The following is a 72,089-nucleotide window of genomic DNA, read 5'->3' as shown; positions in this document are numbered from 1 at the left end:
GTCGAAGCCCTCAGCATTCCCCTCTGAGACTGCGTCTCCCTCCATTATTCCTGGCGCAACAACCATAACCACGATCCTAGATTTTATGTTCATCGTGTCCATTATTTTGTTATTCCTATCTTTAGCGGCTAGCCTTTTTTGCAGACCCTTGAACACTTTGTGCCTTCCCAGCACCACCACCAGGGACTTCGAACATGCTGTTTCCTTTAGTACAAATTATCTTCTCTGCTTAGTTGTCCCCTACCATTACCTCCTCTATTCCTTTCAGGTCTCAACTACGTTGTCACTTCTCTGGGAATCATCCTTTGGCGCCTATCACTAGGTCAGGTCCTGTACTGCAAGTTTTCAGGGACCCTCTCACCTCTCCTTTGCCCTGGATATCTCAGGTGTGACTTTACTTTCATCTGTGTGATGCCTCTATTAACAGGTATCTCCACTCCCGATGGCAGGAACCATGTCTGTTTTCGCTCAGCACCGCGCTCAGTGCCTAGCATATAGAAGACACTCAATCCTGGCTGAATGAAACTGGACAAGACTTTCCTTAAAGTTAGACACTTTAGAAATCTCTTAAAAGTATTTTAAAGATCAAAGCCTCTGGGCACAAATTGCAGAACTCCCCCCCCCAAAAAAAAAAAAAAATCTCTGTAAAACCAAATACCAGCGATGACCAGCGAAAAACATGCACAGAGATTTGCAGAAGTGATGGAATTTGTCCCACAGCGCTTAAGAAAATGGGGCAATAGAAGCAGCTTCTAAAGCTAACTTTTTTTCTTCAGAGCCCTAATTTATAGATTGGGAAGTTTGTTTCTATACAAAATGGCAGAGGCACCCCGCATGACCCAGGGGTGATGGTGATATCAGTAGAACTTAAAAGAAATGGAAGAGGCACTTGGTAGAGAAAAGGAAAGTGACGGACTAGACTCATCAGAGGCCCAGTGAATTAGGAAGTCTTTTCAGAGGGAGCAAAAAATGAGGCCGTGTAAGGGTTTCTTGCTCAACAGTATGCATTTTTAATGAGATTACTTTGTACTTTCTAGCCCTTCTCATTCAATGACCTCAGCTCCTGACCCCTCCAAACTTTTTCTCCCTGCCTTTTCCTGCTCCTGTCACCTCTATGGACATTTGCTCGTTAATCAGCACTAACCCTTCTGGTAGAAGCAGCTCCAAAATATTGTCACTCCGGTTCATGTTCATTATCTGGATAGTTCCACAGAATCCTGAGGGAAATCAGACGCCTCTGTGCACGGCAGTGTCTCTGCAGAGTCTAATATTAGGAATTTTAAAAACCTTTTTTTGCAATGCGACATGCTTGGTCTGAATAAATCTTGTAAAGAATGTTTCCATGTACAGGGCAACTGCCCTTCCTATACACAGTTCTCCTGGGTTCCATCGGCTTAGATTTGGGACCTTTCAGACATAGAGAAAAGAGTTTCTGTAGAGTCCCTTTAAAGTAGGTGTCCTTAATTAAGGGTTCATAAATGAACTGGGATGGGGAGAAGGGGGAAACCATGACCCCCATGAAATTGTAAGCATACTTTTAAGTACTTGTGCATTTTTCAGTAGCAAGAATGATAGCATTTATTAGCTCCTTAAAGCAGTTCATGCTCCCTAGAGAATCTTACTGTTGGGCTGATGACTTAACCATTAAGCTCATCTCTGAACTCGATTGGCCAAATTGCTTTAGCTGTCGCCACATGCTGACAGTGAAACAACTTTCTTAAGGCAGAGGAGCGAGATTAGAGTTTTGAGGAGAACAGCATCCTCAAAGGAGGACACTCCGACAGTTATAGTCCTCATTGTCACTGTAATTATTTTGTTGTAATGGCCATAGATGTTTTATACTAGGAAGCAGAACATATTATTTATAGGAGTTCCAGAGAAACCTGGGCTTTAGGAAAAACACAGGCAGTGGCTTAATTTGACAAGAACCCTCTGAGGTAAACTTTTTAAAAGTGGTCCTCTACCCAAGATGTCATTCGAAGGAGAATAGGGGACATTAGAAGCAGGGGGTGCTGGACCCTGCTCCCACTCGCTCATGGGAGCAAATCACATGCATCTCTTCTCAATATGATTAGTGACATTACATTGGCAACTTGGAACCTCCCATGGTGGGAGTATGTACACTAAGGAAAAGACCAAATACTGCAAACCAGGGCCCCTTTTCAATCATTCAGCATTTACCAATGCACCACTGATTGGTACCCTTTTGTGAGCGTGTGTTGGGACTGGTTGGTCAGGGGCCATATGTGTGGACTAGAGGGAGACCTTTAGAGACCTGCATATGGAAAACATTATAAGGTGCTTTCCATAAATAATTACAAAATAGAAAGCATGCTAAATTATAAATAAAAAATACGTGTGCACCAATTTAAAGATTTCTTAAAAATCATTTTGTTTTATTATTTTTTGTCAGTCTTTTTTTTAATTAATTTTATTGGAGTGACAATGGTTAGTAAAATTACATAGGCTTTCAGCGTACAATTCTGTAATACATCATCTATATATCACATTGTGTGCTCACCACCCAGAGTCAGTTCTCCTTCCATCACCATATATTTGATCCCCTTTACTCTCTACTACCATTCCCCCCCCATCCTCTGGCAACCACTAAACTGTTGTCTGTGTCTATGAATTTTTGTTTCTTTATTTGTTTGTCTTGTTCCTTTGTTGCTTTCAGTTTTATATCCCACATATGAGTGAAGTTATATGGTTCTCAGCGTTTTCTGTCTGACTTATTTTGCTTAGCATGATAATCTCAAGATCCATCCATGTTGTCACGAATGTCATTATTTCATCTTTTCTTATGGCAGAGTAATATTCCATTTTGTGTGTGTGTATTGAATTTCCCAGAAAATAAGACTGGGTCATATATTAAGTTTTGCTCCAAAAGACACATTAGGGCTTATTTTCAGGGGATGTTTCATTTCTTCATGTACAGCAATCTACATTTATTCAAATACAGTCATGTCATCTTCTTCTGGAACATCATCATAACTCTCTAAACCCTGAATTCTGGCTTGAATTTCTTGCGACTCCATTTCCTGTAGAACCATTGGCCCCAATCTCTCATGTCCAGCAATAGAGCTCTCCTTAAATTAGCACTTCTTGTCCATGTAGCCCACTCATAGTGCATTGGCAACACAGCTGTCAGTGATTTTATCCCATGAATTCCTCACCCAAGTCACAAACTCTTGCAGGGCAGGCTTCACAAAGTTTCCACACTGATTTCTGTCCATTCTATTTTCATTGTAGTCATTGATTTCCATGCACAAATGGTCTTTGAATGGCTTGTTTATTGCAATATCAAGAGCCTGGAGATAAGCAGTCATTTCTGAAGGAATCATTATTTGATCTACTCTTCTCTCTGCAAGGAAGTTCTTCATGTCTTTAGTGCAGTGAGTGCTCGCTGAATCCCAGACTAGCAGACCTCTTTGGCCACCTCGCAAAACAAGTGGCAGCATTAAATTGACCAACTTTCTTATAACTGCTTGTGTGCACCAGGTTTTTTCGGTTTCAAGAACATAAATGCCTGAAACACGTTCAACCTTATCTTTCTTGCCCTTAGTGGTGATTAGAGGTGGGGATTTCTTTCCATCCAGATGAATTGCCAAAATACAAGTAACACATGCACATTCGTAACCAGTGGAGGGAATGTGGATTGACGAGGCACCCTTCTGACCAATTGTCGTTTGAGATCCTTGGCCCATAAACACTGCAGTTTCATCCATAGCAATCATGTTGGAGAGCTGGTATTTAGAAAAGTCGATGCCATCAACAAAGGACTTGAATGCAAGTGCACGTTTAATAACCTCAGTATCTTCCAGCTTGAACAATGTTGTTGATCTTAGAGACAGTTCATATCGCTGAAGGAAGCCGTCCAGCCAGTGTTGTGATGATTTGAATTCTTCTGGGGATATTTCTAACTGTGGTGCCATTGCAATGGCAAATGCTTGAATATCAGCCCTGTGTACAAAGCCTGTGCTCTCCTGTCAGCAATCCACAGATGATGTCTTCCAGCTCAGGAAATAATGGTTACCCACTTAATCCACACTTGCGCTTCTTAGCATTTCCCTCATCCACCTGTTAACTGAGGTTATCGTACTCTGCTCGCCATTTTCAGACCATTCGGAGATCCAACTTGTCTTTACAGAGAGCCAGAATTTTCTTGCCCCGGGAGTCCTCCACGATTCCTTTCTTGTACTCGACAGAATAGCTCTTTCTTTTTGCACTCATCTTGTCTGGGGGTCGAAATATTATTCCCTTTAAATCTACCATTAAATCAAGTGTTAATTGAAGATTTATGAGACAGGAGTGGCAATAAAAATGATGACTGTTAAGAATGATGGTCCACACAAAAGCGACGAAAAATTGCAGGCACCAAAATTCAGAAAACGTTTCTTTATTTCAATGAGTGCATTAAGTACGTCTGCTACAACACACAATGTATTGCATTATGAAGATTCATATTAGACACAACCAAGTCCATTCGTTATCAAGTGCACACGTTATTCGTGCGTTGTGTCTGTACTCTGATTGGTCCTTCGGCAATAAGTCTCCAGTTTATCTGTTTACATAGGCATTTACCTTTCTTCCAAAGGCACCCACTTGGGTATTTACAAATACTTAATTTATATTTTAAGTATTAATGTCAATAATATTATTTATTTATATTTAATTATATATTAATATTATTATTTTATAATTCAATACATCCGTCGTGTGTTGCAATGGATGTACTAAATGTGTTTGCCTGGCTGACGATCTTAACTGGGGCTTATTTTTGGGGGTAGGACTTATATTACGAGCATCCTGAAAAATCATGCTAGGGCTTATTTTCTGGTTAGGTCTTATTTTTGGGGAAATATGGTAGTATATATACATGCTACTTTCTTTATCCAACATTTTTATGCAATCATCTATCGAAGGACACTTTGGTTGTTTTCATGTCTTGCCACTGTACATAAATGGTGCTGGGAGAATTGGATAGCCACGTGCAAAAGAATGAACTGGACTGCTATCTGTCACCATGTACCAAAATTAACTCAAAATGGATCAGAGACCTAAACATAAGACCTGAAACAATAAACTGAATAGAAGAAAGTGCCGGTACTAAACTTATGGACCTTGGGTTCAAAGAGGATTTTATAAATTTGACCTCAAAAGCAAGGGGTGTCAAAGCTAAAATAAATGAATTTATTTTATAAATTATATATCAAACTAAAAAGCTTCTGCACAGCAAAAGAAACCACCAACAAAACAGAGGCAATCAACCGAATAGGAGAAGATATTTGCAAACAACACCTCCGATTGGGGCTAATATCAAAAATATATAAGGAACTCATACAACTCAACAACAAAAAGACAAACAATCCAATTAAAAAGTGGGCATGAACAGAAACTTCTCCCAAGAAGTCATACAAATGGTCAACAGATGTGTGAAAAGATGCTCAACTTCACTAGCTATTAGGGAAATGCAAATCAAAACCACAGTGAGATATCACCTCACACCTGTCAGAATGGCTATTATCAACAAGACAAATAATATACATAACAAGTGTTGGAGAGATCTTGGAGAAAAAGGAAACCTCATACACTGCTCGTGGGAATGCAGACTGGTGCGGCAGCTATGGAAAACAGTATGGAGGTTCCTCAAAAAATTAAGAATAGAATTACTATACGACCCAGCAACCCCTCTCCTGGTTATCTACCCACACCCCCCCAAAAAAAATCTAAAATCATTTTAAGTGCAAAATTCTGAATAGGTTTATGGAAATGGAACCCTTCATAATTAACTGATGCCTCTGCATTGATAGTTCTCTGAGCTCATGTTTTGTCTGTGTATTGAGTATCCAGCACAGCTGTGGACACAGATGGGCTTTTATTTTGCTTTTCAAACAAACAGCATATTTTTTTACTGGGCCAATGACCACAGTCCTACATTTTTTAAGGTTTCCCAAACAATGTGGTCTGTTTTGTTTTGTTTTGCTTTGTTTTTGCTGCTATCAGAAGCTCCTGACCACTTACATTGCTGAACAGTAACCCAACAGCTTGGCTAATATAACCTGGCCAGACCTAGGTGAGGTGCATTGGCTGAATTCCTGGAGTTATGCTCCCAGTCTGGAAGCAGCTGTATGCTAATGTCCCCTCCTGTGATTATAGCTGCCTTAGAAAATAGAAGGAAAAACCCCAGTGAGAAAAGACCAGATTTCACTCTGCTCTGACTTTACCAGCTAACCCATTTAACTGAAGTACCATGGCAGCCAGAGGTTAGCAGGTGCCTAGATGACTTAAACACATGGACCTCCAAATTCACACAGGTGACACTAGTATACATGTGTCAAATTCGTAACCAAACATCTCCTTGGTTACTGATTATATTAGTTTGTGTCTGCTGAGATTGGGACTAGATTTCCCAGAAATTTATAGGGAGAGACATCCAGAGAAGTTAGGCAGGAGCTTCAGACCACACGACAAGTCTGGCAAATTTGGGAGGAGAGAAGGAAGGAAGGAGAATTGGGCAAGAGGAGTTTTGAACTGCAACAAAATTCCAGGTCAGTTTCAGCCTCTAGTCCAATGACCCATGGAAGTCCAGTATCTCACCAGAATGGGCCTGACTTCAGGCCATTGCCATGCTCAGTCTGGCTGAGACTGGCTCACAAGGGAGCTGGGCCTCAAGTGAGCATGACAGTGGATCCAGGGGGCAGTGGCTGGGCTGTTGGTCACGTATGTTCCTGCAGCAGATCTGAGTGGTACATTCTTATGGCCACCACACTGGTCCTTGTCATCCCATGGATGGGTTGACGTTAAATTAGCTTATTATTTTATTTTTTTTTGTAATTTATTGGGGTGGCCAAGACATAGAAACAACCAAAATGTCCTTTGATAGATGAATGGATAAAGAAGTTGTGGTATATATACACAATGGAATACTATTCGGTGGTAAGAAAAGATGATATAGGAACATTTGTGACAACATGGATGGATCTTGAGAGTATAATGCTAAGCGAAATAAGTCAGACAGAAAAAGCAGAGAACCATATGATTTCACTGACATGTGGTATATAAACCCAAAACAACAAAAGAACAAGACAAACAAATGAGAAACAAAAACTCGTAGACACAGACAATAGTTTAGTGGTTACCAGAGGGTAAGGGAGGTGGCGGGTGGGAGATGAGGGTAAAGGGGATCAAATATGTGGTGATGGAAGGAGAACTGACTCTGGGCAGTGAACACACAATGGGATTTATAGATGATATAATACAGAATTGTACACGTGAAAGCTTATTCTTTTTAATACAAGGGGCTGTGATGGAGATAAGGCTGCTGTGTGTAGAAGTACAAGAAGCGTGAGGTCACTCATTCATCATAAATATCATCAGACACCTTCCAATCCCCTGGGAAGAGGTCTGTACCTCAGACCAGAAACAAGGACTAGGTAGAGAGTCTTCTAAAGCTACCTCTTTATTAACTTTGGCTTGGGCTCCAACTGTACAATCCCTGTACAATGATCTACAGGGACAGGGTATGTGAGGAGTTAGGAAGCCATGAGCTCAAGCAAAGTGTTGCTCCATCCTCGGGACTAAGACTATATACCTCTCTGCTCACATCAAAAGAGGATGAGTGGGAATTGACGAGGCTTTGTCCATCAGAAACCTGTGCTCTATATTTACATTTGCCTTGTCTACTCCCTGTTTATTCTCTGTGGCATTAAGTAAAATCTTTTAGAAAATTCTAGTCCTCAAAATTTGAGAACTCAGAAAAGTGATATTCATTTATTCCCAGGACATAGTTTTTAGAAAGGAAGCCAACTCAATAGTGACCACAGTAATTAAAGAGAACAAACCCACGGGATAGATAAACTTTAAAAAGAATAGAGGTAGATGTCTTACCTAGGCAGGCTGCTATGAGGACTAACACTTTGAAGAGTCTGCATTTTGTCTTAATGAGGAGTTCAATTCCGTTAGATAGATTATAAAAACACATGCATATCAGTGAACCAAAGGCTCGTTACACAACACTTTCTACACAGTGTTCCATAGCCACTATCATTGATTCTGGGACTCAAGAAACCATGAACTCTTCCAAGCAGCGTTGCAGAGGGGAGGTTTTCTGTGACATCGTCAGCAGCCCAGTGCCACAGTTCCGCGAATGTAGCAGCTGTAGTCTGAGATCACGGGGCTGGCTCACTTCAGGAGCTCACTGCGACCCAGTCACCTCTTAGGCAGATGCATCACCTCACCTTGCTCAGCAAGAGGAATTGAAGAGAAGACTCTTCTCTTGGTTTAACCCTCAGAAGTGTCAAAAGGTCAGGAAAATAGTCTCTCTCTCTCTCTCTCTCTCTCTCTCTCTCTCTCTCTCTCTCTCTCTCTCTCTCCCCTCCCCTCTCTCTCTGTCTTTCTCTCTCACCACCAAGAAATAAAGATTGAATGAATAAACAAATGGATGATACAATCAGGAGGTGAGACTTTAGACCAATTTCAGCCTTACGTTCTAACATCCTATGTATCCAATCAAACAAAGAACTGGACTTATGTCTCTGGCAGAAGACCCGTCTTCCCAAGCCTGTTCCACATAGTAGGAGACATAAGAGCACTTGTTTCCTTCACTCATTTGGGACTGAGCTCTCATCCCTCTAACAGATGAATGATAATTCTTTGTGTTTCATAGTTTTCAAAGCAATTTTGCATATGTTATCTAAGACTTGCAAAGTTGTAAAGTAAGAACTACACATTATCTCCATTTTCCCAAAGAGGAAACTGAGGCGCAGAGAAGTTAATTAACTTGTTCAAAGTCAAGCAAACAGAAAGCATTAGAGCTGGAATAATGATAAAGCAACAATAGCAACTACCTATGGAGGGCTCATTTTGTACTAAATATTAAGCACTTTGCAAAGATTACATCTAATTATTAAAAGAATCCTGTAAGGAAGGTATTCATGTATCCATTTTGTATCCTCCAGAGGAAGCAGCAAAATGCTTTTCATATATAGGCTCTCAAGGAACATTAGCAGATTGACTTATTGGGAAGAGATAGTAGATAACCTGTTGGCTGAGTTTAAATCCATTAAACTTTTAGGAAGTGATTACAAATTTTAAAGAATTATAGTTGAGCAGCAAATAGGAAAGGGTGGGAATATTAATCTAATTCTGCAACATCAGTTTCCTGGCTTCATGAGTTATTGTAGTTATGATGAAAATTTAAATTTTCATCTTTATTTTCACTTTTGGTTAAATTCCTCTCTGTCAAAGTTGGCTTCATCTTTAGGTGGAGTCAGATATGCCACAGTTTGTGTTCTGCAGGATCCCAAAGGCTTAACAATCCCTCCAAGCCAATCATCTTATAATTGATATTCCACAATTTAGCCACCATGTTTATAGTTTGAGTGTAATCTAATTAAAATAGAAAATAATTTACAAACGGTCCTCCTTTGATCTGCCATCTGTCATTTACACCCTAGTGTGAATAAATGTTATGAGCACAGACTTTGATTGGAGAGGCAGTCAGGAAAATAAAGTAATCTGAGGCGGGATGGGAGTAAGAGGGGAAATATGCATAGATGCAAAAAGGGCTCATAGAAAATTTAATACATACCTTTGACAGAGCCTACGAGTATCTTATTTACTAGGAGCAAATTAGTGCATAGTCACACTTCTAGTAATTTCACTCATTAGTCCCCAAACTGCTTTACCAATATCTCAGTTCTGCCATCAACATCCCCTCACCCTGCACACTCAAACCCACATAGATAAAAGAATAGACATTCTCCCAACTTATTACCATGATGTGATTCGAACACTAGGGAAAATCTGTCTCTAGCTTGGTTTCTTCTACAATTTAATAAAAGAAAAACTGCAGGTATGATAGTAGCAATGAAGCAAAAACTGCTAAGAATGCAGGAAAAATAAGAGAAAAAAATATACTTAACTGGAAGGACATTTTATGGATAAAATTGCTTACTGAAGTCCATTTTGTTGTTCCTTTTCTTGGAAGGTTTAATAGTACAGTCAACTAAATATTTGGGTGGTTTAGGGGCAGATATAATTGTTGGGGGAAGGATTGGGGTCAAAGGTCACTTGAGGTTTTCTCCTGTCTCCAAAACCAGAAAGGTTGTAAATAGGAGAGAAAGTAAGCCAAGTGTGTGAGTACATTTGTCTCACGGACTCATGGTGTGGCTCTGTGCTTTAGAACATGACCCCAGGAGTCCTTTTCCAGTCTTCAAATTTCATTCCTCAAAACACAGCTCAGCCTTTTGCTGTCCAGAAGCCTTCCTGGGTCTCTCAAACCTAGATCCCTCTCTTCTCAGAAATTCTAATGTTCATCGGACTCAGAGACTTTAATAGAGCAGTGGCAGCAAGCATGGCTACTGTTCAATGAACAGTTGATGATGTGGTCTTGTTTCCCAGAGCCCAGTAAACAAGACTGCAGGCTTAGCTACGTTTTGGGAACCTCTTGGCCCAATCACTGGGGGAGCTGATACAGGTGTTGTGAACATGTTTTTCTGAGGCCTTACATCTAGCAGAGCTGAGAGCAGCCCATTGGTTCAGCATATGAAGAAACATTAGGGACATGCAATCTTATTGATAAAGGGGCTCAGGGACCTGTGAATATTATCAGGGCCCCAGTTAATTGTCGACCTCTTCCCACAACCAAAAGAGATTCAGCCATAAAACAAAACAGGTGTTTTGGCAACTCCTGAATGCTGGGGAACATAGCTGATCAGAGTCTCGGCAATCTCATTTAGAAAGTGATCTAGCTATACAGGCTGGGCTGCAGCTTCATGCCCTTCACCTGAGTGCAGGTCAGTGAGCCATAGATACAGTCTTGGTTTCCCTGGGTCTGAAGGGGCTCCCAGGATGCAGAATTTTCAGTTTTGAAACTGGGACAGTCTTGGTAGAACCAGGTAGGTCAGTCATCTTGGCCACAGAAGCCCAGGGCAGAGTAAGGCCCATTAAGAATGAGGACTGATTTCTGGTGTTGAACAGAAAGCACACAAGAAGCATGCATGATCAATAAAACATAGCGCTAGGGTTGAGATGAGAGGGAGGAGAGACACTTGAATTGTACAGGTGTCCTTCCAAAAGAATGAAGTCCATGGACTAGACACTTCCTCCAGCTGGTTCAGAAGGATTCTGTAGCACCAGTTCATGACCATGGAAGACTTTTGGCACATAATTCCAAATCAGGAAATGAATGAGAATCTAACAGAAAGAGGTGCTAAGTCTCTGGATCAGAGGTACCTAAACACCAGCACGGGCACTCAGCAGAGAAATATGCTACCCCCATCCCCGGGCTGCCAGCCAGTTGGTAGGGCCACCAGTCAGCAGGGAAAGGCCTCCAGCTCAGGGATGAGGAGTGCACGCACTGTCCCTGCTTCAGACTGAAAGTTTGTGTGTCCCCCAAATTCATATGTTGAAATCCTAATTTCCAATGTCATGGTATATAGAGGTGGGGTCTTTGGGGGTGATTAGGTCATGAGGGTAGAGCCCCCATGAATGAGACTGTAGAGACCTCCCGAGCTCCTCCCACCATGTGACGACACAGAGGAAGATGGCTGGATGTGAACCAGGAGTGGGTTCTCACCAGAACATGACCATGCTGGCACCTTGACCTTGGACTTCCCAGCCTTCAGAACTGATAATTAAATTTATGTTGTTTATAAGCCACCCAGTCTAAGGCATTTTTGTTATAGTCGCCAGAGATAACTAAGAGTCCCTAATGAACATCCACCCTGGGACATAGGGACATCAATGAACACACACTGGGGGCTCTGCTGATCACATGCTGTGGCTGCATTTTCTTCTTAATAAGACTCCATTTTAGGGCATAGGATCCTCATTTCAGCCAGTGCAGAGAGCGGGGGACACTCGGGAAAGATGTCCTGGGACTTTATCCCCTTCGAGGTAAGACAGCTCCATGAGCCAACAAAACGCACTTGCAGCTATGGGCAGCTACAATGCAACATTCTGATTCCCAAGTTAGAGTCCCAAAAGCCCAGGGACTATGTAATGAGCTCACAAAGCTTCCCAGGCCTAATATTTACCAATTTGTCACCTTGCTCTTCTTGAAAAGGAAAAACACCTGGTCACAGGATAATCGGAGTTGCAGATTTCCGTCATTTAGGAGCCTTTCAGGAGGTGAGAGGGACAATGCCAGCTGACTCGCAGCGACCACTCAGCTGTAGCTCTTGGGAATACCCAAGCCGAATGTGAGTCGCTGGGCCTAAAAGTTCTCTTCCAATTTGCTCTAAATCTCCTACCTGCTGGGAAACTTGACCACTTGCCAGAGGCAGAGCCCAGCTGCCTCTAGCTCCAGTAGCCAACAAGACAAGACTAATTACCAGAAGCTCTGCATCCTGGTATCCAGCTGATGGTATCCTGCAAGCAACACGCTTTTTAAAAATTCTGGAGTTTCACACAAAAAAGAACCTTTTTGGATTTTTGCTTCAAGTCGGTGACATCTTTGATGGTGCTGGGTAATTGGAAAAGGGATTTAAATAGGGCTGGAGACTTTCCAGCATTGTAGAATTTGCAAACACTGCATGGAACCCATAAGCAAACAGAATTCACAAAGAAACTCTCCCCTGAGGAATTATTCAAGGGTCCAATCTGAAGAGATTTTAGTTTTTCCTGAGGTAATGCCAGGAGACCTTGAAAATAAGAACAAAGAGTGTGTGTGCGGTGGGGATTAGAGGTGGTAGAGGGGAAAGTCACTTTCTGGTAGAGGAAAAAAGACTAGTGTGATCACTCATCTTTGATGGTGATCCTGTTGGGGTGAGGAGTCCTGGGGCGAGGCAGTTTAAAAGAAAAGCTCTAGGGACACAGGGACGCATCTTGGCCCTTCTGGGTACCTCATCCAAGGAGTTCTGCATTCATCTTTAAACAACTGCCTCCAGAAGAGCAGGAATTCTGCGTGGTGGGGCTTCCCCTAAGTCATTTCTAGTATTATGTGTGTATATGTGTGTGCAAACATGCACACACACACATGCATGAGTGAGCACGCGCATGCGTGCGTGCGCGCACACACACACACACACACACTGCATGGATTCTCATTTGCTTCGTTAGTCAGAGTGTATATCCTGGCGTTAATTCGAGTGCTCATTTTCCTGCACAGAAACTATCACCAGGTACACAGAGCCCAAGCACACCTGTGTACCTATAGTCGTAGAGGCCCTGGCCTCTGTTTGGAAGTACACATTCTTAAATGTGTTAAGCAAAAGCAACATTCATTCTCAGCCTGTTTTATTCACAACCACTGACATAAACTGCCCAGAAATGCCTAGAGGAGCTCCTGCCCACGACCTCTACCCTCTCCCAACTCTGCACTGCGCTTGGAGCTCTCTGTGGAGCCTTTGGTTTTTTTTAAAAAGTGTTTTATTTTAGAATAATTTTAGATTTACAAAAAATATTACAAAGATACTAAGAGAGTTCCCTCTACACACCCAGTTCTCCTCTATTACAACATGTTATGATATGATACATTTGTCATAATTAATGAACCAATACTGATTCATTATTATTAACTAAAGTTCATACTACATTCAAATTTCCTCAGTTTTTACTTAATGTCCTTTTCCTGTTCTAGTATCCTATCTAGAATATTAAATGTCATACCAAATGACATTTAATATTCTTGTCTTTTTAGACTACTCTTGGTTGTAATTGTTTCTCAGACTTTCCTTGTTTTTGATGACCTTGACAGTTTCCAGGAGTACTTGTCGGATATTTTGTATAATGTCCTTCAACTGAGGTTCACTGATGTTTATCTTATGATTAGACTTGGGTTACAGGTTTTGGGGAGGAAGAGCACAGAAGTAAAGTGCCTCTGTCATCACATCTTATCAAGGGTACATAGCATCACTGACTTCCCACTGTAGATGTTGACCTTGATCACTTGGCCAAGGTAGTGTCTGTCTGGTTTCTCTACTGTGCAGTGACTGTTTCTGGTGTCCACACTGTGCTCTTTGGAAGGAAGTTACTATGTGGAGCCCACATGTAAACAATGGGGAGTTCCCCCAGAGAGCAGAGTATCTGCTTGAATTACTTGGAATTATTCTCCATGGGAGATGGGGCTATTTATTCTTCTTCATTCACCTATTTATTCAACCATAAATTTATACCAGTATGGACTCATCAATATTTGTTTTATATTTTGGGTTATAATCCAATATCACTATTTATTTTCTTGCTCAAATTGGGAGCTTTGTCCATTGGGAGCTCTTTCAATTGGCTCCTGTGTTTCTTTGACACCCTCCCCCACAATATTATGGTTTAAAATTTTTTAAAAATCAAAGTTCCTTACTTTCTGGAACTATAAGATGTTCCAGATTCATCTTCTATAATTCCTGCTCCAGTCCTAGAACCAGCTATTTCTGTAAGAAACCTTGGTTTCTTTTATCGACGAATAGCATTACTAGAAACAAAGATCTGGGTCTCTTTCTGCCGTGTGAACTAAGTTGGGAGTCTGCAACCTAGAACTCTCTCTGTTGTTTATACACCACCCAGTCTGGCTATTTTGTTATAGCAGCCCACCTAACTAAGTCTCTCTCTCTCTCTCTCTCTCTCTCTCTCTCTCTCTCTCTCTCTCTCTCTCCTGTGTGATGATACAATAAGAAAAGGCTGTCTGCAAACCAAGAGTAGGCTCTCACCAGATATCTGATCTGCTGGTGCCTTTACCTTGGACTTCCCAGCCTCCAGAACTGTGAGAAATACATGGTTGTTATTTAAGCCACCTAGTCTGTGGTATTTTTGTCATGGTATTCCAAGCTGACTAAGAAAGGGGCTACAGGAATTTCTCAATCTTCTTGGACTCGTTGGTCAATATCTGCTGAAACACTCTTTAGTACACATTGGTATGGGTTCATGGTTGTAGCTGTGTTTATTTCCCTGTTGTCATCCATTCCCCATTAGGCAATCTGCTGTAAGAAGTCTAATCCAGATGTTCACATTAAAGGGAGCCTGGTACACACACAACCCTAGCCCAGTGTCAGAAGACAAAAATCACCGAGAGTTCCACAGCAGATTGTGGACCTTGGTCCACTAGGATTTACCCTTTGCAGAGCCTCATTTAGAAAATCTGGTTTTACTCTTTTCCTAACATGCAGATATTGGGCAGGAATGGCACTCAAGGAAGCCACAAAGGAGATGTCTCTGGAGGCTGGAGGTGGGGCTATCTGAGTAGTTCCTCTGAGGGGGTCCTGGAGCAATCAGAGAGCAATGAGTGGGCTCTAGAAGGAGATGGTATTTAAAGGTAGGGGGACTTGGCCATATCTGAACTCTTGGTCCTATCTCTCCTCTGCAAGATTTCAAGGGTCCAATCAGCTACTCATTATGTTCCAACATCCTCATCCTGGTAGTTGCAGCAAAGCAGCACACCTCTTTGAAAGAGGCAGCATGGGGAACTAGATAATTATAGAATTAGTCAAAATAATTTTTTAAATCCCCAAGTTCTTCTCTAGACAAGTCATTCGACATTTCAGAACCTTGGGTTCCTCATCTACACCAAGAAATAGAATAAAGTCTACCTCCCAGGATGGGAAAGATTAAACAGATGACATTCGAAAGCACCTACTAGTACCTAGTAGATCTTCAATAAATGTGAGTCATTCCTTCCTTGTTGCTCCCATAGGAAGAAAAAATTGAAAAGAAACAAAAATCTGGGCACTTAGATATGCTCACTGCTGCTGGGATGTCATTGTTTCAAGTCCTCTCAGCTGACAGAGCCAAGAAATATATGTGTGCTTACCAATCCTTGTATATACACATATGTAAATATTTCTTTATATAGCAATCTGTTCCTATATTTAGCTAAATATGAGTTCATACTAACATCTCCTCTGCAAGATGTTATGGAATATCATTGCTTAAAAATCAGATATATTTCTTAGAAAAACCGTTCTAGCATTCTGTTGGATAAATCACAAGATTCTGCATAAATGTATTCCAGAATGTTGAGGACTGATTAAGGTAGTGGCAGAGAGCACCCCGAGGCCTGGGATATCGAACAGACATGGATTATGTGATTTGAAAAAAAAAAGGTGGGAAGTGGGGCCTCATTGTTAAGAACTTACTGTCATTAAACTTTTCCATCACTTTAAAAACTTTTTTCAAAGATTTTTATTTAGCTTTCATTTTTCATTTAGTTAATAAAATAGACTTTATTTTTTAGAGCAGTTTTAGATTCACAGCAAAATCGAGTGGAAAGTACAGAGATTTCCCATGTTTACACACACACACACACACACACACACAAAACCTCCCCAACTATCAACATCCCCGAACGTAGTGGGACATTTGTTACAATGGACGAAGCTCCTTTGACACATCATTATCACCCAAAGTACATAGTTTACATCAGGGTTCACTCTTCTTGTTGCACACTCTGTGTATTTTGGCAAATGTGTAATGACAGATATCTACCATCGTAGTATCATACATAATAGTTTCACTGCCCTAAAAATCCTCTGTGCTCTGCCTATTCATCCCTCCCTCTCCTCAACCCTTGGCAACCACTGATCCTTTTATTGTCGCCATAGTTTGGTCTTTCCCAGAATGTCCTATAGTTGGAATCATACAGTGTGTGGCCTTTTCAGGTTGTCTTCTTTCACTTAATATGCATTTAAGTTTCCTCCATGTCTTTTCATGGCTTGATAGCTCATTGTTGTTCTTGTTGTTGTTGCTGAGCAATATTCTGTTGCCTGCATTCACCGTAGTTTATTTATCCATTCACCCACTGAAGGATATCTTGGTTACTTCCAACCTTTGGCAATAATAAATAAAGCTGTCATAAACATTTGCTTGTAGGTTTTCTGTAGGCATAAGTTTTCAATTCCTTTGGAGTGAAAAACACTGTGTGATGGCAAACTGTATGTTAAGAGTATGTTTAGTTTTGTAAGAAACTGCTAAACTGCTATATCAGGGAGATACACAATGTAAAAAGTAATTATACTCCAACCTACTTCTAGCTGAGACATTAACTGTATGTGATTTGTAAAGCATAAGGACAAAGTGTGTGGGCGAGGTAGCTGGTTAAATGTTCTGAGGTCATCCTGAGGGGAGTAAGATGTACAAAGAGAATTCTAAATGTTAAAGGTTACAAGTATTGAGAAACTAAAATTTCTCCTTAAGACTAAGAATAAATAAGGATTCCCTATTATCACCAGTATTTCAACATATTATTGGTTAATGTTATAGGGAAAGAAAAAAATAATTTTAAACATTGGAAAGAAAGAGATAAAACTATCATTGTTTCTGTATAATATAACCATCTATCTAGAAAAAACAAATAGAATCAACAAACTTCTAATAGAGGATGAATAGAAGTATAAAGAGAGTTCAGCAAGGTATCTGGATAGAAGATCAATCTAGAAAAATCAATAGTATTTCTCCATTCCAGTAAGGCTGTCACAAAATAAAATGTAAAATATTTTTCAAAATAACAAAAGATTTACAAATTAATTAAATCAAGAAGGTACATGATTTCTATGTAGAAAAATTTAAAGCTTTAATAAAGAATATAAAATTTTTTTGGATAAATGATGACATTCCATGCTCTTAAATGAGCTGTCTTGACATTATAAAAATATCGATTTCCCTACATTGATCTAAAATTCAATGAAACTCAATCATAATACCAATTGAATTCTAGAAAGAAATTTATTAAAAAATATTGAATTTATATGGCAGAATAAATGTGTATAAACATACAAATCAACTTAAAAAAAAGAGCAAAGAGAAGAGACTTAGGAAATTTGCTCCATTAGATAATAAGACATACTATTAGACGGGACCACATAAAACTGTTATTTTTGTAGGTCAAAAAATGATTTAATATTAGCAATTTTCCATGATTTAAAGTGTAAAATGTCATGATTTAAGGAAACCTGTGTAATTGATGGAAGAACAGAGATGGGTGCATGGATGCAGCCGGGAGCTCACTGCCCTGGATGCAGCCTGGAGCTCACTGCCCTGGATGCAGCCGGGAGTTCACTGCCATGGATGCAGCCGGGAGCTCACTGCCATGGATGCAGCCGGGAGCTCGCTGCCATGGATGCAGCCTGGAGCTCGCTGCCATGGATGCAGCCTGGAGCTCGCTGCCATGGATGCAGCCTGGAGCTCGCTGCCATGGATGCAGCCAGGAGCTCACTACCCTGGATGCAGCCGGGAGCTCACTGCCATGGATGCAGCTGGGAGCTCGCTGCCATGGATGCAGCCGGGAGCTCGCTGCCATGGATGCAGCCTGGAGTTCACTGCCCTGGATGCAGCTGGGAGCTCACTGCCCTGGATGCAGCCTGGAGCTCGCTGCCATGGATGCAGCCGGGAGCTCACTGCAGTCCTGAGAGAGGATTCAGGCTACAGGTACACTCTATGTGGCCCCAAGCATTCCTGCTTGAGTGATCAATATATGAAATGGCTGAACCCAATGATTGGGACATAGATCTCAGGGCAAAGACTGAATACAGAAGTTCTAAAACTGTGGTCTAGCAGACCTCACTGCCAGGCAGAAAACAAAGCCAAAGAGCCTGGCTGCCTCCCCCTACCTTCCCAGAGCTCAGCACCCTGTACCCTCCCAGAGCTAACAGCAGGCCCTAGAAAAAATTGAAGCGGTGTTGGGTTAAAGAGTAGAATATCTACAGTCTTGAGAACTAGACAGAGAGTTCCTGAGTGGCAGACGCACACTACGGTTATTCTCAGTGACAAAGGTGGAGATATAGGGGCAAGGCAACTTTGTCTGGCAGTTGCCATTATTTGGAGGAGAACAAAGCCACAGACTTACCAGCATCCTCTCTCAGCCCACCCCATCCTCACCTTTTGTGGCTGATTCCAGTGGGTGCACCCAGGGCCACTAGGCAGCATAGCTCTGCATCTGGCTGCAGGGTCACCACTGGGATTTCAGGGACTCGGAACCCCATCACCCACCATATTCTCCTACAGGCATAGTGCCCTGAGACTGAGGAAACCTGGTCACAGAGGAGATGCTGACCTCCCCAGGGAATCTTCTATCATGAGAAGCTGGAACACAGCAAAAGAAGATAAAAATGCTCCAGTGCTACCTACGGGAAAACAAAAGAAAGACCTCTTAGTGTCAATCTGCTGCAGAATTCATTCCTGTAGAAACCTAGGAAGAGAAATAATCCATCAATTACCAGGAATAATTAGGTAACAAGATAGCTCAGAAAGAGTCAGCTCTCCAGAAACCAAACTTAAAGACATGGAAATATATGACTTAAATGACAGAGAATTCAAAATTTCACTTCTGAAAAAACTCAATGAGATGCAAGAAAGGCAGTTTAATGAACTCAGAAATTAAATCAAAGAACAAAATGGATACTTTACCAAAGAGATTGATTTTTTTTTAAAAAAATGGAAATTCTGGAGCTGAAGAACTTAATAAAAAATGAAGAATCAAACAGCGAGCTTAGGAAATAGAGCTGATGAGATGGAAGAAAGAATTAGTGAAATCAAAGATAGAAATCTGGAAATAATGTAAATGAAAGAAGAGAGAGACTTGAGAGTTAAAAGAAATGAAAGAAATCTGTAAGAACTATCTGACTTCATCAGAAAGAGCAATACAAGAATAATGGGTATACCAGAGGAAGAAAGGGACAGAGAGCCTATTCAAACAAATAGTCAAAGTTCCCAAACCTATGGAAAGAACTTCAAATCTAAGAAGTAAACAGAACACCTAATTATCTCAATCCTTATAAGTCTTATCCAAGCCTTATTGAAGCAGTCAAAAATTAATGACAAAGAAAGAATTCTCAAGGCAGCCAGGAAAAAGAAGACAGTAACCCACAAAGGAAAGCCCATTAGATTATCATCACATTTTTCAGCAGAAACTCTACAAGCTAGGAGGGAGTGCAATCAAATGTTGAAAGAGAGAAATCACTGGCCAAGAATAATATATCCAGAAAAATTATCCTTTAGATATGAAGGAGGAATAAAGACATTTCCAGATATACAGAAGCTGAGGGAATTTTCCACAAGGTCTGCATTACAAGAAATACTGAAGGGGGTTATTTTACCTGAAACAAAAAGACAAAAGAATACAAAACTATGAGTAAGATGACTAAAAGACAGACAGAATCAGGAAATAACAACCCCTACTCAGAATAAGAAATATAACATAAAGAGTAAAGGAGATAAAAAAATAAAAAAGGAAAAGAGAAGAAGAAAACAATTTGCTACTGCAACTTGGAAATGAACTCACAGCATAAATAAGGATAATTTATGACAACAAAAACATAAAAGAAGAGGGGGTAAATGTCTGAATTTGCAAAAGGGAATGGAAGTAAGATACATGCTGAATAAAAAGGACTACTGTGTATATGAAACTTTTATATAAACTTAATGGTAACCACTCCAAAAAAAAAGTACAGAACTGAGACACATACATTAAAAAAAAGGAAAACAGATGAAAAATTATAGAATGCCACCAAACTAAAATAATAGACAGAAACACAAAAGCAGAGAAACAATGGAGACACTGCGTTACCAGAACACCAAAGATAAAATAGCTATAGGAAATTCTCATATACCAATAATCATCCTAAATGTAAGTGGACTGAACTCACCAATAAAAAGGCACAGCGTAGCAGATACGATAAAAAAGTAAAATCCAACCATATGCTGCCTCCAAGAGACACATCTCGGCTGCAAGGATAAATATAGACTCAAAGTGAAAATGATGCTCCAAGCAAATGGCATCCAGAGAAAAGCAGGTGTAATCATACTTATATCTGACAAAATAGACTTCAGGATAAAAAAGGTAACAAGAAACAAAGATGGACATTTCATAATGATAAAGGGGACAACACAACAAGAAAACATATATCAATATATATGCTCCCAATCAGGGAGAACTAAAATATATAAAGCAACTACTCACTTCTATTAAAGTAGAAAAGGAAGAAACTGGAAAAACGCAATTACAGTAGGGGACCTAATATCCCATTGAAAGCTATGGATAGATCATCCAAACAGAAAATCAATAAGGAAATATCAGCCTTAAATGACACATTAGTCCAAATGGTGATAACTGACATTTACAGAGCCTTTCATTCCAGAATACCAGACTATACATTCTTTTCTAGTGCACATGGAACATTCTCAAGGATAGACCATATGTTGGGACACAAAACTAGCCTCAACAAATTTAAGAAGATTGAAATCATACCAAGCATATTCTCCAACCACAATGCTTTGAAATTGGAGATCAACTGCAAAAATAAAGTGGGAAAACACACAAATATGTGGAGATTAAACAGCATGCTACTAAAGGACGGCTTTAGTAGGGTCAAAGAAGAAACAAATGGAGATATCAAAAGATACATAGAAACAAGTAAAAATGAAAATGGAACATATCAACATTATTGGGATACTGTACAAGCAGTAATAAGAGGGAAATTACAGGCCTATCTCAATAAACAAAAATCCTAAATAAATAGCCTAACCTTCAATCTTAAAAAACTAGAAAAAGAGCACATGAAACCCAAACTTAGCAGAAGGAAGGAAATAATAAAAATTAGAGCAGAACTAAATGAAACAGAGAACAAACAGACAATAGAAAAAAATTAATGCAACAAAGAGTTGGTTCTTTGAAAAGATAAATAAAATTGACAAACCCCTGGCTAGACTCACTAAGGAAAAAAGAAAAAAGACTCAAAAAAGCAAAATCAGAAACGAAATAGGAGAACTTATGACAGATATCACAGAAGTACAAAGGCTCATACTATGAAGGACTGTATGCCACAAAATTCAATAACCTAAAAGAAATGGACAAGTTCTTAGAAATATATAAACTTCCTAGACTGAATCACAAAGAACTGGAAAATCTAATTAAAATGATAAACAGTATGGAAATTGAAACAATCATCCAAAACCTCCCCAAAAGAAAATACCAGGACCAAATACCTTCACTAGTGAATTCTACCAAACATTCAAAGATGACTTAAAACCTGTCCTTCTCAAACTCTTTCAAAAAATTGAAGAAGTGGCAATAAGTCCTAACACATTTTATGAGGCCAACAGTACCCTGATACCAAAACCTGGTAAAAATAACACACACAAAAAGAAAACTACAGACCAACATCTCTGATGAATATAGATGTAAATATCTTAAACAAAATACTAGCAAATTGAATACAGCAATACAGTAAAAAGATTATATGTCATCCAAATTGGGAATGAAGTCAAATTGTCACTTTTTGTAGGTAACATGATTCTTTATATAGAAAACCCTAAAAACTCCACTAAAAACTATTAGAAGCAAAATACAAATACAGTAAAGTAGCAGGACACAAAATCAATGTGCAAAAGTCCATTGCATTCTTGTATACTAACAATTAAACTCCAGAAAAAGAAATGAAAAAAATTCCTTTAGCAATTGCAACAAAAAGAATAAAATACCTGGGAATAAACTTAACAAAGGATGTGAAGGACCTATACCCTGAAAACTACAAGACATTATTAAAATAAATTGAAGAAGATACAAAGAAATGGAAAGATATTCCTTGTTCATGGATTAGAAGAATCAACATAGTTAAAATGGCCATAAAACTCAAGTAATATACAGATTCAATGCAATCCCCATCAAAATCACAATGACATTTTTTCAAGATATAGAGCAAAAAATCATCAGATTTGTATGAAAGCACAAAAGACCCCAAATAGTTAAAGCAGTCCTGGGAAATAGAACATGGCCATAGGTATCACATTCTCTGACTTCAATTTATACAACAAAGCAACAATAATCATAACAGCACGGTATTGGTGGACAAACAGACACACAGACCAATGGAATAAAACTGAGAACCCAGAAATGAATTCAGATATATATGAACAGATAATGTTTGACAAAGGAGTCAAAAACATACAATGGAGAAAAGAAAGCCTCTTGAATAAATATTGCTGGGAAAATTGAAAAGCCACATGCAAAAGAATGAAATCATGTACCAAAATCAACTAAAATATGGATCAAAGATGTAAATATAAGACCTGAAACAGTAAATTGCATAGAAGAAAACATAGGTACTAAACTCATGGACCTTGGGTTCAGAGAGGGTTTTATGAATTTGACCTCAAGGCAAGAGAAGTAAAAGCAAAAATAAATAAATGGGACTATATCAAACTGAAAAGCTTCTGCATAGCAAAAGAAACAATTAAAAAAAAAAAAAAAAAAAAAAAGAGGCAATCATACGAATGGAAGATATCTGCAAACAACACCTCCGATAAGGGGCTAATATCCAAAATATGTAAAAAACTCATACAACTCAACAACAAAAAAACAAGCTATCTAATTTAAAAATGGGCAGAAGACATGAACAGACACTTCTCCCAAGAAGACATACAAATAGCCAACAGATATACGAAAAAATGCTCAACTTCACTAGCTATTAGGGAAATACAAATCAAAACCACAGTGAAATATCACCTCACACCTGTTAGAATGGCTATTATCAGTAAGACAAGTATTGGAGAGGTTATGGGGAAAAAAGAACCTTCATACACTGTTGGTGGAAATGTAAATTGGTACAGCCACTATGAAAAACAGTATGGAGTTTCCTCAAAAAAATTAAGAATAGAATTACCATACGATCCAGCAATCCCTCTTCTGGTTATCCACCAAAAAAATCTGAAAGCATTTATCAGTAAAGATATATGTACCCCTATGTTCATTGCAGCATTATTTACGGTGGCCAAGACATGCAAACAACCAAAGTGTCCTTTGATAGATGATTAGATAAAGAAGATGTGATATATATATATGATGCAATATTACTTGGCCATAAGAAGAGGTGAAATACTGTCATTTGCGACAACATGGATGGATCTTGAGATTATCATGCTAAGCAAAATAACAAGAGAGAAAAAGTCGAGAACCATGTGATTTCACTCATATGTGGAATATAAAACTGAAAGCAACAAAGAAACAAGACAAAGAAACAAAAACTCATAGACACAGACAACAGTTTAGTGGTTACCAGAGGGTAAGGAGGGAGGGAGGGTGAAGGGGGTCAAATATATGGTGATGGAAGGAGAACTGTCTCTGGGTGGTGAGCACACAATGTAATATATAGATGACGATAGAATTGTACACTTGAAACCTATATAATTTACTACCGTGTTTCCCCGAAAATAAAACCTAACCAGACAATCAACTCTAATGCATCTTTTGGAGCAAAAATTAATATAAGACCTGGTATTATATTATATTATATTATATTATATTATATTATATTATATTATATTACATTACATTATATTAGACCTGGTCTTATAGTAAAATAAGACTTGGTCTTATGTTAATTTTTGCTCCAAAAGATGCATTAGAGCTGATTGTCCGGCTTGGTCCTATTTTTGGGGAAACACAGTAATAAATGTCACCCCAATAAATGTAATAAAAATGTAAAAAATAAAATTCAAATGCATAAATCAGTAATTATGAATCTATTTTAAAGGGCACCAATGGGTAAAGATGTATCTGTGACAATAGCAATATAAAGGAGGAAGGATGGAGATGTGAAGAAAGAGTGTTTGTATACTATTGAAACTCAGATGATATTATTCGAATTGATATTATTGCTGTTAAGTTTAAGATAGTAATTGTAATCCCCAATGTAATCACTAAAATTTTTTTTTAAATATACAGAAAAGTAAAAAAGAGAATCAAAATGGTACACTACAAAAATCAACTAAATAGAAACAAAAGGCAGCAATGAAAAAATGAAGAATAAAAAACATGTTTGCTATACAGAACAAATAGCTAATTGGCAGCTATTGAGCTATTTAGCTATTGAGTGAATAAATCCTTTCTTATCAGTAATTAAATGTAAGTGGGTTAAACTTTCCTATTAAGAGGGAAAAATGGGTAGGTTGGATTAAAAAATGCAAAATGGTGGAGTAGGAAAATCTAGGAATTGATCCCTCCAACTAAGCAACCATTGCAGTGGAAAAACCACTTGGAATCCAGTATAAACAGGAAATTCGGAGTTATAGAATTGCTTTTTGAGGTCATGATAGTTTTAGAAATATATACTGATAATGGTTACACAACATTATGAATGTATGAATGCCACTGAATTGTATACTTACAACGGTAAACTTTGTGTTATATATATTTTACCACAATAAAAAATCCATGTAAGACAATAATGCCCATTTCATATATATGTAAACAAATAGTTACTCATTAGAATTGTCATCTTTGAAGTAAGGGAGAGCTACATGAGAGAAACGCGTAAGTTGAAAAGAAAATGAATGAATAACAGGAGAGTGCCCCAATGAGGACCAATAGTGAATTATGGACTATGAAACAAGGAATGTTAAACTGAATTCTGCACCTGACGTCTGAAAGAAAACAAAAAACAGCAAAAATTTCTGAGTGAGCCAAATTACGAACTGTCATTTTGAATCTAAGAAAACCATGTTTACCCTCATCTATCACCCCGCTCCCCCCTTACCCTCTGGTAACCACTATTGCTAACTATTGTCACCCCAATAAATTTTAATTTAAAAACATAAGAAATCAATAAAACTGAAAAAAAAAAGAAAGAAAAGCCCATGTGTTCCTCTGGTTTACAATACTTGTGTATTATATCATCTCTGATCTTGAGAAACAAAAATAAATGTATTCTAAAGTGACAAAATACATTTTACTGAATGACAACTTCATGACACTATTCTTACACTGATGAATTAGTCCCCCTCCTCTTAATTCTTATAGTACCTTTTATTTATAATGTTTGTGATTGGCTAAAGATGGCCAAAAATACATTGACTCCTCCTATCAAGAGATGGACTTAAGTTCCCTTCCTTTTGAATATGGACTGGCCTGTGACAGCCCTGACCTGTAAAGACAGTGGAAGTGACACTGTATGAATCCCAAGGTCAGGTTACAAGCTTTGTAAGGTTCCACCTTTGTTCATTGGAACACCTCTCTGTATCCCAGCTGAGTCAGCCTGCAGCTCTGCCAGTCATGCTGGCCAAGACTTCAGCTGAATACCACAAAGTGATCCCAGCCATATGAAAGAATTCCCAGTCAAGCCCAGTCTGAATGCTTAACCTGCAATACTGTGACATACAATCAGAACAAATTGTTTAAAACCACTAAGTGTTGGCCTAATTTGTTATGCAGTAATAGATAACCATGACATCCTTGTAGTGAAATTGTTTATGCTAATTTTTTACTGTAATTTATATTACAGACTTAAATATATGTCTATGTAGAAAAACAAACTTTTGCTACTCTTGCTAACTTAAATGTCATTTATTTAGTCAATACTTTGATCATCTTCTCTAGGCCAGATCTGTGCGAATACTACAAAAATGAAATGCCGCACAAAGGTGTCATGTCCTTTTGCCGTGTATGAAAGGTAAGTATATTTCTCATCCTTGTCTTTCAGTATTACTGTCCCCCTCCCTCTAGACAATTTCTGTTAGTTTCTTATTGTTCTCCCACATATGGCCTGTGCCTATATTACATTTACATTAATCTATTTTTATTTACACAGATACACATATGTGACCACATACTCTTCAATTAACAAAATGTCTTCTAGATAAATTCACATCATCATATAAAGAATTTCCTTGTCCTTTTTCATGGACTTATGTAAGCAATGCCCAGATGTAACTATAATTTATTAGACCCATTCCATATTGTTTCTAGTTATTTGCCAAGAACGTTCATGCAGCTTTACATATAATAGCCAGGAACTGGAAAAACCTAAGTATTTCAATAAAAGGACAGGTAAGCAAACTGTGATGCAGTCTCTTTGAGACACATTTACATTTTTCTTGATGAAATAACTAAAAGTACAATATCTGGGTGATAAGGTACTTGTATTTTGTTTTGTTTTTAACTTTACAAGAAGTTTTAAACTGTTCTCCCAAGTGGTTATACACATTTACTCTCCCATTATCATGTGCGAGAATTCCAGTTGCTTCATATACTCATGAAAGTTTAGTATTCTCTGTCTTTTTAACGTTAAACTGATGACTGTTAAGTACTAGACATTGTAGTTTTAATCTCATTTCAGATGACTGACAATGCAGAGCATATATCAGAGCTTATTGGTTACTGATATATCTTTTGTTAAATGTTCAAGTTTTGCCCTAGTCTTTATTGGATTGTTTTCTTATCGTTTGTCATTGGATTTATATATGTGTGTGTACAAATATATATGGATATATATATATATATATATATATATATATATATATATATATATATATGGTGAATTGGATTGTGTGGTTTTCAAATGTTAAAGTATTAATATCTGAAAATCATCAATGTTCCTGGATATTATCTATTTTGTATAGTGCTGGATTTAATTTGCTAATATTATGTAAATGATTTTTACATTCTGTTCGTGAGACATTTGTATATAATTTTATTTTATTGTAATGTACTTGTTTTATTTGGTATCAGAGTTATGATGGTCTGAAAAAATGACTTAGGAAGTGTTCTATCATTTTCTAACCTGAAGGAGATTTTTGAAAGATTCATATTATTTCTTCCTTAAATACTTGAAAAAATTTACCAGTTAAGCAATCTAAGTCTGCAGTTTTATTTGTGGAAATGTTTTTAAGTACAAGTTCAATTTCTTTATGAGGGGCAGTGCTATTCAGATTTTTCTATCTTTATTTGTTAATTTTACTAAGTTATATCTTATAAGATTTTTGTGTATTTAATTAATTTGTTAGCATAAAGTTGTTCTTAATATCATCTTATCTTTTTAATGCCTATAGTATCTGGAGTGATTTTCCCTCTAAGTCCTGATATTGATACTTTATATCTTCTCTCTTTCTCTCTTTTCTTTTCTTGATTAGTCTACCTAGGAGGTTATCAATTTTATTGAGATTTTCAAAGGACCAACTTTAGGTTTCCTTGATGTTTTCTTACTAATGGTCTAGTTTTTATTTTATTGTGTTTTGCTTTTTGTTATTTTTTTCCTTCTACTTACTTTATTTCTTTTTTTTCTAAATTCCTAAGATAGAAGTTTAGATCATTGACTTTAAATGTCTTCTTTTATAAACATTTTATAATACAAACATTTTATAATATAAAAAAGCTATAAATTTATGTATAAGTACTGCTTTGCTGTATAATACATACTTTAATAAGTTGCTTTTGGGTCATTATTTGGATCAAATGTGATTTTTCTTTACATAAGGATTATTAAAAATACATTGTTAATTTTCAATTATTTGGGGATTTTTAAAGAATTTTTCCTTTTGATTTCTAGTATAATTTCATTATGGCTAGAGAATATACTCTGTTTCAATCCTTTAATTTGTACTGAGATTTGTTTTGTAGTCTATCTATCTTGTATATACTTATCTCAGTGAATTTTCCATGCACACTTGCAAAGAATGTATTCTAAAGTTGTTGCATCTGGTGATCTAAAAAGCTATTTAGGTTAAATTTCTAGATAAAGTTATTCAAAGCTCTGTCTACCTTTTCTATCAAGTATCAAGAGAAGAGTTTTAAAGTTACCAACTGTATTAGTGAATTTGTCTTTCTCCCTTTGTTTCTGTCCTTCATGCATTATGAAATATTTTGTCAGTTGTATGCATATTTAAGATTGTTACTTCTTTTTGATGAATTAGACTTTTTATTATTCTGAAATATCTCTCTTTACTTCTGGTAATACTTCTTGTACTGAAGTCTATTTACTATGATATTAATATAACCACTTCAGTTTTCTTACGATTAGTGTTTTCATGGGAAATATTTTCATCATTTTATTTTTAACTTGTGTGTTTATATTTAAAGTATATCTCTCACAAGCAGCATATAGTTAAGTCTTGCCTTTTAATTCAATCTGGATTTAATTGGTATGACTAATATGATTGGGTTTAAGTCTATCATCTTGCTATTTTTTCTAGTTATCCCATCTGTTCTTTGTTTCTCTTTTTTTCCTTTCCAGCCTTCTTTTTACTGAGTTTTTTTCTTAAGTAACCTATTTTGTCTTAACTATTGGTTACTTTTGCTTTAAAGAAGCAATTATCTTTTAAGGAAATTAAGAAACGAGAATTTCCATTTGATGTCACTTGACTTTAGTCTAAAGAACTTTTGTTAACGTTCATTGTAGTGTAGGTCAGCTAGTAACAAATTCTCTCAACATTGTCTATCGAAAAATGGCACTTATTTGGTTTGATTCTGAGGAATGTTTTTATTAGACATACATTTCTGGGTTAACAATTTTATTTTTCTTTAAACTTTTTAAAGATGTCATTCCATTGTCTTCTGGTTTACGTTGCTCCTGATGACAAGAAGTCAGTGATGAGGCTTATTGCTATTTTACATATATAATGTGTCTTCACCTATGCCTTTCTTTTATTTCCTGATTTAAAATTTAGGTAACACTATGGTTACATGTATTTAATATTTCCAAATAATCACTAGAACCCCAACTACCTTCCAATTAGAAAGTCTAGTAGTTTCCCCTTTATGATGACCCCTCATCCCCAACATAGTGGACATGTGGTCCAATGACCCTAGAGGTTTACTCATTCCAAAGGGAGGACTTGGTCATTTTCTAATATCAGGCATAGAAGAATATACAATTTCATCAGTTTACCATTGTTATTTTAATCATTATTACCCAGTGTTGGTCTTAAAGCTTAGTGCTGCATCTTGCCTTGCTGCTTGTGTATTTTGTAGCAACACAAGTCCAGGTTTCCATACAGACACGATAGTTATTTAAGAGAGAATAATTCCATACCTTCAGCACTAAATTCAGTCAAGCCTGCTTTACACCTCAATGTTTCAGAGTCAGCTCTTCTTGTTCATATATGCAATTACTTCCCAGTGTACCAACTGTTCTAGAAAAACTGGCTTAGGCTCTCATTTCAGCATCCAGCATCCCATGGATCCAGAGTCACTGGCCCCAATTCTCCCCCATGATCACTTCCTCTCCTCAGTGGAGCCATTTTTTCCCTTAAGACAATTGACCAGTCCTCCCACTGTGTGTGCACACACTGCGTGTGCTCATGTACAGATGTAGGCTACCCTGCGGATCCAAAAGAAATTGTGTATTCCCATCCAAACTGTAGTTGTAGCTGTTAGAGCTGACAAGTTGTCATTAATCAAAAGATTAATATCAGCCACACTGCCAACACAAACACCCAGATTTTTTTTTTTTTTTAATGAAACAATACATTTTAGAACTCATAGATAGCCGTTCTCATTCTGACCTCCCACTAACTTACAGGTGTTTCCAAATTATATATATGGGGAGAGAGACAGAGAGAGAGAGAGAGAGAGAGAGAGAGAGAGAGAGAGAGAGAGAGAGAGAGAGAGAGAGAGAAAGAGGTGCTTAATAATAGAAGAAATCTCAAAAATGTAATATCAGTGAAATTACATGTTTTAATTTACTAAATGTGTGTTCATCTATGCAAGAATATATTTTTTCAGAAAAGGTACATCACCCTTTGTTACAATATCTCTTGTTTTCAAGAAAAGAGGTATTAATGTAGTTAAATGGCTTATTCAAGTTACATGGTGAAGCAAGGAAACAAACCAAACACCTGCCAATATTCACCAGTGAGCATCCCACGGCCTCAAGTCTGGCCAAATACAGCCATTTATCTTTGCTGCCAGCAGGCTTCTGGAGCTTCTGCACTTACCTCCATCCTCCTGTGAGAACCCTACTTCCTGGCACACGTCTCAGGAACACAGTGTCAGGTCTTCCCTCTGCCAGGATGATTTGGCCCATCCATGGCATCTTGATTGGAACCCAGTGGAAACTTATGAGTCAGTTTTTTAAAAGAAAGAAAAATACCCAGACACAACTGGAAAAAAAAAAAAAAGCACAAAACTTACATTTTGTTCTGTTATCTGGGTTTGTGCCAGATTGGAGGGAACAACTTGCAAATTCTTCTTCAAAAGCTGTCAGAATATTTGCTTTTAGTTTGCTCTGATTCAGCTCTCTGCAAGGAAGACATGTTGCTAGCAGGTGGTTCATCCATAAACTGCCCCTTGCCCAAGGCCAGTCCCCGAGTCACCTTTCAATTCCACTTGACTCGGTTCAAGAAGGGGGTGTTTGTGGTCAGAATGGAATACCATGCAACTCCCGCAGAATCAGTCTATCTTGAACTGCTCAGAGCATGACAACTGGACTTCTCTTCTTCACTCCTAGGTTCGGGTTTATCTCAAAGGCTTTGAACAAAAACAAGTGTTTGGGGGAAAGACACAATTTAGAAAGTGTCCAATCACCAGGTGCTTTCTTTCTTCATGATGAATCAACATAAAAATTTTAAAAAGATGGCATCAGTACCAATCCAAGATATATACTATAAGAAGTGAAAACATAAATGTATCCTCAAATTTTTTGAAGAGTTTATAGTTTTCTATAAATTGTTCTTCTATACCCTATAGCATTGTCTAAAACATTAACAATCACATTTTACTCCTATTGCTGAAAGAATAGATAATAACTTATATGAATTTAAATATATCTATATCAATACATTTAACTATGTTTATCACAAATATTCGATGTATATAATGTTTAATAATAAACTACTGCTAAGAAATACAGGCTTCTTCTTGTATTTGAATTTGAATCAATTAGTTCAGATTTTATTTTATGCAGTGTGGGAGGAGAAAATTTGATCCCAGGGTCTCTGGTTTTCCTGATTATTAGAGGAACTTACATAAATTATATAGTGATTAATACAATACTTGTAAATTCACTTACAAACTAAAGTAACATATTCCATATTAACTGAATAAACAATAGAATGTGTTACATGCTTTTCAGTTGGAAGCTGTGTATCAGGACAATTACATAAAATTTTTGTACTTAATATTGAGCCAAGAAATAGGGAGAATGGTCTATTACTATTGAAGAGATTGGGTAATTACCAGGACTGGTATAAATACAACCATGATTTTTTCCCCCTTTTGTCTATGTGCTCTTTGTTCTCTGAGCTCTTATCTGAGTTCTATATTGTAAATATTCTTACTTTACAAGAAGAGTGCTTTAAAATTCAAAATACTAAATAGTCAAACTGATCCCTTCTTAAGGCTTATTATGTACCACTGCGACTTATAATCTATTTTAAAATTATCCAAGTTTGAATTGTTTGTTTAGATTCTAAGTTTTATTTTTAATTAGTGAAGAAATGCAAATATGAATAAGTCAATGAGATTTTTGTGGAGGAATAGGAGTTCTGAAATGGTGGCGTAAGGATTGATGCAAATCTGCTTCTCCATAAGGTAACAAGGCAATAGCAAAAATCATCAGAATCAAAATTTTTAGAACTCTAGAAAGTAATGAAAGGCTTGCAATGATTAGAGGAGCATTTATTTAAGAAAAACTGTTGAACTTCAGTAAGAACAGGGCTTTGTGACCTATTAACTTGTCCTACTCCATTATTCTCTCAGTAGCTCCTTAAAAGCCTTGAAAACCAGCATTCTTGCAGCCACTAGAAGTGACAGACTTGATTTTGAACTTCTCAGAAACTACCATATCCAGATCAATGTCACTATTTGACTTGACTTGCAGCTCCCTGGAAAAGCCATATTTGCAGTCATTATTTGACTTGACTTGAAGCTTGCTCTTCCAGAAAAAGCCCTATCCCCAGAGTATTTGTTGAAAACAACCTATGGCAATTGTTTAGCATCACAGCTACCTGAGGCTGCAATATCAATTGAGACAAATAAGAGCTTAGCCACAAAGTGAAAAAGGAAGATCTGGGTAATGAGATGTCCATAGGGAACTTTGAAAAGCTGGGACATATTCCTAGGGATATAAAAGTCAACACACATGTATAGGGCCATGTGCATTCCCCATAAACATCTGAGAGGACCTCAGGCTCCATCTCTGGCTGAACTTTAGGCCCTGTACAAGTAGGAAGTGAAGGCTAAGACAGAGTTATAAACTATCTCAGTAAAGAAAGCATTCCCCAACATAGCAGAGAGGCCCTCAGCAAAGGGTGGAAGACTTATTTGTTCAAGGCTTGTAGGGAAATCTCCGACCAATTGTTAGCTGACCACTAAGCTAACCAAGCAAAGACTTCAGTGACTTAACAATACAGGGGACTTTGCAGATTTAGTTAAGGAATGTCACTAAACAAGTGAACAGTAGTAACAATAAAATAGCAACAACAAACTCTGGGTAGTGAAGTTGAGTCTAATATCCAGAGGTGTCACAATTTATTATTTAAAATGCCCAATTTGGTATAAAATAAGTAATAGATATGCAGAGAAACAGGGAAGTAAGACCCATACAAAAGGAAAATGCAGTCAAAATTAAAATTTCCTAAGGGGACCCAGATATAGCACTTATTAAACAAATATTATAAATCAGCTATTATAATATGTTCTAAGATCCAAAAGAAACTATGTCTAAAAAATTAAAGTTGGTTTAATATCTGAAAAGTAATCAATGTAATACACTACATTAATCAAATAAAAAACAAAAACCACACAGTTATCTCAACAGATACAGAAAAGGAATTTGACAAATACAATCAACAATATAGGAATAAAAGGAAACTTCCTTAACCTGATAAAGTGTATCTACAAAAAAACCCACAGCTGACTTCTTACTTAATGGTGAAAGACAATGTTGTTCCTCGAAGATCAGTAACAAACATGTCCACTCTGCCATATCTATTCAATATGGTGTGAATATTCTAACCAGAGCAATTAGGCAAGAAAAAGAAATAAAAGGCCTCCAGATTGGAAAAGAAGACATAAAACAATCTCTATTTGTATATGACATGATATTGTAAATAGAAAATTCTAAGGAATTGACTAAAAATATTTTAAAACTAGTAAACCTTAATTTTAGCCCAGTGAAACTGATTTTGAACTTCAGACCACCAACATTATAAGATAATAATGTTATGCTGTTTGAAACAGCTAAGTGTGAGGTAATTTGTTATAGCAATGATAGGAAACTAATACAATACCCAAGAGAAATGAAAACATATGTCCACACAAGAACTTGTATACAAATGTTCTTACAGCATTATTCATAATAATGCTGAAAAAAAATGAAAACAACCCAAATGTTCAACTGATAAATGGATAAACAAACTGTGGTATTTCCAAACAATGGAATGATATTTGCAATAAAAAAAGAATGAAGTACTGATATATGCTACAATGTGAATAAACTTTGAAACCATTATGCTAAGTGAAAGAAGTCAGTTATTTACATGAAATGGGCAAAGCTATAGGAACAGAAATAAATTAGTAAGAGGATGGGGAGTGACTACTAACATGTATGGGAATTCATTTGGGGATGATCAGATTGTTCTAAATTATATTGTGGTGATGGTTACACAACTCTGTGAATATACTAAAATCCACTGAATTTCATGTTATATGAGTTGTATATTAATAAAGGTATTAATAATAAGTGAACAAAATAAATGCTTCCCTTATTTCTACTTTACAGCAAAGTAATTCAAACATACAGCAAAAAATAAAGTATTGATTTTTCTCTCTAAATAGGGTTTTTAGTTTTATTCTAATCATTAGATAACCCCACAGTGAATGCTAAGTTAATTGATTTACTTATTCACTCAACAAATGAATGCCTGCTTTGTACTAGGTGGGCTCTGGACAGTAAGTACCATTAGAATAGAATAATGGACTAACTACCTTTTTTCAACTTACTCATATAAGGGCAGTGGGTCAGCCATCTTCCTCCCAAAAAGTCATGTATTTTGAATGTACCAAATTTTATTGCTTCTATCATTCCTTACATAGTATAGATTATGTGATATAGATTAAACTTGCTTACTTTATAAGTTTGTTGGCCAGCTCTAAATTATTGATACAAGTTAGGTTTAACCTATGTATACACACATGCTTCACTACTCATGCTGGAGTATTTCAAACACAGTACAACAATATTCAACAAAAGCTTACATAAATAAACATATAAATGAATTAATGCTATAAAAGAAATGTTTAAGCAGTTGAGAGAGCATTTATCACCTTGTCTCAGGTCAAAGAAGTTCTTTCCAAGGAAACAGGCATGAAAGCATTTCAGGAAGATAGCAACTAAGATCCAGAGATGGAATGTTTGCTCCCTGAAGAGAGAAGCCCAGTGTGGTTGGAGATGCTGAGCGAGAAGGAAATGGGAAGGCCAACTCTTACAGGACTTAAGTGCTGTCTTAGCAGAAGCTGGTAGTGGTTCCCTAACATTCATTTTCAAAATGTTCCTTATGAATACCCAATTATTAATATCCACTTTTTAGCTGGACATTGTCTACTTGGATAAAAGACTCTATATCCTACCTTCTCTGCAACTAGATGTGGTTGTGTTATAAACTTAAGGACAAAGCAAAGTGAGCAGAATGGTCTCTTAAGGGAGAGAGTGTCTTTCTCACTTCCTCCTTCTAGATAGCGTGAAGATGGAAATGATGAGTGGCGATTAGGCAGCCGTTTTGACCGTGAGTGAAAACTGCATATTGAAAATACCAGAACAAAATCGAAAGTGTCCAGGTCTTGGATATCATGTTATACCAAATCAGCCCTACTCTGCCTACCTCTTACTTCTCTAATTGTTATAGAGAAGAAATTTCTAGCTTGTTAATCCACTGTTATTTTAGGTTTTCTGTCCTTCATGGTCAAACATAATCTTACTTAATAAGCTGCTAAGAATGTGTTAGTCTTTACGACAAGTACTAGGAATGTCAGAAAAGTTATGGTATACTTGCCTATGATTTAAAAGATCACTTTGACTATCATATGAAAGATTGAAGTGGAAAAATATTGGAAATAGAAAGACCAAGTGGGAAACTATTACAATAATATAGGTTAAAGATGTTGGTGAATTTAGACTAAAAGTGTCAGACAAAAAGAAAAAAATGAATTTGAACTATATTTAGGATAGAAATTCAACAGGGGTTGGTTACTGATCATTGTAGGGAGTGAAGAAAAGGGAGGTGTTAAAGATGACTCCAGTCTTTCTAAGATGAGCAATGGGTGGGTTGAGGTGCGATTTCCTGAAATGGGAAACAGTGGAGGAAGGAAGAACAGTCTTAAGGGAAAGATCAAGAGTTTAATTTTGGACTGAGAAAGTCTGAAATGGCTGATGCTATGGCAAGTTTGCAGTTGGAAATTAAGAAATAGGGATCAGAAAATAGGTTTAGGTTGGATTCTCAAATTTGTTTTGTGAGATGCTGTTGATGAAAACTTAAATTTGAGGCGATTTGGGCTGTTGCTTTTCTTTGATCTAGTGCTACATTTTGTAAATCGATGATTATAATCCCTTAATGGTTTATGAAATCAGTATATTTTTTACTTCATTGGCTTCATTTTTTTAAATGAGATAGAATTTTAAAAACATGATGTACCACTAGTAGTAAGTATAATTTAAATAAAATTTTGCTCCCATTTTGTGTATGCATATGTAAATATAAACACACACATGCATACATTAGCATAGATGGATATATATGTGTGTGTGTGTGTGTGTGTGTGTGTGTGTATAAAAGCTCCTTGGAAAGACATTTTTGTCTGTTTTGGTCACTGTGTTTATCCATTGCCTAGAATGGTATATGGTGAACACTTGCTAAATGTTAGTTGAATAAATAAACATGTGGACACATATGTATATATACATTCACTGAGTTGTGGTGTAAAATCTATTTTTATTATATTTATTTTGACATAATTTCAGATTTAAAGAAAATATGCAGGAAAAGTCAAAGAACTCTCAGATACCATTTATCCTTTACCCAGATTCCCCAAAAGTTAACATTTTCTGCATTCTGTCTTCTCTCTATATATTTATATATATAATGTTTTTATGGCATTGTAGACATAATGCCCCTTTACCCTTGTATCTGTATTTATATCTTAAATAGTAATTATGTTATATAACCACAGTGTAATTATCAAAGCCAGGCAATTAACATTGAAATGGTACTATTATCTACTATCATCTTATCTACAGACCATGTTGAGATTTTTGACAATTGTTCCAGTAATGTCTTTTGTAGCTAAAAAGATCTGAGATCATGTGTTGCATTCATCTGTTGTGTGTCTCTTTCATCACTTTTAATCTGGAACATTTCCTGAATCTTTCTTTTTATAAAATATGTGTTTTACTGTGGGTCATGGTAAAAACAATTTTTCTGACGGTTACCACTCTAATGAGTTGAGCTTGAAATATCATCTTGTCTGCCTTCAGAGGGCAAGTCACCTTCTCTCTCTGTTGAAATGGTGGAGGGTGGCTTTTGGATCTCATCAGGACGCAGTGTTAGGGAAAGCAATGGGGATTCTTTATTGCTACACTTGGATTCTGGGAGGATGTTAGAACCCATTATGGGGGAAATGGGCTTCCTGAGACCTTGGTGTTGAAGGACAGGATGGAGGGCACTGGCTGACCTGAGCTGATAGATTCATAGCAGAGACGAGAGCAGTGATTCTCAATCTCCACAGAGTGAGTTCTGCAGACTCTGACATAGCCCTCCAGTGGCTGGGGCTCTGGGGAAAAGCAAAACTTGAGATCTGAGACTCACAAACAAGAAGCACACCGGCCACACCTGGAACTGAGGAAGGGAATGCCCTCTGGGGAAATCTCCTTGGGCTCTGTGTTAGCAGTGACATCCGCCCTCCTGGGTAGCATGTGTTATGGCAGCAAGAAGCAATAGCACTGATGAGGATGACGAGATTCCAGGTTTTCCAGTGTAAAATGGACTCACCCCACCATAGCACCATTTTGGATTGCTTATGTTCTTAAGCTATCAAGAGAAGGGTGGCTCCTCAAAGGGAAAATATTTAAATATCCCTAATCTGGAAGTAAGGAGTCTCAACTAATCAGCTCTAATTCAAGTTGTAAATTAGAAAGATGAGTTTAAATTTGCACAATGAGATGTTTTGTTTTGTTTAACATATCCTGCCTGTTACAGATTATTTTTAAAATATAGGAGATGGAAGAAATCTCCTGGGGAGAGAAAAGAGAATACAAAGAGAGTCCAGAGCTGAGCCTAAGGAACTCCATCATTTTAAAGTCAGGCAGAGAAGTAGTTGCCAAAGGAGACAGGAAAAAAGCAGCCACAGAACAAGATGGAGAACCTGAGAATGAGGGTTACAAAAGCCAAGGAATCAATGGCAGAAATGCTAACACATTGTTGAACATTATCTGGCAGTGTTTACATCTTATAAAGAAAAAAATATTACATACTTACTATTGTTCCCAGAGTTTTATGTGTCCAGTGCTATTGTAAAGCTATGGAAGTACATGGCAAGATCCAGCAGCTAATGATTCCATCAGGACCCATGACTGTCAGCTGTGGAAACCCACTTCCGGTATCCTAGGATATTGGGCAAGGTAAACAGGCTTGGAAAATGGGCAGAGGCCAAGGGAGCTCCACGGTCTCAGTAGCAGTAACCACAGTCAAGGTCCCATAGCAGGGACACCAAATATGCCCCTTCACTGTAACCACTCTGTGTGCTCCTGTGATTCATTGAAATTCAAAATGCCAGGATGGGTTACCTGCCTGGCCAAGCTCAAATTGCATGCCTACACCTGGAGTTCACTTAAATGGGAAAAACAGATTGAACTTCTCAATCGTTTTATTTATTTAAAATTTGAATCTCTTTTGTGATTCAAGGGTCTCACCCGCTCTAGCAGGCAGGGACGAGATCAGTGTGCCCTGGACCTAACTGGGTATTATTATGGTCTTGTGTGTGTCCTGTGGTCAGGTGGCAGAGCTCCAAATAAAGTGCTCACTCCTGAACACAGGGCTACATTTTCTAACTACCCGAGAAGCTGGTGGGAACAAACAGTTTTGCCTCCCCACCGCCTCCCCTGCCCACTTCCCGCCCCCTCATGCACTACCAGTCCTGGCAAGATGGCAGCCCCTGTCCAATCTCCCTGTGGACACCTCTTGGTCTGCAGCCACCATGCCTCTCGGAAACTGGTAAATTTGCAGAAGGGAAGGACTGGCTGCACTTTGCCTGGCAATGCCACACCATGCCATCTCTCCCCAATTATGTGGTTTTCTCTGATTCTAGTCACTAGGGGCAGACCAGAAAGTTGGCTGGCTAAGTAGATAGCCTTGGGGGGGGGGGGCTAGGGAAAGCCTATGGAGATGGAGGTGCTCCTTCGGCTTTGGGAAGCCTTTGTTTCCTCCCAAATGAGTGACGATTGGAAAAAATAGTGTTCCCTCCCACACACTGCACTTCCCAAACCAGGCTCCGCTCCTCTCCCAGTCCTTCCTTCCATCAAAAGATGGAGTGGGGGGAGGGGAGGAAGTGGTCGGAATGGTTCTCTGACTCCAACCACCAGCTGTCCAGAGTGGGGCAAGGGGAACAGTTGGCCCTGGTGCAAGCCATTGTTAGAACTTAGACTGCGAGGAGTTGCAGAGGGATAAGGAGACTAACTTTTCACTGGGTTTGCTATTGTTTTTAAACTTTCTGTAGACAGTGCCCTCCCTTGTAGCCTGCCACATGGACTGGACTGCTCTCACCTCCCCAGCTTTGGGACGCTACTGAATGGTTTATCTGACGTTAAAATGAGGATAGACAAATGGTCATGGATACGTTTCCAAGATATAAGGAAAAATCCTCCTTAAAGTCTTGTATTAAATATTCCCTGAGTGGAAGGTCAGGAAGGGAGGGAATTAGATGATGGACAACCAAGAAAAAAGAAGAAGAACAAATTTCCGCTACAAAGAGTTTATAATTATTAGGGAGAAGATGTGTGTTTATACAAACATTTTCCACATACACTTACAATTCCCCACGCATATGCACACTGAAGACCAGGGTTGCATACACAGACAGGTGAAGCAGACAAACCCTTACTGGAGTGACATGAAGAGTGTCATATTTCTCCCTACTGCCAGTTTTCACAGTGCATGAATATCCAACTTTAGAGATTCATTCCATCTTCAGTTCATTTCTTGCCTTAAGTTTCCTCTTCAGAAACCCCATCTAAAATATCTTCTCCTTCTTTGAATTTCCAAATGCTTTGTCTAAGTTATTACTTAATGCTTTCCATATACTTGAGGGCAAGAATCTCACTAAGTCATTTTTGTAGTGCCCACACAGCACCAAACACAGTGCCTGACATATACCGCGTAATCGACAAAAGTACATTGAATGGATTAGAATATAGTCATTTCTGGGAATGTTAGAAATCCTAGTCACTAGAATATGAAGGGCATCCAGAGGGAAGACTGGGAATCCTGAGGATTCCAAGCTGTTCCGGGCTATCAGAATATTAACAGGTATTAAAAAGAAGTCACTGAAGTGACAGCATCAATATGGTAACATCAGAACATCTTGTATCCATTCCTCCTTCATTACATCCCTCAAGCTAGTCGTTTGATTTCTCTCATCTCAATTCTCTCACCTATAAATTATCAATGTGGGGTTAAGTATTCTGTTTCTCTCTTGATTCTCCTCCCTGTTAGACAAGGTGGTGGGGTGGGGGAGACTTGGTTATTTATTTGTCATCATGCTGTCATCATGCTGTATCTTTTTCTATATACGCATTACTTTGATAGTATGCCTCCACGCCTTGATACTTTGTATTGATGTCCCATTATCTACAGGATCAAGTTCAAGCTCCTTCAGCTAACATCAGAGACCCTCCATAATCTATACACCTTGCCTACTTTTTCAGCCTATTTCTCATCAGTCCCCTATTTTAAGATCCCCTTTGCAGCCAAAACTGGCTTGTTTTTCATCTCCCAAATAACCTTATAAATTTTTTGACTTTGCACTTTTACTTAAATCATTCTGTCCACACGTAATTTCCAGAACCTCCTTTCTCACCTTCAAAACCACCCATTCTTCAAAACCAAGCTCAAATACAACTCTCCCAGGATGTCTTCAGCAGCAGAAGTGACTGTTCTTCCTTTGAATTCACTGAACCTCTCATTTATATCAACCCTATAGCTCTTTCGTAATGTCTTTAAGTATTTGCATACTTGCATTGCTGATGTCTCTGAAGTGGCGAGCTCTTTGAGAATGGGAATCGTTACTTAGAAATCTTTAGTGTCTTACAGAATACTGTCATGCAAAATGGTGGAAGGTAACCAGCATTATTCATATTACTATTGTACCAAGGTCTTTAAAGACTTAAATCATTTACTACTTATAACAATTCTATGGAGGTACATATAATTATTTTTATTTTACAGGTGTGAAAATAAGACTCAGAGAGAGCTACGAACTAGCTAATTATTAATACCCAGTAAGTGGTAGAAATTTATGCCCAGACATGTCTGATTCTAAATCTAAAGGTTGTGAGTTTGCCCTACCAAAAAGTATCTGATTTATATATAGTAGTTACTCAATAAATATTGATGAATATGGTAAATGACTGTGGCGGAGACGGTCAGTGCTCACCAAATACCCATGTTAGGTTGGGGCCACATAACTGTGTGCTGGCCAATAGGACCTTACCTTTTTCTCTTTCCCTGCCAAGGGGAACCTGGAGACCACTAGCTACAAGGCAGATGAGCTCTCCACCAGAATCAGATGGTGATGTGACACAAAATAAACTTTTATTGGTTGTGTTACTGAGATTTTAAGATTTGCCTTTTGTTAATTATTCTGAATAACAAGGTGACTGAACACATGAGCACAATTAATATGATGATATTCTATTCCAAGACTGTTTCTTGCATTTATTTAGGTGTCCATTTACTTGTTTCCTGTAATCTCATGCTGCTTTCAGCAGGTAAATCGAGGCCACTGCTGTTCTTAGAGTAGATGCCAGTAAGTCCTTAATCCTTGAGCACATATATTGGGAACTATGATGTCAAGGCATGTGTATGTGTGTCTATGATTTCATATATGCATTTATATAACTCTCATGTGAAACAAGCAGGACTCGGCCTATACTCTAACCCCTGATGTTTATTTAGTGTGGTTAGTCATTCTTCTTTTGACCCTGAGTACAAACTTAGACAGGGTGTAATATTTCTGATTACTTTCATATAATAAAAATCCCTACAGTCATTTTAAGTCACAGAAGAGTCTCAACTTTGTAATAGTGTAATATTCACCTACTAATCAGCACTCCAAACTTGATTTAAGTTTGAGATTTCTTCCTTTCTTCCCAGCTCAAGTCATGGCAGGTAGGAAGTCATCCTTGGGAAGGGCTGGTTGTCTGGCTTCTTCTTCCAATCCCTTAGCTCTTGACCCTCAACATTTGAGACCCTTAGGAGAGCAAACGAAAAGGAGAGCAAGAAGGTTCTCCATTTATATGGAAGTGAGCTGATGCAGAGTTTTCTCATCTTGACAAAAGAAGAAGCTGATTTTTTTTGCCTTGTGGGCACTTTCATGGGTTCTTCAGAGACCCTTTCAACTATCCCTGGAGCGATTTCTTCTATACTTCTAATTCACCAGCACACATGTTTGTTCTTTCTCGTCATTTGAGGCTCCTTCCTCAGCCTCTGCAGTCTGGCTGTTCACTTCTGGCCTCTTGCTGCTGGACTGGCACCTTTAAATGGACTGGAGTTGACCCCACATTGGTTTTTCCCTTCTCATCTGGCCTATATCCAGTCCATGGGAAAACTTGCCCATGCTTAGCTCCTGCGACGCTGGAAGGAGAGATCACACTCACCAGAACAGTCCCTCCTCCACTCAGAACTTCAGGCCAACCAATCTCCCACCATTTAGATATTTTTTTTTTTTTGGTTGGTCTCAGATTCTGGCCCAGAAAACCCCCAAACTTCAAGGGTACCTTAAAGTTCTAAGTGGTCTCCTGAAAACCCCTATATGAGTATAAGGTAAAGGGGAAACACACCTACTTTGGAAGGGAAACTTACAATATCCCAACAGTACTTTCCAAAAATTTTCTCCCCAAATCTCCTTATTTAACTCCAAAATACCAACCCTGTATATAAGGTGAGTAAAGGTGTATGAGTTCTATTACTGTTATCTGGCCATCTCCTTTGGACCAATTCTCCCTTCCTTGGGAATCTCTTATCTCAGTGCCTCAAATAATATTTCCATTTTAATGTTCACTTAAATATATAGATTGCTGCTGAGGTCAAGTATAGGAAGTGAAGTTTAGGGGAGGGGTGTACTTTTTACTTTCATGTTGTTTCATTTTTTAAAAAAAAAAAGCTTAATGGTTTTTGCAATAGTAATTATGTAACAAAAATGACACTTAGGGAAGAAATGTAATTGTTACATATTCCAGTTTATTATCCTTGTCAGTAATGTTTACTTTCATTAATGTATTAACCAAATAATTAAAGTATTTTTAAAGCTGACTTTCCCACAAAATAACTTTCAAGAAATAAGAGATATAGAAAAGACACAATGAGCAACAGCTCCCATAAAATCATGATTTATTGCAATTTTTCTGCAAGTAGGATGAGAAGGAAGCAGCTGACCATTGACTTGGGATCACTGGATCACAGACAGCCTGTAACAATTATGCAGTGACTTAAATAAAAAATCTCAGGTTTTCCATCTGAGGGAGATTTCTCATGTCACTATTATTTGCAATAAAATCTCTGGATCAGCAATGTCAAAATTAACATATTTTTACAATATAACATAATATTTTCGCAGCATAATTCCTGAAGGGCAAAAATGTCATTCTAACTTACCCCACCATCCCCAGAACCTGTCTGTACATTACTGGGCGTACTGCAAGTATCCAACAAATATTCACTACAGGGTTTTTCAAAAAGGAGCCTGCCCCAGCTCTGCCATGCGCCCCAAATTGACCTCCTGATGAGATCCGTCACAGAAATGTCTAGATTTTGCTGTCTGCTCTGTGGGCCCATGAGCAGAGAGCTTTTCTCAATCTGGTTTCACACGGAACAATTCATGTGAATAAATAGTCATTATCACTTCCAATTTTCTAACTTTGAAAAAGGGAGTTATTTCCTGTCCTCTTTTTCTACAAGTGGGAGAATAAATGAGTAGATTCAGACACAGGTTTCACAGTATTTCAGAATAAGGGAAAAATGGTCCCCTCTAAATGAGAATCCTAAGAACAGATTTAATGAAGCCACAGTGACTTCATAGCACAATTATGGGATCACATGACACCAGAATGTGCCACCTTAGCTGTCTCCCTCAAAATTGTCAAAACCCAGGTGCTATTTTCGTACACACCCCCTTGACTTTAGTTCTAACTGTCTTGGGTTGGCTGATAATGTCTGTTAAAACCAGGGCTATGAGTGAAGATGTCTGCCTTCTGTTCCTTGTGGCTTCTAACCCACCCAGGCAAAGGTGACACTGGCAGACAGTGAGGGGTTGATGGGCTGATTGTTAAAACTGAGCCAACTCCCAAACATACCCAGCAATAACTCCAAGCTACGGAGGAAAATGCCTGTCAGGCTTCCAGATGGAGCGGAGCTTCTGCAACCACGGCAGAGCCTGGGAGGAGGAGGGAGGCTGTGAGAGCAGAGTCTCCAAGGATGGGGTTCATCTGTGTCAGGACAGATGCTCGTGTATTCCAGAAGAAGCCAAATGCTTCAAGAGAAAACTGTGAGGAGAGGGAGCTTGTGTATTAGGGGAATGTCTTCTGTAAGTGCAGATTCATATAGAGTAAATCTTCCACACTGCTGGGTCACCCCTGAGGATGAAACAATGAAACAACTAACTCTTCAATGGTCTTGAAATAATCTGGACTTTTAGGTAACTGGGTGCTGTCTTAGGTCAAGATCCCAGGAGCAAACCCCCAGATGAATTTTAATAAGGTTTATTAGGGAGTATATTTAGGACAGACAGTAGAGGCATGGGGAAGTGGAGAAAGAGGAAGGAAGCTGTGCTACCGAGGGTAAATTTGGCTCGGTCCTGCAGGGGGAGCCATAGAGACAATGCAACCGCACCTGAGTTCAGGGGCTAGACAGGTGGAATGATGATGATACAGCTGCACACATCAGTGACAGCCAAGGACCGGCCTGGGGGTTGGGGGTGGGGTGTAAGTGCCCAGGCACTTCCAGCTTTCAGAGTGTGCAGATGGAGCAAATTTGAAGGTGTTCTCACACCCTGAGCACAGCTGTGATCCTCAGACACCTATGCTAGCTGTCAGGAGAGAAAGCGTGTGGAGGCCACTGTGCAAGAAAACGGCAACGGAACCAGAGAGATATGCGTGGAGCAGTGCTCTAGAGGAGGCCACTGCCTGCAAAATCTGCCCAGTGGCTACGCAGGAAGGAAGTCTGACCTCTGTTCACAAAAATACAGGCTCATCTTTCTAACAAAGAGCCCCTAAACTACTTGTTAGAGCCAGTTTTGATGTAATTACCCTGTCCCTGCAGACTGTGAGAAATTTTCCTATACTACATTTTCCCATACACATTTTCTCTCCTGCCCTTTCTGTCTATTCTTTTATCCCTCCAAGTAGGGTCCTTCTCTTACCAACTCTCTCTCCCCTTTCTCCCTTTCCTCTCTCCTTCCCTTTCAGTTTTCCCCTCCTCCTTCTTCCCCTTAGGCTGTCTCAGCAGTTCAACACCATTTTTCTTTGATTGGGCTACCGATGAGTCTACATAAAGACAATGGTTCAGATACTAAAAACTAGTTGATGCAAAAAAAGACAATCAAAATAAGTTAAGAAAATTTTTTCAGTTGAATCAAATTGATTCAAGGGGGGGGGGGAATCCCTGAGTAACTGAAGGAGTAATATTTGATTCCAAAATGTCATTTAAAGCCCTTAAGGTTTAATAAGTTGATTCGTTATAGTTAAAATATTCATTTTTAAAGCTATGCTGGTGAAGTGTTTTGTGGTACAATTCTATTTCTAGACTATTTGTTTATTTAGTGGTGGCTTTTTGTTTCACTCAGAGGTAGTACCATGTGCAAGCATTTGATGAGCCTGTCTTCTTAACCAAAGTAAAACCTGAGTTTCAAACATACTTTGAAAGGCTAACGGATACTAGCCAAAAATCAGAGAGGTTTCCCCCTACTTGTACTCACAGAAACTTGAGAAGAGATAAAGAATCATAGCTATTTCCTTTATCATTAATGTCTGTCCCTAACTTAAAATCGCCTCTAATCAAATGCAGTAGGAAGCGTGAGCATATCAGGCATCCCTTATCGTCATAGTTACAGAGGAAGCATGTGATCAGCTCCACCAAATGAGAACCCTAAAAACTGATTCATGAAACACGGTAAGGCTGAGGCTATGTAGACATCAACCAAAAAATAGAAACTTTGTTGCTTCTCTAAAAATACCAGACCACAAAAAGCTAATACTTCATATTTATACTTTAACAAATTAGCTCTGGGAATAAGTGGGTAAAAAAACATAATTCTTGGCTTTACTTAATTTTTGTACCATGAGCTAAACTATTAGTTTGGACATATCCAAAGAAGACCTTTTTATCCTAATCATAAAAGTACAATTAAAAAAGAAATAATCAGTTATTAAATATTTACTCTTAAGAGATACAGAATAAATAAGGTATAGATCTTGGTCTTCAGGCGCTCATACACTAAGGAAATCAAACATACACTTGTGGCATCATTTGAGAGTAATGAAAATCGACCAGTGAAGATAATTTTGGTAAAAATCCAGAGTGGGAAAACAAAACAAATTCAGCGCAAAGAGTTAGTATAAGAAGGAGGCAAACTTGCCTAAGACTGAGACACAGTCCACACTATAACAGTGTTTCTAAAGGACCAGCCCTGCATTTATTTAAGCTGAAAAGTAGGACTGGAATAATTTCACATTCTTTCCCTGAATTTACTACTTTCCTATGGTTATCAGAAAACCATCTTCAATCCTATGGTACCGTATGAGGAGCTGCTGAACTTAGAATGCTAGGGAGTTTGAATGGCTTCTTATTCCAAATTCACGTACGTACTTTTTAATATTCCCTTTGACTTCCATTTGCACAAATTCTATCTAGTGAGAAGTAATGAAGCAATGAGTAAAGGAAAATACCACCAGGGTTGTTGAACAGGCTTCATGGGGAGAATGTAGACGCCAAGGTCAGCAAGAAGAGGCACACAGTTCCCATTCTCTCCTCATCCCAGGGATGGCTGTGCTGGGGGCGGGGGAGGGCTGATGCTGCTGGCCATCCTCCCTGACTCTTCTCTAGGGAAGGGGCACTGCCCTACCATCTCCTTAGAGAAGGGCGAGCCCAAAACAGCCTTGGATGAGAAAATACCAGGCAGGACGTTGGCCCCAGACATCTGCCTAGAAGTTCCAGCTGGAGGTGAAGCTCTCTGCTCATATCAGCTGACACTCCTGGACACCTTGCAAGGTGTTGGATTCAGGTTGCTGCATGGGCAAGTAGGGAACAGAGTTCTACGGGAAGTCGGTTTGGTTGCAGGCTCTGCCACTAGACAACAGGGAGCCTTTGATCCTGGTTTAAGTCTATTATTAAGCAACTGAGCTCCAGGCACTTACTGGAAAATCCTCCTTGCTTTGCGCATTTATTTGAAAGAAGTAACTAGGAGATACTTCATAGCTGCATAATTGAAGGCCGGAAAAGTGCTCTAGTCATTTTTTAACCTCCAACAGGCAGCACGCTGCTGAGCACGCCATATGCGTTCTAACAAACCTTTCCTGAGTAGTAAATGGACCTACAGCATGGTTACTCGGTCATTTTGCTCCCCCCACCACATCTTATGAGCCAATATCACAACAGAGCTAGAGCTGTCTCTGATGCAGCAAGATGTGACCACACAGCAGGAGGAGTGTTCTCTGTTGGCCTTTGTATTTGATAAGTCAGCAGATGAACTCAACACCGCTGTCTTTTCATCACTTACCTTTGCATTTTCCCTTGGGAGAAGCCTGACACTGCTGTGTTGGGGATCATACATGAAAATAATAATGATAATAACAGCAAGAGACATTCACTGAATACTCACTGCATGTCAGCCACTACATTGACTGCATTACTTGTGTTATCTTGCTTAATTTTTCCAAGAAACCAATAAGTTATTATGATGTCGTATTTTACTATAAAGAAAACTGAATGGAAAATTAGGAATTCAAACTTATTGTGGCAACTTTGTTACTCAGCCTTGGCACTATCTGGTGAAGAAGGCTGTAGACCAGAGTTAGCCATAGGCAGTTAAGCCATAGGGTTGGTGACATTTTCCTCTTCTACATCTCCAAAACCAGAGCTCCATGAAAGCAAGGATTTTATCTGCCTTCCTCCCCAATCTATCCTCTGTGATGAAATCAAGGCTTGGCAAGTAGTGCATGCTCAATAAAATCATACAGTGAATGAACCCTGCAAAAGCTTCCTCTTCCAGAATGACAGAGGTATGTAACCAGCCCATTGTGCAACGCTTGGTGGGGACAAAAATGGTGAAAAAGGCAGAATCTGCATTTAGGTTTACCCCACTTCCACTCCTTTGTGAACTCTGACCTGCAATACCTGCCGATTTGGGATCCTTCCCTTGCCTCTCTCAACATTTCTTTGTAGCTGGGGAGGGCATAGAAAAAAGAACAGTGAACTTAGAATTAAGAAAGTCTCCATCAAAAACCCACGTCTACCATTGCTCAGCTATGTGAATTTATGCAAATCAACTGAGCTTTCTTAGATTCTGCAAAGGACACTAATCCCTAACTCATAGGAAGTTGAAAAAATTACAAACTTCAAAGCCATATATACATGTTAGGTAATTATCACTGACAAATTATTGCAAAGGATCTAATGAACTAGCTCAAATGAAAGTATTCATTGGTGACAAACATTTAAGGTATAGAATTTACCTGTTCTCTGTGTTGTTCAAATCAACCCAAATAGGCAGCCATCAGCTCTGACAACATATTATGTGCAACCTACAACACTATTGCACTGCTCATCCATGAATAAACATAACATCATCTGGGAACCTAACAGATAAACCAATCCTCGAGTGGTTCAAGCACATTTGTAGGTGCTTCAGTGCAGGTACCAAGGTCAAGAGAGACTGTACAGCTCTGGGAAATTAAGCCCATTCAATGGAAATGACTTTTCACTTGGCCCCCACTCTCATCCCCTCCCACAGACACTCTGAAAAACATGATGCCAAATAAACGAAAGATTTTTTGGTTTTTGTTTTGTTTTGTTTTGTATTTTACTTACTCAAGCCCTGTAAATAATCTCAAAGTAACAAAAGACGCACTGGGAATTCAGAGAAGAAAAAATGTGTCTCCTTATTTTTGACGTCTCCTCTAATCAAACAGAAAAGCTGCTGCTTTGCTTGGGGAAACTGGCACAGATTGCACTGCACTCCCAAGAGAGCTCTGGGTGACAAATATTTAACACACGGGTCAGCTGTAACTCTCTGGTGCATCAGTCACTTCAGACAGCCAAGCAACATCGTCGCAGAGGTCCTGCCCACAGGTCATCGGGGCTTCTCCGCCTTGTCTTCAAACACCAGGCTGTTTGTTTATAGCCTCCTTCATATTAAGACCCTCTTTCCCATATAGGTCAAGGTAATGGGTGGCATTTGATTTAGTTTGTCTCTATTGATCTGATTCAGCCTCAGCCTCACACTCCCTCTCATCTGGCTGTAATTTCATCGTTGACATATATTTGCTCTTCATTTTTCTAACTGGCTTGTGTGCCCCGCCAACTCTATCAAGCATGGCCCCCAATTTGTCTTATAAATAAGAAAATTGAGTCATATTTCCTGCTTGCATCAGATTTTACTGCCAGCACTTGCATGTAACTCAGGGCATCTCAGTCAGACCTCCCTCAAGCCGATGGCCCCAAATATCACTGCTCCTGACACAGCTGACTAATGCCATCTAGGCAAAGTGGTGTGTGAGGAGCAAAATCCTGTGTGGAAGATGTGATCTGGGCTTCAGGACCAATGCCACATTCTGGTGGAGAGCTCCAGAAACAGACATGTGCATTGTTTTTCCATGGCCATGGCTAGATGCCCACGTCCCTTCTGTCCTCATCAAAGAAGAAAGAGCTTGCAAACCAAATGAATACCATGATTGAGATAACTTGTGCCTGGCCTACAAAGAAGGGAGGAAATCCTCAAGATTAAAACTAAGGAGGATTAGCAAAGGGATGAAACACCACAGTTTAAAAACCTTGGGGACCCACACAAACATGTTGGTATTCAACCGAGAGGACTTGGAAAGAATCCAAGAGGAGAGTAAATCCTACTCTCGACCCTTCACTCCAGAGCAGTTATCTCGTTTTAAAGACTTTCCATGGAAGAAAATTCAGTTATTTACACAGTAGATCCACAAGTAACATTCATATTAGGCAACATTAATATTGACATACTATACTTACTCTTATAGTCAATTTATTTTCTTCTCCTAAGAGCTAATCCTGTAGTATTTAAGAAACGTCATTCAGTGAGTTCTTCCTTCAAGGCTAACCTTACCATCATGTGTTGCAGTTCCACTCTCTATTCCGCTTATTTTCCTCAGATGAGATGGTGCCCGTTTTATCATCATCATGAATGCCTTTTCAATACCACAAATCAGAACATTGGCCTCTCTCTAGTCCTTTCTTCTTTTAGTTGAGTTGCTTAAATCCTTGCTTCTTTCCTTATGAGCCCTTTTCTCTACTTTCATGCTGACCTTCATGTCCTGGATTCTATGCAATTTCTATGCAATAACCAGAGGACAACAGAACATTCTGGTAAGTTCTAGCTAATTTGGAAATAATGAGAGTCTCTCTTGGGTTGCTAATTCTTCATTCCTACTAGTTCTTCCTTGGACAATCCTTGGTTTTCCTGGGTGTTGCACAACATTGCTAATTCAGGTTCAGCTGTTCAGTGTGCAGATATAGGAGTCCCTCCCTTACCTGCGGTTTTGCTTTTTGGGGTTTCAGTTACCCATGGTCAACTGCAGTCCGATAATATTCAATGGGAAATTCCAGAAACAAACAATTGGTAAATTTTAAGTTGTGCACCCTTCTGAGCAGCGTAGTCAAATCGTGAGCTGTTCCACTCCATCCCGCCTGATATGTGAGCTGTCCCTTTGTCCAACATCGCCATGCTGTACATGTTCCCCGCCCATCAGTCACCTAACAACCATTACACTTAGCAGATTAACGCCCATGGTGTCGCAGTGCTTTGTTCAATTACCCCTTGTTTTACTCAAGTGCAAGAGCAGTGCTGCTGGCAATATGGATATGCCAAAGAGAAGCTGTAAAGTGCTTCCTTTAAGTTAAAAGATATGTATATAGGAAAAAACATAATATATATAGGGTTCATTACTATCCACAGTCTCAGGCACCCATTGGGTGTCTTGGAAAGTATCCTCTGTGGATAAGGGGGGACTGCTGTACCAAACAGCATATGATAATTCTATTAGCTCCACATAAGAAATATGAGCTTCCTTGCAAAACAATGATGGGTGAGCCTTTCCCTTTACTCTTAGCTCCCCAATGCCAACTGCCTTCTTGTTTTTTACTGACAACACACACTCTCAAAAAAAAAGATCGAAAACTCATTCACAAGTTCACAACACTAAAGCGTTGCCTCTCCTTGAGTGAGTACTGTTTTAACAGTGTCCTAAGCTTTATCTAAATCAGTGTGCCCCCTACGTGGGAGTGTTTGGAGGACAAAATGGGAAAGGCCTTTCCTCTAAGGTCATGCTAATTTTCCTTCCATGTTATGTCACTTCTTTTCAGGTGTCCACTTGGTTCTAATCCCTTTAAATGAATGAGGTCCATGCCCACAAGATTACATTGGAACTTATATGATGCCACTATGGGTGGCAATATTCTTTCTGCTCTATCTCTGCTCTTCTCAGCTTTCCTGGTCTCAGGACTTCATATGGAGTTGATTGTTTACAAAAATGGCCCCAATTTTCTACCTCTCTCTGTGCTCACAGCCTTTGTAATGTGACTTTGAAACTCCTCCCATCAAGAGATGGAGTTTACTCCCTCACCCTTGAATCTGGATTGGCTTTGTGACTTACTTTGCAGCAGAAATGACAATCTGCCCAATTCAAGCCTAAGCCTCAAGAGGTCTTGCAGTCTTCTGCTCACTCCTGGAACCCCACAGCTACTGTGAGAACAACCTTCTGGCAGATGAGAGACAACATGGAGTAGAGCGGAGTTATCCCAGCTGAAGCCACCTCAGACCAGCTATCCACTATCCAGCCTGCCTATTAACTACAGATGCACGAATGAGTCCAGCTAACATCAGCCAAGCCTTGTCCCAATTGGAGGAACTGTCCAGCTGAGCCACCAGTCCTTGAAAAATAAGAAATTGTTGCTGCTTTAACCCACAATGTTTTGGAGTGGTTTATCATGCAACGATACTGATACACACCCCATGCCTTGGTTCCTATTCTCTGCTTGATCACTCTAATGCAGGATCCAACGAGAAACTTTCTCTCCTATATTTGATCCCTGGCACTGTTGAAGTATATAACATCTCTTGTCTGGTTTCCTGCTCTATAATGTTGGATAAAATGTACACAGATGTGGATCCATCTCGCTCCATGCTCTGCCTCACAGGAGAAAGGACTGACACCAAGACCAAATGGCTCCTTTCTGTCCTCCCTCCATAGCTCCTGCAGAGTTGTTCTTCATTCTGCATTTCCTACTCCTGGGCACATCACCTCTAACTGCTTAGTTAGTACCCAAGCCAAGACCTAGGAGTAAACCAAGGCCCCCTCTCCCTCACCACTTTGAGACTAAGTACTTCGTTTCTACCCCCTTATCATCTTTCATAGCCACACGTTCCCTCATTTCTATTCTCAATCCCAGAAGTCTCTGCCCACCAACAATCAGTACCCACATGGCAAATTCTCAATAAATATTTGCTGAGTGACTCTCAAGGATGACTGTTTCATCAACTCATATCTTTCTGTGTAAGTATTCAGATCACCAAGAAAACCTTGTGAAATATAAGTGGTTTTATACCTTACCTTGCATTCTCCCAAATCAAGAAATTGTATTGCCGTTGGGTAATTTTTTAATAGTGAGTCACATGATGTAAAGTCTAAATGTATGCAGGCTTCATTAATGTTTACTATAAATTATGAGTTGAGTACATTTGGGTTTGATATAAGTATTGTACAGGAATCAAATGCAAGGCAAATGCACAAGAGAGAGTGGGGCTCTTCCTGTCAGGATCCTGTCTATTTCTCTAAAGCAGGGGTGTCCAAACTGCGGCCCGCGGGCCAACTGCAGTCCGCAATCCATTGTTAATTGGCCCACAGAAAATTCCAAAAATATATTTAGTTTACTTAAATAAACCAGGTGAGGCAATACGTACTTCACCTCCAGTGAGTGGCCCGGCTGTTTGTCTATTTTACCGCATATGGCGCTTGGAAAAAACGTTGAAAAATGTTTGGACAACCCTGTTCTAGAGTCATACATTTTTCATGTTTACCTTCAACAGCTCCGAATTGTGCCATTAATGGCATTGGTTTCGCATACATTACCTGCCCCTACCCTGCCCTGGCCACAATCTCATGCACACAGTACGATGGCTGCAGGGGGTGCACTTTGGAGAGCAGAGACGGTATTATTTCAGGTATGTGGGTGAGCAGCACCCTGGGTATGAAACACTGCTGCTTCCCGAGCCTTTGAAGCCTCCCAAACGGCTCTGTGACCAGCAAAATGCCAGAAGGAGGGGGTCCTGATGTTTAAGGTTCAGAGCTGAACACTGCAAACCACCCACTCCTACCTTCTGTGCACGGTACTCGCTGACTGCTAGGATCAGGCCTTCGCCTGGGAAGCAGACCACAGAGCCGCAGCCCTTGCTGGGGAGAAAACATTGAGTATCCCAAACTGGCTCTGCGGGATGAGCTTCGATCCTGACGTGTGTGGTTTTGTGACACTAAACATCTGAATAACCTTGTCACTCAGGAAACAATGACTGGAGAGCAATGCCTAAGCAACTGGGTGCCAAAAATGAAGGCAGATGGCAGTGGCTGACACATGGGAGGAAACTCCAAGGCCCAAGTCCTCAGAGCCTTAGAGGGCTGCTGTCCTTCATCTTCCCAAGCTCAGGGCTCAGGACTCGCCCTTCCAAACCTGACGTTTTCATAGAGCTGCACAGGTTACTCAATACTCCCACATATATTTTTTCAATAATCCTCATCACAATACTGTAAGTGAAGTATAATTACTATTATTTTCGCCTTTTGGAATGAAGATATTAAGACTAAGATAAAGTAGTAGATTGTCCAATGTTACATAATAATAGTAATATGGTTACTATTTATTGGTCACTTTCTATCTTAGATTTATTTTCTTTTGGCTTGATAAAAACCTTGCTATGTAGGTTGATTTACAACCATTTTACAGAGCAGGAAATAGTACCAGGGAAGTCAACGTCAAGCGACTTCTTCAAGGTCAAACAGCTAGGGCGTGTCAGAGGTTGGATTTGTACCCAAGTCCAGCTGACTCAGAGTCTGTGTTTGTTTGATTTTAGCTCACTTCCTCTAAGTTTCTTCAGCCTGTGGCCTTTGGGCACCTGAGAATTTAGGGAAGGGTCTAGAATCAAAGCTTTATTCCTTTGACCCATACACAACGATTTTCTCCTCCCCCTCCCCCTGGGGGAGCTTGTAGCCAAACTTGCCCATAGTCAGCTGCTGCATTAGGTAAATCCGAATATTCTGACAGCAGTGTGACCTGCCAACATATTCTCCATAGGAAGAGATGGACATCATCAAAATGACAGATCTGACTATGTCCTTTGAGTTGGGCCTTTTCATCTTTGTCGCACTAGGCTTGAGAACAGCTTGCTTTTGGGTTTTCCATTGAATTTACCAACATGCTTGCAGACAGAAGGATCTTACTATTTCCACCCCATGTGAATAGCCACTTATTTAGAAAATAAAAATTCTTGGTCTTTCCCTAGAAGATTCTGGTTCTCTGCTTACCACTGGTGGCAAAAATTCAAAGCAACAGCAATGAATATTTGTTGAGTGTCTGCCAAGTATTAGTCATTGTACTAAGCATTTTGATACTTATTTTATTTAATTCCCATAATAACCTCATAAGGTAGTTATTGTTCTTATTTTAGATGTTAGCTCAAGAAACAAAGAATTTCCCTGTGATCATACAGCTAATAAGTGGTGAACTTGAGAATCGAACTCAGATTTTCTGTGACAAGTCCAAGTCTCAGTGTTTACTCTGATAAAAAGCCGTGTAATTTAATAATGTGCATTGTCTAAGATTCTTAAAAACAGTCATGATTTTGACCCCAAATTCTACTTGTAAGCATTTATTACTAAAAAATCAGAGGTAATCTTGAATATGTATGCATAAGTTAAAACACAACAGTTATTCTAATTACAAAAAAAGAAAACTTAAATGTCTAGTACCAAAAATATTTAATATCTTTTAAATCTGCATTGTTTAATATATGCAATCATGTTTTTAAAAATATAACATGACATTTAATGATATGAGAAAATACCAAAACTACAATAAACAGAAAAACACAAAATAAAAAATTGAATATGGGCTTGTGTTATAAGATGAGGTCTGTGAATGCTCACTTCCCCATCAGTGTCATTATCCAGGACAACGGGTTTTCTCTTGACACCTGCAGTTTCTTGGGTAAAAAAGATATCTGCATGGTTCAGATCAGGCCAGGCATTGCCTGTATCTCAAGCCCAGAAAGATGAGTTAATTCTTGAAATAAACAACATTGAACTTGTCTCAAATTCAGCAAACCACAACAGTTAAAAACAAGGGTAAGAAAAATTTTGGATGATATCTATGTCTCTGAAAAAGGAACAGTTCGGTAGACTGATAAACAAGGTCTAAGAGGTGTCTGGCTACAGAAAGAAGCCGGATGATTCCTAAGACCTATTTATGATTTTTAAAGATGCAATAAAAGCCCTCTATTGATTTGGAAGGAACAACTGTATATATACTATGATCTCAATTTTGTCCAAAATAAAAAATTTATATGCATACATTAAAAATTATAAGTGAATAAAACATGCTAACTTGTAATCACCTCTTTGTGAAAGAATTATGATTAACATGTTTTTTCTTAAAATTTTCTATATTTTCCAAACTCTCATCAATGAGCTTCCAACATTATTACATAATAGAAATAAAAACTATGCCATTAAAAAGAGAATTCTTACCATTATCTCAAATCAGCAGAAGTCAAGGTGGCTCAGGTCCAAAATGCTGCCAGGAACACCCTTCTCTTTGCTACTCCCCAACTCAGGGAGCAAAGGACACAGGTGTTAGAGAGCATAAAGATCTAACTGTGTGATCTTGGATAAGTCACATTACCTCCCTGGGTCTCAGCAGGCTTTGCTACAAAATGAGCAACCTGGATTGGGGAGCTCTGCCCCAGGCCTGGGCCCACAGCCTCCCTCAGTGGCCTCAAGAGAGAACGGCCTTTCAACATGCAGTTAGAGCTGGCCTTCCCCCATGCCTGAGGAGAAAAATATTTATGAATTACTCTCTAGTTTAGAAATGGATCTCTGTCTGGGAACAAAGAATTACAAACCCCACTGGCCAATTAGAGTCCATTATCAGACACTGTAGCAGCTAGCTCAGCCTGGTGGTAATTGTATCTGCAATAACAAGGCTGTGAGGGACACTTTAGGCCATTTGCTATGTGAATCAATCATCATTACGGTCTAGCAGCAGAGTGGACGTGGAAATGAGCCCATGTTATCAATGACCGATTAGAGTAAATATCCATCAAGAAGCTCATGGGGGTGGGTGGGGATGGGGGAGGACACAACAGGTGCCCTGGGTCTCTCTCAGCTCACTGATGTCACAGGTAACCCAGGAAGATGACCCTGAGACACCGCTTGAAATTCTGTTTAGGGTCCGTAGTAGGGCTTAGTGACTTTAAATAACGCCGATTCTGCTTGGCAATGACATGCCAATTTCATGTAAATAACTGAGTATCCTCCCACGGATGATGGGAGATTGAGTTTACTATGGTCATTAATGTCCTAGGACTGCTATAACAAAATTTAGAGGCCTTAAAACAACAGTAATGTATTATTTTCTGGAAAATAGATGTATGCAACTAAGGAGTCAGCAGGGCCACATCCCCTCTGGAGCCTCTAAACAGTCCTTCCCTGCCTCTTTCAGCACCTGGTGGCCCTGGGTGTTCCTTGGGTTGCAAAAGCATAACTCCAGTCTATGCCTCAGTCTTCATATGGCCTTCTCCTCTGTGTCTCTGTGTGTCCTTTCTTCTTCTTATATGGACATCAATCATTACAGTAGGCTCCACCCTAATACAGTATGAGTGCATCTTAACTTGATTACATCTGCAAAGACTCTGTTTCCAAAAAGATCACATTCGGAGGTTCTCGGTGGATATGCATTTTGGGGGGATACTATTCAATGCACCATACTCTGATATGGGGCACTCTTTGATTGTGATTAGTTACCTTTCAGCTCAGTCTTACCTGTGATACTAGTAGATAGGTCGATAATAGCTAATTCTGAAACAGAACTTACTGTGTGCCAGACATATTCTAATCTCTTCACATATATCAACTCATTTAATTCTCACTATGAGCAAGTACTATTTTTATCCCCATTCTCCACGTGAAGAACAGAGGCACAGAGAGGTTAAGGTCGTGCTTCTAAAGCCACACAGTAAGTGTGAAAGTCAGCACTTGAATCAAGGCAAACTGGTTCTGGAGTCTGTGTTCTTCATCATCCATCTTACCTCTTAAGAACTTATAGAATTCTTTTGGATATATACCCAGAAGTGGTATTACTGGATCAGATGGTAGTTCGATTTTTAGTTTTTCTGAGGAAACTTCATACTGTTCTCCATAACACTGCACGATTTTACTCCCACCAACAGGTACAAGTGTTCCAATAACCACATCCTAACCAACACTTCTTGTTTTATTTTTCTGGGTTTTATTTTAAATTTATTGGGGTGACAGTTGTGTTATATTCACAATGGAACACTACTCAGCCATAAGAAAAGATGAAATACTGCCATTTGTGACAACATGGATGGATCTTGAGATTATTACGCTAAGCAAAATAAGTCAGACAGAAAATGTCTAGAAACATATGACTTTACTCATATGTGGGATATAAAACTGAAAACAACAAAGGGAAAAGACAAACAAAGAAACAAAAACTCATAAACAACAGTTTAGTGGTTACCAGAGGGTAAGGGAGCAGGGGAGTGGTAAAAATGGAGAAAGGGTTTCTTGTCTTTTTTTAAAATAAAAGCCATTCTAATATGTGTAAAGTGATATCTCATTGTGTTTTATTTGCATTTCCCTGATGATTAGTGATGCTGAGCATCTTTCCATGTACTTGTTGGTCATTTGTATGTCTTCTTTAGAAAACAAAATGTGTATTCAAATCTTTAGCCCATTTTTAAATCAGATTATTAGTTTGGTTTTGGTTTTGACTTTGGTTTTTTTGCTGTGGAGTTGTGGAGTTCTTATATGTTTTGAAAATTAACCCCTTATCTAATACATGGTTTGCAACTATTTTCTCCCATTTCATAGGTTGCTTTTTCAGCCTGTTGATTGTTTCCTTTGTTGTGCAGAAACTTCTTAGTATGCTGTAATTCTGCTTGTCTATTGGTGTCTTATTACATTTACTTTTGATCCAATATCCATGAAACCATTGCAAAACCAACGTCATGAAGCTTTTCTCCTGTGTTTTCTTCTTATAGTTTTATGTCTTACATTTAAGTTTTTAATCCATTTTTAATCCAACTGATTTTTGTTTGTGGTATAAAATAGGGTCCAATTTCATTCTTTTGCATGTTGATATCTAATTTTCCAATATCATTTTTTGAAGAGACTTTCCCTTCCCCTGAGTATATTTGAGACCCTGGCTGAAAATCTGTTGATCTTATATACATGGGTTTATCTCTGGGCTCTTTGTTCTATTCCGTTCGTCAACGTGTCTATTTTTATGCAGTACCCTTCTGTTTTGATTACATACTGTTTTGTAATATATTTTGAAATCAGTAAGTGTGTTGCCTCCAACTTTGTTCTTCTTTCTCAGGACTGTTTTGACTATTTGAATTTTAGAATTATTTTCATATGAATTTTAGAGGTTTTCTTAGAACTATTATTTTAGAATTATTTTTTGTATTTCTATAAAAAAATGCCATTAGCATTTTGATAGGGGTTGTATTGAATCTATAGATTGCTTTGGGTGGTATGGACATTTTAACAGTATTAATTATTCCCATCAATGAACATGGATGGCTTTGTATTTGTTTGTGTCTTTACCTTCTTTCACCAATGTCTTCAGTATACAAGTCTTTCACTTCCTTGGTTAAGTTTATTTCTAAGTATTTTTTTTCTTTTTAATGGTATTGTAAATAGGATTGTTTTCTTAATTTCCCTGTCTGATTGTTCCTTGTTAGTGTATAGAAATGCTACTGATTTTGTGTCCTGAAACTTTACTTAATTCATTAATTCTAACAGATATTTTTTATGGAGTCTTTAGAGTTTTTGGTATATAAGATCATGTCATCTGCAAACAGGTAATTTTACTTCTTTCCTTCTGATTTGGATGCCTTTTTCTTGCCTAAATGCTCTGGCTAGAATTTGCAGTATTATGTTGAATAGAAATGATGAATGTGGGCATTTTTTTCTTATTCCTGATCTTAGAGGGAAAGCTTTCAGCTTTTCACCGTTGAATATGATGTTAGTTGTGATTTTGTTATATATGGATTTTATAATGTTGAGGTACATTCCATCTATACCTAGTTTGTTGAGTATTTTTATCATGAAAGAGTATTGAATTTTGTCAATGCTTTTCCTGTATTTGTTAAGATGATCATGAAAAATCAAGATCTTAAAGGTATAGTAATACCTCAATGTTCACTATTCACAATAGACAAGATGTGGAGAAAACCTAAATGTTCATTTATGGATGAATGAATTAAAAAAAAAAAGTAAGGAGGGTGGGGGTGGGGGTGGGAGATGAGGATAAGGGGGATCGAATATATGGTGATGGAAGGAGAACTGACTCTGGGTGATGAACACACAATGGGATTTATAGATGATGTAATACAGAACTGTACACCTGAAATCTATGTAATTTTACTGACAATTGTCACCCCAATAAATTTAATAATAAATTTAAAAAAGTAATATATACAGACAATAGAATATTATTCAGCCTTAAAAAAAATAAAGAAATCCTGGGCAGCCGGATGGTTCAGTTGGTTATAGCGCGAGCTCTGAACCACAGAGTTGCCGGTTCGATTCCCACATGGGCCAGTGAGCTGCGCCCTCCACAACTAGATGTTTTGGAGGGCACAGCTCGCTGGCCCATGTGGGAATCACTGAGCTTCCGGAGGGGTGGTCGGATGGCTCAGTGGGTTAAAGTGCAAGCTTTTAACAACAAGGTTGCTGGTTCAATTTTCACATGGGATGATGGGCTAAGCCTCTTGCAACTAAGATTGAAAACGGTGACTGGACTTATAGCTGAGCTGAGCCCTCCACAGCTAGATTGAAGGACAACGATTTGGAACTGATAAGCCCTGGAGAAACACACTGTTCTCCAATAAAAAAAATGTTAAAAAATTAAAAATATAAAAAAATAAAGAAATCCTGCAATATGCAACATGGATGAACCTTGAAGACATTATGCTAAATGAAATAAGCCAGTCACAGAAGGACAAATACTGTATGAGTACCCTTCTATGAGGTATGCAAAATTATCAAACTCATAGAATCAGACAGAAGAATGGTGATTACCAGAGGCTGAGGGAGAGAAGAACATGAAGAGCTGCTAATCAATAGACATAAAGGTTCAATTACAGAAGAAGAATAAGTTCTGGAGATCCACTGTACAACATTGTGGCTATAGTTAACAATACTATATTGTACCCTGAAAAATATTTTAAAAGGGTAGAGTTAATGTTGTGTTCTTACCACAATAAAATTAAAAATATTTAAAAGAACTTACATAGCTATTCTTGACATTTTCATACATTGCTAGAAATGTGCAGATTGATGAAACCCTTTCAGAAAGTAACTAGGCACTATGTGTTAATAGTCTCAAGAATATCCATATGTGTTTGATCCAGTCATTACATTTTGGCATATTCTTTTTTTTTTAATTGAACTATATAAAACCTCTATCACAAGATGGTTATGACTGTGTTGTTTATAATAACAAGAAGAAATGTTTATATCACAATTTTAAGTAAAATCTGAGATGTAGGGCAGTCAATATAATGTTCTTGACTACATCTTTAAACAATAGAAAAAAATTACCTTAAAAGGTTCATAGCAGCTCTTTTAGAAGAACTGAATATTTTTTTCTTTCTCCTTTGATATACCTTTTTGGATTTTACAATTTCTAAAATAAGCATAAATTATTTTGTAATTGAAAAAAAGATAATATGAATATTTAAATGCAAATGAGTATTAATAATAATGTAAGCAGTATTCTTGTGGAAGGACTGAGGGGGAAAAGAGAAGGATGATAAGTTCTAGTTGTGGCCTTTACATGAAAGATCTCCTAGAATTCAAGACAGGTCACAGTATATGGTCTCCTGGAAGCTCCAGCATTTATTCAATTCTGAATCAGTGAATTTTCTTTTAATATACTAAATTCCAGGTTTAACAGTGGTATATGCTACACAAACATCTGTTGAATGAATGGATAGACATCTGAGCTAAAGAAGCACACGGTATAAACAAATGGAGAAGTTGATGCATAGGGAAATTAAATAAATGGTTTGAACAGAAAATGAATAGTTTTCTAAGGGAAAAGTTTGAAGCCTTTTTCTTCTTTGTTTCCTAGAAATCTTTGTTTCCTGGGAAGCTAGAGACATAGTATCATTGACTCCAGTTTGCAAGGCTGTGGATTGTTTTACCTCTTCAGCTATAGATGATAGAGCCTCAAAAGAGATTAAAAAAAAAAAAATCATTAGGCTGAGGTTCAAACCAACAGAAATTAGATTGACCTAAATCGATGCCCAAAGACATGGTTTTCCCTCTGGATAAATGCTGAAATGAGAACCTAGTTGATTTAAAGGACAAACTGCCCTTCAGTTCAAGGTATCAAGAAAGTTTTCATCTATACACAAACCTTTACAAAATAAGCCCCTCACTCCAACTTTCTGACATAGAAAGACTTCTGCTTATAACCACAGAGCATCTGTTAGCAACCAGGATGGTTTTGTGGCTCTGAGTTAGGACACAGAGCTCAAAGTTTGGGACCTATTGAACAAATCAGATTGCCTCTACCATGGGTGCTTTGAAGTTTATTCCTGAGTGTAAAACAGACATTCCTATCTTTTGACTTCTAGGAAAGTCAAAAGTTACTGAAAAGTGTATGTCCCTTAGTCATATGCTTATTCACACTCTATTAATGACCCAGAGAACAGAGGCCTGTTGTGTCAGAACAGGTGAAGACACAACTCTGCCCATGGTCTGAAGGTGCAGTCAGACACAGGTGACCAGGAGCAGACTGGCAGGTCCTAGGACCCCTAGCTATGGCAGTTTCCCAAGTGGTCTCTCAGGCAACTCTGCTCAAGGTATTACACCAGTGCTTCAGGGCACCAGTGGGGAACAGATCTGGGCCTGCATTCGTGGACAAGTAGTGTGGCTGTCCCATTGCAAGGAAAGGGCTAACCCCATCAGGTGAAGGCTGATTAGAGCTGCACTTCACTGGCATGGCCATTTGACAAGCTTGCATTCATTCATTCAACAAAATTTTTGGAGGGCCTTTATGTGCTAGGCATTAACTCAAGTGTTAAAGACACCAAGCTCCCTCCCAGTCTCCTGAGAGAGACAGAGACATAAACCAACAATTACAATATGTGCATACTGGATTGGGGTAGGTGCGTAACCCAAGCTGGAAGGAGATTGGGTAAAAAATATTTCAGAGAAGAAGATGGTTAAACTGTGTCCTGAAATTCCATGCTCCCCTGGAGCAGAGACCAGGGAACCCCAGAGACAGAAGAAAAGTAAAGTTGCACTACCTACATATGCATAGAGTATGAAAGGAGCCGTTTTTCTAGGATTGCTACGGGTACAGTTGCTCCACTCTTTGGGCCTCTAGAACCACAGGACCCACTGGCTGCATGCAGATAATAGGGTTTATGGTACAGAATTTGATCTTTGCTTTCATGTCCCCAGAGAGGTGGGACAAGTGCCTATAATGCCAGGCCCCTTGGCAGCATTTGCAGAAACCGCAGCCCATTACTAGAAAAACAATATCATCAAGACTTGTAAACTGTGGAAACCATAGTTTAACCTGGTGATTTGGGGTACATGCTTTATTGCTCACCCGGTAGCAGTGCTCCCAGTATTATTCCTCAGTCTATGCTTTCCACTTACTGGATAAAAAGAGTTTGGCTTCTTAATTCTGTTGCTTGGCTGATTGTTGGGTTTTAGATGGAGGAGTGAGGACCTTCAGATTTTAGAACTGGCATCCGATGTATGTTCAATTTTAAGAGAAGGACTTCATTCATCTGGTTAAATGAGCTGTGCCAGTTGCATATATTTTATAACTGAACTAAAACAGGCCAAAATTGGCAAGATTTTGGAGTTTACTGGAAAAAAACTAAACTAAATATTTTCAAATTATAAAAGTGGGTAAAAGCAAAGATCTGCACTGGGTTCGAGGGGTTTATAAATGTAGGGTTCTATGGGAAGTGGTGAAGAAGTTAATTATTCAGCTCAATTCCTTCGAAATATGCTGTCTTATGAAACCAATGGTGATGGTGCACCTTGAATTATTATATAAACAATGCATTCTGAAAGGATGTGTTCCCTCTGAAACCACAGGGAGGACCTTCCATTGAGCCCTGGTAGATTAATGCTGTAGGCCTCGAGAGGGATCCAAGTCCTCTGAAAGGGCTGGGGAGAACCAAGAGCCTATGTGAACATGGTTTTTCTTTCCTTTCCCCCTAGCCTAGGAATACCCCATGGTTAATTTTAGAGTCCACTCCAATTCATGAACTCAGAACCCAAACCCAAATTGAACCTCCATTTGCCAATTATAAAAATACTTTTCTTAAAAATTTTCAGAAGTCCTCTTGAACAATAATTTTCTTATGAAATATGGTACTTAGAAAATCACATCTTTATGATTTTGGTTCCAATAAGCAGAAGCCCCAAAATTATATTTCCCCTCAGCCATAAAAATAATTGAAATCTTACCATTTCCAACAACATGAATGGACCTAAAGGGTATTATTATATTAAGTGAAATAAATCAGAGAAAGACAAATACCAAATGAACTTCACTTATATGTAGAATCTAAAAAACAAACTAAGAAACAAACTCAGGTACAGAGAACAAAGTGTTGATAGACAGATGACAGGGGGGTTGGGGAGTTTGGTGAAAAAAGTGAAAGGATTAAGAAGTATAAATGACCAGTTATGAAAACAGTCACAGGGATATAACGTACAGCATAGGGAATCTAGTCAATAAAATTGTAATAATAACTATGTATGGTGTCAGATGGGTACTAGATTTATCAGGGTGATCATTTTATAAGGTATATAAATGTCTAATCACTATGCTGTACACCTGAAAGTAATATAATATTGTACATCAACTGTAATTTAAAAATAAGTTTAAAAAATAAATAAATTTTAAAAAGGAAGAACTGGAGGCAAAAATTAACTGGGGACGTCAAATCCACGTTGTATTAAACATAATATTCAAAACATGATTCTTGGAATCCAAAATGCCTGCATTATTTGCCCTTCCCAAGCACGAATCCTGCAAAGAAGACAGATGGAAAAGCCTCCTGGGTGTCAGGGACATCCATTTTAAGGGGATTTAGAAAGCTCTGATGTCCAAATCTGCCGACACGCTTCACATCATCTCAGAAGACAGAGGCAGAGCCACTGCAAACAACATAACACCTAACTCTCTGCTCTTGTTTCTGCAGAGTCTGCAATGCTGGGTAGGGGTATTTCCTAGGACTTAATCATTGTTACAAGCTTCTCTGATGAAGAAATGTGCTGTGGGGGAATCCCATCTTTGCACAGTGGAAAACAAAATAAAGGATTTTATCTTTAAAACACTTGTTTCTGTATGTATTTTAATGTCAAAGGAAGAAAACATCAATTATCCAGGGAAACGAACTGGAAGCTGCAGTTTCACAGCTTCCAGGAAGCCAAGCTGTCTGCAGCAGACAAGTCCATTTCTTTTTTCCCCAGCAAAGCAATTACTGTCCTCCTCTCGTTGTCAGGTGCTTTTGTCACATCTGACACACCAGTTAGATGACAGAGAATGAGCAAAACAACGAGCCCTTGGCACAGGGGCCCCCTACGTCTGCTGGCACCAGGGTGCATGGGATAAACACTCCACTTTGGCATTAGAAAATTAATCTTTCAAACACAAGTATTTTGTCACAGTTCCACTCCTACAAATGACAGAGAAAAGAGGGAAAGAACTCTGAGGCCTATTTCCTCATGAACATACTGAAGAAAGATAGTCAATAGAAAGATATTTCTGGGGTCCTTGTTTATGGGTGCCCTCCAAAACAAGTGGCCAGCAAGAACAGCTTTGGGAATATGACAACATGGGAATGTCAGGCACTGGTTTTGTTTGTGCCTTTGTGACATATCTTTTCTGCCTGGGATGATTATGACCAGTGGCCGTATTGGAGACAGAATAAAGGCACGAGCCCAGGAAGCTACCTAACATAGCAATGGAGGTAAGCAGGAGGCATTCAGATGGAAATCACTGTAGGAAAATATCTGAAGGCCACCACAACCATCTTTCTAGAATAAACTGTTTTCCTTTAAATGGCCTGGCGTTGTGAAATCGAAAGTTTCCCAGTCTGGTCTCAGGGAAATTCTATCCAAGTTGCTTAGCAAAGGAGACTCAGAACCTCAAAGAACAAGGCAGGCTACCTGTTCAGGACTGTCCCACAAGCCTGCTGGTCACTGAGAGTCTGGGCCACCTACGGCTCCCTGTAATCATGAAAAGGTGTGCTGTGACAGATATGTCCAACAAAGGACTTGTAAACCAGAATATATTTTTAAACTCCTACAAATCAGTGAGAAAAAGATGATCAGGTTTAAAAATACGAGCCAAAGACTTAAAACAGCACATCACAAAACAAGGTACCCAAATGACCAGGAGGCATATGAAAAGTTACTCAATAGCATTACTCATGACAAAAATGTAAATTAAAACCATAATTGAAATCCTAGAAAATACCCACCTCATGTACACACACACACACACACACACACACACACACACACACAATCGTAAATAACCAAGATTAAAAAGACAGAAAACACCAGATTTTGGCAAGAATGTGAAACACTTGAGACCCTTCTGCACTGCTGCTGGGAGTGGAAAATGATACAACCACTTTGGAAAACTGTTCGCAGTTTTATCTAAAGACAGATATACGCAGAATTCTGACCCAGCAATTTCACTGATAGGTATAAATCCAATAGAGGTGAGTGTTTATGTCCAACAAAAGACATGTACAAGACCGTTCATAGCAGCTTGAATCATTATAGCCCCATGGAAATGATCCATATGACTGTCAATGATAGAAAGAATCAATTGTAGTGCAATCATACAATGGAGGACTACAGCATAATGAAGAAAGAACCACTACAGAATGAAACAGAGTGAACAATATGTTGGATGAATGAAGCCAGACAAAAGCAGTTCATTACATGTGTGATTCAATTTATATTAAGCTAAAAAACAGCCCACACCAATCTATGCTGACAGAGGTCAGAATAATAGTTACATTTTGATGAGAGATACTGGCAGTGAGGGCACGGGAAGGAGCCTTCTGAGATGCTGAAAAAGTTCTCTGTCTTGATCTCAGTGGTGGTTACAATGAACGCATACATGTGTGAAAACTCATTGAGCTGCATACTTAAGATAAACGCACTTCTCTGGATGTAAGTTGTGCCCTGATCAGAAAGTTGAAAAGTACTGCCCTACTGTTTTTTCCTTCTTCATGTCCTCTTCAGCACTCCAGCCTTGCGTCTACCATGTTATGTAGAAATTATATGTTTATCTATTGTTTGTAAGTTTCTCTCAGACAGGTGTGCCATGTCTTAGTAGTCTATATTTCTTTGTTGCATAGCACAGTGCTTGCTATGAAAAAGTTACTCAATGAATATACGTTATACTATTCTAAAACACTCCAATCTAATGTCCTTTAGACTCTCAAGCATGCATAGTGACTTCTACCCTGTGCCTTACATGTTAGACCTGTAAATAAAGAATGGAAGCCAGCCTGGCTAATTCTTTCCACTTGTCAAGGTTTCAGGTGAAGAAAATATGTCGAATTCTCCCACATGTTGTGGTACAGTATAAACCAGAGGTTCTCAAAATTGAGGAGCATAACACTGAAGTGCAGAACTTACTAAATGTACAGATCGCTGGTCCTACACCCAAAGGTTCTAGTTCACTAGGTCTAGGAAGGAGCTCAGTTTGCACTCCAGAAAGTTCTGATGGTCCACACTGCAAGAAACGCAGGCTTAGACACAGGAAACTTCTAGCTTTGTTGAGATTATAGGACACTGAATCCTAACTGAATACAGGTAGGCTGCGCTAAATGTCCCCCCACCTAAAAGGAGACCACCACAGTTATAGACTGTGCCCCCAAATACGGGTATCTGGTGAGTCTTTCAGAAGAGGAATTTTCTGAAAACACCTGGATGAAGTGGACCCCTGTGATCCATTAGATTCCACTTTTCTTTGGAGACCAGGAGGCATATAACTTTTTTAAGTTATCTAAGAACACAGCCATTATGGCTGAGAGTCCCCTTCTGAGATAATGTGTTACTAGGTATTGGGAAAATAAGGACGCTCTGTGAGGTTCAGTGACAGATTTCTCTTTTAAAAAGTGATATTCAGGGAAATGTTTGCCAATTTCTCTCTACATAGAGATCGTAAGGTCATAACACAGACTGACAAGGAACTGAAAACTCTAAATCAAGACTGGCACATTGTCCCCAGTTTACATCAGTAAGTTGAGAATGAATTGCCAGATACAAGTTTTTTCTTATGGTGAATTATTTTATCAGTTAAATGGTGTTTTGGGGAAAAATATATAAGAACAAGGGAGATCTATCAGTGTAACAGTTAAGATTCTCTCCTCTAAGCATGGGCTGCATATATATAATATATGTATATATGTGTATATGCACGTGTGTGTGAGAGAGAGAGAGAGAGAGAGAGAGAGAGAGAGAGAGAGAGAGAGCATTATCAAATCCTGCAAGCAGTGGATTATAACTTGACCATAAGTACAACTCCCTAAAGAAACTATTCAGAGTTTAAGGCCTCTTGCAATATATCTGGGTTGCAAAGCAAAGCCAACCAACAAACAAACAATAAATAAATAAATGGCAAACCACTTGCAAACACGAGGAATGTATGTCACATACGAGTATGTGGCCATCCAGGAAAATTTAGTTCAGCTACTCTGAGTGGAATATAACAAATTGCTTTTTAGTTTTGCTTTGTCATCTATTTTTTCCTTAATGCCGACAAGGAAAATGTTCTTGAGAAACGGTCGTTAATAGATAGTGACAAGTGGTTGCCTGTGGTCTAAGAAAAAGCCATCAATTACTGCCTTTGCCACTCTTTTAAATTCCAAAGGCAAAGAAAGTTCCATCATGCTGTATTGGTTTCATGGTTATTGAACGAAGAGGAAGAATTTTTAGATAAAACAGTTTGTTTTTCTTTTTGAATGAACTTATAAATACTTTCTACACAGACACTATAAAATTTCAGGGAATCTTTGAGCTTCAACTGAGCTCCCTATATTCCTTTGGACAATGGTAGAAATGACAGAACTGGGGTCAAATATGAATTTTCCTAGTAAGTCAGTAATGCTAGTCTCCTAGGAGACCCTGGCCTAGGTGTTCGGACTCCTTAACCTCTCCAGGTTTTCCTCCCGGCTCTGAGGGCCTTCCGAAAATGCTTTCTGGTCTCCAGACTCTGCTTTCCTGCAGATGAGAGAGAACTTAGGAGTTACAACGAGCTCTTTGGGGAGAAAGATCTGGAGTTCTAGGAAGTGAAATATAGAAATAAGAGTTTATCTTCTATGTCCTCAACCTTCCAAATTCTTTTCTTCTTCCTCCCATCACCACTCCATCCGCCATCATCCCCCATGACTTCAAGCATAGCCTCCAATCTCTATTCATACCTACCTCTGGATCATTTGGTAGCCCGAAGGTATAAATGACAGGTAACAGCATCCAATACTGCCCCTCACAGAGAATTATCATTTTGATAGGTGTAAATCAAAGGAGTGTTCTATCTTTAGAATTTAAGGAGAGAGGAGAGGTCCAAAGGGAGAAGGAAGAAGACTTGAGAGAGAAAGAGTGAAAGGCTGGAGGGAAGCCACAGAGATGGAGAAGCATAAATGAGAATCTACATGCAGTTATAGCTGACTCATGTTCTGGAACAAATGACACTTCTTCACGCAAGGATGTGCTTGCAGGCACTCCTCAGAGAGACCCAGCGCCCTGTCTAAAGCAGTACATGCCCATATACAGAAGGTGTAAAAAATGAATATGTATTTTAAGAAAGGAAAAAACTGTATTAAAATTGTAATACTCAATATATATTGATAACAAAAGATGAATGCAAGTCATGTGTATACATTTTTTTGACACTGCTGGTAGTCACAGCCTTTATTCTCCACCCTCGGAACTGCATTTTCTCCTTCGTGGTATTTATCACTTCCTGAAATTACAGTAGTCTCCCCTTATCCATGGAGGATACATTCCAAGACCCCCGTGGATGTCTGAAAACATGGGTAGTGCTAAACCCTATAAATACTGATTTTCCTGTACATACATACCTATGATAAAGTTTAATTTATAAATTTGGCATAGTAAGAGATTAACAATAACTAATAGGAGACCAATTATAACAATATACAGTTGGCCCTTGAACTGTATATTGCATCGACCCCCATGAAGTCAAAAATCTGCATATAATACTTTGACTCCCCCAAAACTTACCTACTCGTAGCCTACAGTTGACTGAAGCCTTACTGACAGCAAACATATTTTGTATGTTATATGTATTATACACTGTATTTTTACAATAAAGTAAGCTAGAGAAAAGAAAGTGTTATTCAGAAAATGATAAGGAAGAGAAAACGTATTTATGGTACTTGTTTTTAAAAATCTGAGTACAGCTTTCTTTTCCTGTGGGAGCCACCAGGTTGAGAAGCGTCTCCTCTCCCCGCAGTGGGTGCGCTTGTCCAGTGACATTGGTGCATTCCAAAAAGAGGGAATCATTTGGCAAAAACGTCACTTTACCTGCTGTGTTTACAGTTCCCATTCGACCAGATATTGTGAAGTTGTTTGCACCAACTTGCACAGAAACAACAGGCAACCCTGTGCTGTCAGTGAATTGGCAGGTCATCAAACCAGTGCTGAGCCGTGGTCCTGGGAGAGCTATGGCTCAAATTCCCAGCATTCAAGGCAGTGGGACTCATCACTCTGGCCAGGTGCTTTGGCAATATGTGTCATGGCGCCGCATGTTTGCACCAACCAAAACCTGGTGTCATTGGCACCACAGAGTGAACACAACAAAGAAGCGATACGCCATCTGCCCTGCCCTGGGGGCCTCGGCCTTACCAGCATTGGTCATGTCTAAAGGTCATCGTATTGAGGAAGTTCCTGAACTTCCTTTGGTGGTTGAAGGTACAGTTGAAGGCTACAAGAAGACCAGGGAGGCTGTTTTGTTTCTTAAGACACTTAAGGCCTGGAATCATATAAAGAGGTTCTATACCTCTTAACGAATGAGAGCTGGCAAGGGCAAAATGGGAAACTTGTATCCAGCGCAGGGGACTTTGCATCATCTATAATGAGGACAACGGCATCATCAAAGCCTTCCCAAACATCCCTGGAATTGCTCTGCTTAATGTAAGCAAACTGAGCATTTTGAAACTTGCTCCTGGTGGGCATCTGGGCCGTTTCTGCTCTTGGGCTGAAAGTGCTTTCCGCGAGTTGGATGATCTGTGTGGCACTCGACGTAAAGCTGCCTCCCTCAAGAGTAACTACAACCTTCCCACACACTAGATGCTCAATACAGACCTGAGCAGAATCTTGAAAAGCCCAGAGATCTAAAGAGCTCTCCGAGCACCACGCAAGAAGATTCACCACAGAGCCCTGAAGAAGACTCCACTGGAAAACCCGAGAATCATTTGGGTTGACGCTAAACCCACACGCAGAGACCATGCGCCAGAACACCATCCTTCACCAGGCCGAGAATCACCAGCTCCTGTGGATAAAGCCACAGCAGCGCTCGAAGCCAAATCAGATGAGCAGGGGGTTCCAGGCAAGAAGCCAGCGACAGGGAAGAAAGGGGAAAAAGATGTTAGAGCTACGAAGCAGAGGAAGCCTTGGTGGGAAAAAGGCTGCAGCTACTAAGACACCAGCAGCTGAGAAGAAGCCCACAGAAAAGGAACCTGCGACATAAACTGAAATTTGTTCTGTAAAGGTCAAATCACTTTGGACAACTAATTTTGAATACAAAGTTGATTAAAGAAGTTAGAAACATGAAAAAAAAATCCGAGTATAAAAGGACCTGCGCATTTCAAACTGGTGTTGTTTAAGGGTCAACTATAATAAAAGTCATGTAAATGTGGTCTCTCTCTCTCTATCTGGTAACCAATTTGATAACCAAGAAGACTACTAAGCGACCACCAGACGGGCAGTGTATACAGCATGGAGAAGATGACAATGGGATGATTTATGACCTGACCCCGGAGGATCAGAGCAGGAAGATGGGAGATTTCATCAGGCTACTCAGAACAGAGCTCAATTAAAACCTTATAAATTGTTTATTTCTGGAGTATTCCATTTAACTGCAACTGCAGAAAGCACTACTGTAGATAAGGGGACCTACCGTTTATTACATATTTATTTATTCCCTTGTTTATTATCTGTCTCCTTCACTCTCTGAGTTAGGGCCCTCGTCTTGGTCACTGCTGACTACCCAGTGGCTAGAAGAGTACCTGGCACATAGTAAGTGCTCAATAAATACTAGTTGAGCTAATGAGTGAATGATGGATTAGCTGAATGGGTGACATCAGGCTTCTGTAAGCCACCGTGCCTCTGTGTTGGTACCCAAAGCAGCACCTACCCGTGGCTCAGCACCCGACAGCCAGGATAAACAGTGGATCTGACTCACCTGGGACTGAGGTGGTTCTTGGGATGCAGGACTTAAATTGCTAAAGCTGAGAAAGTCCAGGGAAAACCAGGACAAGCTGGTTACTCCACCTAGAAACTCCTAAAAGTCTTCTATAGCTTGAGTGAAAGGAGAGGGAAGACATTTTATTATTCTTT

At 38.9% G+C, this 72,089-nt stretch overlaps 1 pseudogene; it reads left to right on the top strand.

Moving 5' to 3' along the window:
* Nucleotides 1-17,893: 17,893 nt before the first annotated feature.
* On the top strand, nucleotides 17,894-71,220 carry LOC109434129 (large ribosomal subunit protein uL4; annotated as a pseudogene).
* The last annotated feature ends 869 nt before the right edge of the window (nucleotides 71,221-72,089 follow it).

The sequence above is a fragment of the Rhinolophus sinicus genome, linkage group LG06 (assembly GCF_036562045.2).
Source record: "Rhinolophus sinicus isolate RSC01 linkage group LG06, ASM3656204v1, whole genome shotgun sequence".
Lineage (NCBI taxonomy): Eukaryota > Metazoa > Chordata > Mammalia > Chiroptera > Rhinolophidae > Rhinolophus > Rhinolophus sinicus.
This window is presented reverse-complemented; position numbering and strand designations above follow the sequence as displayed.